Below are 72,089 nucleotides of genomic sequence, written 5' to 3' on the forward strand. Positions count from 1 at the left end.
TTAAAGAATTTTCTGCAACAACCATCAAGTTTTTTTTTTGCGTTTTTTCAACGATTTTTTCCAAGGACATCGAAGGCTATAATTTGGGCTTTTTAAAAAAGAATGATATTATCTTGTTATTTTAAGGATCTTTTGATATTTCATAATCCAACCTATAATCCTTAATTTAAAAAAAATCATGAACGACCTTATCCGCATATATCACTTTTTCCAGGACAACAAAGGTTGTAATTCTATATTTTTCAAGAATTTTATTTTTAAAGCACATCCAAAGCCATTTAACAAAAATTTGTTTGAAGGGCATTCAAGACAAAATTCACGATTTTAGAAAAGTATTATTCTAAAGACCTTTAAGGATTTTGGAAAAATTTATTTATTAATTATTAATGTGTTATAACCCACAACCATAATTCTGAATTTTTTAGATATTGATTTCAAGGGTCTTTCAAGGTCAAAATATGGAATTTTTGGGGAATACAAACGTCGATTTGTGGATTTGAAGGAAGCATTTTTTCAACAACGTCCGATGCTACAAACATGGATTTATAAAGTGAAACGTTGTTCAAGGTCCTTCGAGGCTACACGTGGTGATTTTCTGAGATCTCTTTAGAAGGGTACATTCGAAGATTTTAAAATACATATTTTTAAAGGATAAAAAATGCTTTTTCGATGACCTCAAGCTTGAATTTTTATTTAAAAAAAAATTTTAAAGGTTCTTCAATTTATTTGACATTTTTTCAAAGATCTTCAGGCATAGACTTTTAAAATATCTTCAAGGTCCTTCAAGCGTGAATATTTAAATAAAAACATTTTCAAAGAACCTTCAAGCGCGGATTTTAAAAAAAAACAATGTTTTAAAGGACCTTCAAGCGTGGGTTCCTATATACATTTTTTTCAAAGGACCGTCAAGCATGGATTTAAAAAATAAAAAAAAAAATAATTAAAAAATGTCAAGGTCTTCATGAATGGCTTTAAAAAATAAAAAAAAAATATTTAAAAAAAGGTCAAGGTCTTTCAGAATGGATTAAAAAAAAGGACCTCAAAGAGTGGATTTAAAAAAAAAAAACAATAAAAAAATTGATTAGAAAAATTAAAAATATTTTTCAAAGGACTTTAATCGTGGATTTAAAAAAAATATTCTAAAAAAAAATAATTCAAAAAAAAATCTCAAGGGCTTTAAGCGTGGATTTAAAAAAAAAATAAATCAAAAAATGTCAAGGGCTTTAAGCGTGGATTAAAAAAATAACTAAAAAAAAAAATTTTTAAATGTCAAGGGCTTTAGGCGTGGATTAAAAAAAAATAAATCAAAAAATGTCAAGAGCTTTAAACATGGATATAAAAAAATAATTTTAAAAAATTAAAAAAAAATAATTTAAAAAAATGTCAAGGGCTTTAAAAAAAATAAAAAAAAATAATTAAAAAAAAATTAAAAAATGTCAAGGGCTCTGAGCGTGGATTTAAAAAAAAAACATAATAAAAAAATTATTAAAAAAAAAATAATTCAAAAAAAAATAAAAGAATGTCAAGGGCTTTGAGCGTGGATTTAAAAAAAAATAATTTAAAAAAATAATGGACTTAATCGTGGATTTAAAAAAATGCAAGGGAGTTTTGAGCATTGATTTAAAAAATGAATTAAAAAATAAAAAATTCAAGGACATGAAGCGTGTATTTCAAAAAAAAAATAAATAAATAAATAAAAAAATATGTCAAGCACCTTCAATGAATTTAAAAAATAAGGATCTACCTACCCCAGTGAATCCAGAAGATCCTTAGTTACAGCGTGCGAGGGAACCCAAATTGTTAAACCAAAAATTAGAACCGACTTAGCTGAATTCAAACAAAATATGCGTATCTTTTACAACAGCAACAACAAAAAATTGACTTTTAAAGCATTTCTATCTGTGACCTTCAATGATATGATTTTTAAAGAATATATTTGAAGACTTTTTGAGGCTAAAAACTACTTTTCGAGAACATTCAGGGTAGCAATAGCGGATTTTTAAAGAAAAATATTCCATGTGGCTTCATATCTACAATTTTAAAAGCAAATGCGTTCAGGACCTTCGTGGCTACAAGGGTTTGTTCCAGGACTTTCCTGTCTACAAAGTTACATATTTAGAAATATTTCCTTTTAGTTCGACTTTATTGGGTTAGGTTCTGTTCCAACTCGACCTCATAGGGATAGACTCTCCTTCATTTCCCCTTCATTTGGATAGACTTCTTTTAAGCTAGCCTGTAGAATCTTTGATCCTTTTTTCATTAATTTTCACAGAAATGTTTGCTGGGTTATTGCATATTTACCCTGCCTCTTGTTGATTTAGTGCAGTTAGCATTTAATTTAAAATATTTTTTTTATTCTTTTGCAAGATTCGTAGTATTGTTATTCTATTTTTTGCTTTGACTTTGCCTTAGCTATTTGCTTGAGTTCTTAAAATTTTAAAAAAAGATAAATGCTTCTATTAAAAAAATTTCGATTCTAACCTCAAAAATGTTAAGGAATGTTTATTTTAAATGGAAAAAGCGTTTTAAATTGAGAAATTTCAAATGGAATTGGCTTGAATTGTGAGAAGTCAGAAATACATTCTTTTATAAATTTCGATACTAACCCCAAATATGTTGGAAAAAAATATTTTTTTTTATATTTAAAAGCATTTTTAAGTAAATAATTTCCACAAGAGTAAGGGAGGGATAACAACTGTGGTTGTGCGTGGTCAGTAATGGTATAGAGTTCAAATGTTTCCGAATCACAAATATTGATGTGAACGTTTTGAGAACAAATATAAATTGTGTTTTTGAATAAGAAAAGTATATTATTTGAAATCTGAGATCCTAACCTCAAAAATTTTGAAGATCTGATTTAAAAATGATTTTAAATTCAGAAATTTTAAATAAAAATTGAGAAAAAATTAAATTTTAAAAAGCTATTTTCAGTTAGGACATCAAATTCATATGTTCCAGAATCAAAGAAATTGAAATGAAATTATTTTGGAAAATATTGAATTATGTTTTTGTTTGAAATTTGATTTTGTGGTTAACTTCGTGGTTTTTTCTTCCATTTTTTTCTCAATGTCAAAGTCCACCCTTAGCAATTCCCTAATCAGACCATTTATGCCTTGCCATAGAAACATTTTTTTTTAATTCAATTTTCAATTATTTGTTACTCCATTATCCCTCTACCATCTGTCCCAGTTGAGTCAAACCATGGCAACATCTTGAATGAAAACATCTTTTCTTTTTCCTCAAAAAAAATCCATTTTTTTCCATTCATTGTCTTTGGAACATATTTAACTTTTTACCATTACAGCTAATCTTTTGTTTTCGGGGCGTTACATTTTTTGCCAACAAAAAAATTAAAAATCCCGAAATCCAAAACCTCTTTGAAGTAATGAGCCCGGGAACACATGCCAACGGCAACACCTTGGTGAGGATAATGAAGAATGCAGCATACAAACACACAACAACAAATAGCTGGTGACATGAAATCAATGCAACAATGAAATGGCAAATTATTCCGGTTGTGCACAGGCAGGGCAGAAGCAGCGGCAGTCATGTAACCATATTCTTGAAGTAACTACCTGCCCTTAACAAAAAAATCTCTCAAATCCTTAACTTATAAGAATGAAAATAGCAACAAAATTAAAACAACGGTAAATGTTGTCTTATTCCCACACAAAAAAAAAAACTACAAAGAAATAAGAAAATTATTTTTCCCGCTCAATTTTCATAAAACATAACCTCACTTCATTGCAGCTATCCCTTCAACACACAATGGTCACACATAAACACGCACACACACACACACTCAACTCGTGTAAATTTGATGAGTATTTGCTTGCTAATGACAGCTCACATCTGTGTGACATTCATGTAATAACAATAACAACAACAAGGAAGACAACACAATGCCAAGAGCAAGAAATGCACAAACACACACACATACACCCCGGACACTGATACCATCCAGATAGTTAGATATATGTCCTTGTAGTATGCAACAGTTGTAGCATGACAACAGCGCCATCAACGCCACCAACACCACCACCACTACTACCACTCAAAATTGACTAACTCTTGCATTGTGTAAGATTATTATAACCATATCCTAGTAGCCAGGTCTTAGATGACATACCATTACGATATTCTTTGTTTGTGTTGTTGATGGTTTCTTCCGTTGGAATTGTTGGCGGTTATGTGGCATACGGTAATTTAGGAATCTAAACCATTGGAAAGGTTTATAAAAATATAAATTAAAATAACAGAGCTCGTCCTTCAACTCATATACTCACCAGCTGAAATCGTTAAGGATGCCCTCCCTCCTTCTCTCAATTGATCTATAGCAATTGCATAATCTTTTTCAGTTCGTCTATGAATAGCACCTCTCGTTAATGAAAAGACTCCTCTCCGGATCGTCTATAGTTAAACTACCATTTTGCCACTATGGACATAATATCATTCAGCATGTCTACAGAAAGACACTCATTAAGCTCGCCTAAGGATAACTCATTTTGACCGATTATATAACTCATTCAGGTCGAGTAGAAAAAAGTGATCATTTAGCCCAACCATTGGTATAACATCCTCTATCAAACCTTTCTTCAAATCGTTTAAAAATACCGCATTATAGCTCGTACGAAAAAACTCCTCAGTCCATCTACGTTGATTTTTAACCAGCGTGTTTACAAAAATCTTTTGGTTGCAAATGTGGATTTTTAAGAATTTTTCAAGGTCTTCAAGGCTACAATCGTTTTCCGAAAAATTTCTTAGTTTCTTCCAGACCCATCCCATATAGAGATGGACTGTGGAATAGATATTCTTTTCAGAAACCCATTAGAAAGACTTCTACATGTTGAATACAGCGAAAATGGTTTCCATTTTTCAATGGTCCCAGATAAAAAGTTTTTTGTGCTTAACTTGTGCGATGGATGCAGATCAAACATATAATCTAAGGTTCTAATACCTCCCTACATAACCCAGTAAGGTTGTGTCTACTCATATCAACATTGGATAAGGTAGTTTTGGAAGTTACATTCACGGTTCTACCACAAAAGTATCCCGTCACCAGACGTTCGAGGGATAGAAAAAACCTGAGAACGACGAGGATCTATGTTATAAAGTGACCTTTCTACCTCTCTGATCGTGCAGTTTCTTTCTGATACATATGGGTGGGAGAGATTTTTTTAAACATGTGATGATACAGGTTCTGCAACGAAATCATGTGTTTATGCTGACGTATAGGAATGGAGTTTATCACGTTATAAGAGGTCAACAAGGTCTCCTTGTTCACGTGCCACTATTCGATTTATCGCAGACAGCTGTGGCTTGCACGGATGACTTGAACATACTCTCGTATGTGACCCCTGCGATCTTGGGTAACTTTGTTGTTGGAAATGAATGTCCCCGGCACGCACATTCTACTGTGTTCTCATCTTTGTAGACCAAGAGTTGAAGTATGACACAGTAGCATTGGGGAAAGGTGGATTTGTAGGCGTTTGTAGTTTACACCCCGATAGCCATAAATAATTTCCTTCGATCGGAATGTTTTTTGAACAGAATTGAAGATATTTTCATTTAACTTTCTTTCAAAGATCCATCTCAATGATCGTCGAGGACTCCACATCATCGAATCATTTTATGAAAGTAATACCATCAATTAAAATTTTTTGGTCATTACTTCCTTGGTTTTCAAATTTGGAGGGTTTGAAGTATCTGAAAAGTTATTACAAGGTTAATATTGCAAATTCCATTAATAAATGACCTAGTTCAGGGACGTACGCAAGAGGTAGGAGGTCACTGGGACTCGGACAGCCATCGAAATGGTTTCTATTTTGACAATTTGGGAAAATTTAGTTGTTCACCACTTTCTGCGTACGTCCCTGATCTAGTCCATCACAATAGAATCTTTTTTGCGGTTTACACTACTTAAAAGACGTACGCCCGTTTACATTTTTCGATGCATGCTCAATAGAAGCAACATACCACTACCCACTGGATGGTTGCCCCAGATGGCTGTAGGCCCATCAATCATCGTTGTAGATTTCTTATTATCGATTTCTATTTAGTAGGAGATATATGCTATTACTTCTCATTTATGACCTCTTCTTCAAAGCTCCTTCCCGCTTTTTATTCTCTTTCTCTTTCCAGATCCACAATTAAGCCAACGTATCTTCAGGAGTTTCTAAAATATAAAAGTAGCTTTAAACCGCTAATAATTTTGAAAACATTTACTTATTTGCGACCACATCATTCCAAGCACCAAAGACTATGACAGTAGACTTTATATCAATATAATTTTTGCACCCTTCCATTAACTCCTGAGTAGTTCAAAGCTGATTTGTTGTTCTATGGGGTTTTAGTTTCCTTGATTTACTAAAAAATACAAAATCTCATTAATTTTTGAAACATTTTTTTAAACCTCGCATGAAATTGGTTATTTTTTACTTATTTTGTTTTAAATATTTTTCTGGTTTTATTTTCTTTTAATATTTCTGTTACAAAGCCTCCATTTGCCATACGTCACTCACGTCATCAAATAACTACTCACACACTTATGTAGTGCTTAGTGAACACAGCTACTCTTGTCATTGAATATCAGCAAACATTATTCTCATTTAAATTAAAAAGAAAACATAAAAACAAAACTCATTTACTCTTAAAAATATCAGCAAAATGATCTTACAAATTCTGGTAATTGCCATGGCTGTCATATTTCTTCATTCCTTTTGTATTGTTTGTCGAAAATATCCAATGTATTGACAAAAACAAACTACCAGCAATCAACACAAAATGCAACCCTGTAAGTTCTTTGCTCGCTCTCTCTCACTCCCTCTTTGACGGAAGTGCCCATATGATATTTTTTTTCTCTCTCTTAACCCTCATTCTTTGTTTTTCTCCCCTTCTTTCATAGCGCCATCTCTTTCCAACCTCTATTCCATCTGATTTCTCTTTCATCGTATCCCTTTGGTCGGCGCACAAATTCAAAAATACAAGCACTGATCACAGATCCCAAACTCAATTCTCAATACAATTCATGACGGCAACGAGAGAACAACACATCCCAGTGTGAGAGTTACCGAGCTAAGGCCTAAGCAAAGTAATCCAAACCAAAAGAAAAAGAATAAAAATGTTGCAATTTGTTTAAAGAAAAAGTTTGATATTAACACAAAGAAAATAATAAACGTCGATTTGTTTAGGCTTTAAACGCGCTAAGCTAATCAAGTTCGTGTGAAATTTGTTAAGTGTTGTTTTAAATGTTTTCTTGTTGAAACGAAGTAAAACAGAGCCTAGGCGTAGTGGTGTGTGTGTGCAGTGTACAACGACGACTTGGCTTAGTGTGAGAAGTAAGCATAACGAGGATAAAGCATAAGACACGATTTTTTTTGGAAAAAGAAGTAAACCATTTTATAAAATGCAAAATTCACACATGTGAATTGTTTGTGTAAAAAATAAACGGGAATTTTGGAAAATTTAAATAGAGTGAAAAGGAAATTTTAAAAAGCAAAGCACTGAAAAATATAGAGTAACAACTACCTTTTCCTTCAATTACCCCAAAAAAAGAGCAAAAAATTAATTTTTATTGCAATTTGTTTAATTTTTGTAGCAAAAGAAACCAAACCTCTACACATAAAATTCCATTGTCACCCTGTATTCCGTGTGATTTGTGTGTCAATCGTTTTGTTGTGCTGTTGTTTTGTGCATAATTTTCTGCTCTTGTCATTGTGTGCGTGAGAGAGAATTTCAAAAAGAAAAAAAAAACGAATTCACAAAACCTTTTTTGACAAAACAACCAACGAACCATGGCCGCTACACAAACCACAGCTGGTTTCCAAATCATGCAGGATGCTGGAAAGGAGAATCCTCGCAACATGATCAAAGAGAAGACCATGATGGCTGGCAAGTCGGCATCCAATATCTTGCAGCCTTTGGGTGCCAGCTCTCTGGGTGTTGGTGGCGTCTCTATGAAACAAGGACGCGCCAATTTTGCCGTGCTCAATTCAAATGCCAACGTACGTACGGCGGCGGCAGCCGTTCACAACAATAATAACAACAACATACATGGTGTACATACAGGAGTAGCCGGCTCTAAAGTGGTAAGTTTTAGCAAACTGCGCAGTGGCAGCCACGGCGAAGTCATCACAAAAAATATACCCCCTCCATAGATCAGATCATGAAACGTATATTTTGTTGGTGTTATTTTGTTTTTCTTTTTTTCTGAAAGGGACCATATAAACAATTTTAATGCATATGGGAATACACATTTATGTCAGTGTGTGTGTGTTAATGTCACTGGCTCATTGCTGGTGGTGGTTTTGGATTTTTTTGCAGTATGGAGAAATTTCATGGTTTGTTGTTGTTTACTTCTTATTTTTTAATTTCGGCAACTGACGTCATTTTTTGTCATCCTCGTTTTGGGCCACTGTCACTTTGCTATTGTTTTTGTTATTTTGGGGTATCTACTTTGTTGCTGGAATTTGGGGAACAATGCAAAAGGAAACATACATCAAATAAATTTTATATTTTCTATCAATGTCGTCCTCATGATTTTGTATCAATTTCTTCCACATGCCTTTGTATTGCAAAAGGAAATATCAAGTGTTTCTCTCTTGCTCTCTTTTTCAAAAGAAACACGGATGTCTTAATTGTTTAATTTATTAAAGAATTTTTCAGTGAAAATGTTTAAAAGACATGCCCTATTTCTTCAAAATATGCTAATTTGTATAAAATGTAGATCATTTTCACAAAAATACTCATATTTTTTATATTAAAAATCATGTATAAATGTCCATATGATTTTGTAGTATTCTCTCTCCAACAGGGAGAGAGAGAGAGGCAGCCACAACGAAGAAAATGATGAGTAATTCAGCAAAAACATTTCTTCTAAGCTCAATTTGAGAAATTTTGTTAATTATATTATTTTTTTGTCCCCTTCTTCCTTTGCTTTTTCGTTGTCATCTGTTTTCCACCCGTCTTTAACATTTTAATGCGTGTCATTGCCAGAGCGCCAATTTAAAAGTGTCATATTTTGAGTCTCCTTTTTGACATCTTCCTTGTGTGAAAAAGGGTTGCCAAGTGGATTTTTTATGCGACTAAGCTAAGATTTGCTATTTATTTAATTTTTAAAGGCAATGTAATGAAACAAAAACATCAAAATTGTTGTTAAGGAAAAGTTAAAAACTGGCTTGGGGAAGTTATCTTTGTTGTTGTTCCGAACAGAGGTAATAAAAGTAGATGAATTGTGGAAGTATTTTTTGATATAATTGATGATTTATTTTAAATGTTTATATTAATTTTGACAGTTACACATCCTCATAAAATAGCTTGAGGGTGTTGATCGCAAACTGTGCATCATATAAATTAGGAATAATAACTAGAATTCCCCATTCAATCAGCTCCATTAATCTTAGGCTCCACGGAAGCCACATTTTACAAAGAGATGTACCCAATTTACTCAGTTTTATTAATTTTTGTTCATTTTTTATTCTAAAACGAAATTATCCCAATTTTACTTTTTCATTATTCCACTTTGACTCGCATCTTTAAACTGTGGTTGTGCTTTTTGTTTGTGTCCACAACAACACCACATATGGAAATTCTTCCTAATCAAATTTAGAATGTGTGTTTCTCTTTGAGTTATCGAGCTCACTCGCTCGCCCTCTGCTTCCTATCTCCTATTCCCCCAGATAACTAAAAGCTCGACCCCTTGGGTAATTGTTTATTATAATATTCTTTTCATATTTTGTTGTTATTTCTTGGCTACAATTGGTGGCAATTTTCCCTTCTTCCTCGCATCGCTTCACCACTTAATTTTTGTGTGTGGAGGAAGCACGCGACTTTTCTTGTTGTTTGTGTTTTTAAAAGTCTATCATACAACCACTGACCGACCCGCATGTGGTGTTGGTTGCCCGCTCGATCATTATTTGGTTATGGTTTTTATGACAAAATATTGAAGGCAATTCTGTGACTGGGAAATGTGTAATTTCTTATCAGAAGCCGCAACCAAATAGGCGACCTTTTTTTTCTTACATTCACAGCACAATATCTTTGCCAGGAATAGTGCTGGCGGGGGGAGGAGAGGCAGGAGCTGAATCGTGGTTGCCTTCTAGGTAACAATCAATTGAATGGTTTTTTAAATATTCCATGATTTGTTTATATTTATTGTGACATCATGTGCGCCTTTGAATGATCATTTAATCAACTTAAATATTTGCCATAACGTCTAAATTAAGTTTGGACATTTTTATGACAGCATAATTTCTGAATAGGAAATGAAAATGTAAGTGTGTTTTCTCTTAGGAAGTCAATCAAGTGTAGGCCTATGTGAACAAAGTTATTATGCAAATTCTGGTTGGAAGAAAGCAAAAGCCATAAATTAGAAATTCAATTTAAGATATTTATTTTTTGACTTACCAATAAGTCTTTGCATTTTATCCCTATGAGTGTTTCTTGTAAAAATCCAGACAATCCAGAATGACCAAGTTTTACTCTGCTTAGCGCTGCCAATTCGCCCAGATCTTTAAAAGCAATAGTGTTGCTATAACAACAAGAATTCCGTTCATTCCCTACTTGCGTAAATTCCATCGTATTTGAGACTTCTCCAATGCATTTTCCCTTATCTTCCCTAAAAAAAATGCTGATTAGTAAGACTGACATAAAAGTAGTAGTCCACTTCAATACTCACCCCTAAATGATTGTGAGGTATACCTACTATTATTGATGGCTACCTTCTGGTAAACATGGGTCGTTCAACTCTCCATATTCCATTCACTTGGTATTTTTAAACGCCACAAGGGAAGCAATCTTGGGGTCTGAATTGGATGTAATCACTATTGGGTTTAGTCTCTGAATTTAGAACTATTGCCAAAGACATTGCTTATTCTGATACAATGAACCTATGTTACCTTTAATATAGTCCATTATTTCAGAGTATATGATTTCTGCATTGCCTTTTCTGTTATCCAAAAGATATCTTCCACAACTCCATAAAAAGTCTACAATTTATGTAGTACATGAGCAGAAATTCATATTTCTTTCATTTTTATTATAGACTGATCGATTTTCTTACATTTTTTCCTGCTTTTCCCTTTATCAAATATCAATTTTCTTCGATGTGTTACTTCTCACTCTTGATTGTTGCTTACATTCCATAGCATTTTCCCGCCAGTTTTCCGTTACAATTCAAAACAAAGCAATGTCAGCTTCTCTCTGTAGAGAATAGACCAACACATAGACAAAGCAAAAGCAATCATAGCAATTTCCTTCTTGTTTTCCTATTGCACTAATGGCAACAACAACAAAACAAAAATAATCCATACAACTACAATGTAATTTAGCAGCTGCAATAACAACACACCACAGTTTACATTTACAATGGAGAAGTAAACAACTTGCACTGGGTACTCTCACTCGCTCTCCCTTTTTGTAGTCTCATTACATTTCAATAGAAAAACAGCAAAAATAACAAAAAACACACAGAGGGTCATTTTGATGGGAATATCAATTCTCTCTCTCTCTCTCTCTCTGTCTCTCCTCATCAAGAGTAATTGAGCTGTAACAGGATTTTTCCCATCAAAATACACAAAGTTGAAGAGAGCAAGACCCAACGAAGATAAAATACACAATTTGAAGGTAGTCTTGGCGCAAAATTTGGCTTTTTATATAAAAAAATTTATAATTTTTGTAAATTCCCACCCTTGGATCATTTTACTTAATTGTAATAGTAGACCGAATGAAACACAAGTACCAGAAGGCCATAAAAATCAAGCTAATATTACCAACTGCATTTTACATTGCCTTAGGCCATGGAAATAGCTTAACATTGAGTAGTATTGCGGTTTCAGAACCAAGATTCAAGGAATATATTTCTGAATAGGACGAGAAGTAAAAATTATGCATATTTAATTTTTTAATTTTAAGTTTTAAATGTTCTACTTTTCATAATTAAGGGAGGGGGTCACTTATGCGAATCAGCCATCTTTTTTGTAAAATAAATGGAAATCCCCTTATAATGGACCCTTAAATCAGCTTTCCATAACAGTATTATTTCAAGTACTTTAAAGGAAACATCATTATGCGCTGTGGATATCCTCCGGAAAGTCTTTTTCTTGCTCTTGGGTGACAGAAATTCAAGCACCCATTTAGGGATCTGATCTATGTCTTTTTCTCCTTTATTATTTGACATTAATTGTTCTTATTTTCTTTTCCTTTCCCAACAGGCCTTCCGTGATGTTGGCAATGTTAAAAATAGCACAAAGGACGACCAAACATTGGGTGGTAAAAAATCAACAGTGGTGCCGGTGGAACAATTTAAAACCTTTTCCGTTTATGAGGATCACAATGAAAACGTCGAACAACAGCAATTGGTGGCCGCTATAAATAAACAAAATGATGCAGTAACTAGTCAGGATGTTGTTGACAAAGAAAATGTGTTTCATGAAAAACAACAACGTTTACAGCAACAGCAGCAACAACAACATCATAATATTTTAAGTGAAAGAAGGTAGGTTACAAGAACACATTTTTAATTTTTTTTATTAATTTTCTCTTTTCTCCCTGCTCCCCCTCAGTGACCTTCATCACAAATTCGATGACAATCATGATGAATATATTTTGGATACAACCCCAATGTCCGTATCGGATGTTCTATCGCCCATGTCTGTGGATCGTAGTGCATCGGCTGCGAAATTTTTCGACAATAGCAATGTCAAAAGTGTTGCTAAAACTAGCGAAGACCTAGAGGATGATAAGTCAGCAGTGCCACGCAACGATCGCCAGCGTTTCTTTGAAGTTGTGGAATATCAGCGCAATATTTTGGAGTACTTCCGTGAAAGTGAGGTAGGTGTTCAAAAAAGTAGAAAAGAAAAAAGAAAACAAGAAAAAGAAAGAGGAATTGTTGTAGTTGTGTTTTATTTATTATTATTTTTATTTGAGATATGTATAAAAGGTTTTCTAAAGACTGATAATGCTTGGGAGACCAACATGAAGTATTCTGCAGATATAAGACCTTCCAAAGGCCTCTTTTTGACTTTCTTTAAAGGTCTCTAAAATATAATTTAATGAGGGTCTCTTTAAAACATTTTAAAAGTCTCTAAACCAAATTCTAAAGATTTATAGACGACCTCTCAGAAGGCTTCCAAAGGGTTATATGTAAAACACCGACCTTGCAAACATAAAAACCGCTTCTACAGGAACGTCTTTGTATTTGCTATGCATAAACGACCTTTCAAGAGTTTTTCCCATTAATGGAAACCACCCCCAGCAGGTCTCATAACACTTTCACAAATTCAAATTGAAATTTTTAGAAGACCTCCAAAGGTGTAATTTATATGGAACGTCTTTGTTTCTGCTATATATAAACGACTTTTCAAGCGTTTACCCATTGATGCAGACCACTCCCAACAGTTCCCATACGACTTCCACAAATTCAAAAACTCAATTTTAAAATTTTATTTTTCGCCATTTACATTTCAAAAAAATACGAATGCAGATTATTAATATTTAATAACCATTGTCTGTTACAATGCTCTCCAGACCATAAAATGATGCTGATGCTCTTCTTAAGCTTAAGGATAATCAAGGTTTGTTTTTGATTATTTTAATGGTTTGCCTTGAATTTTTCCCACTGCCAACACCATGTGATGATGATGTAGAGCCGTCTGTTGTTAATATTTTGGGATTTTGTGTTTATCTGTTTTAAGGTTTTTTCTTTCTTTCTTAACTCCTGGGGGGTGAATACAATTTAGGAAATTGTTGTCTTTGCTGTTGTGTTTAGGTCGGTAGGTATTTGTTTATCCCACACAACCTTATCATAACAACAGTTCTATGAATAAATGAAAATAACAACAACAGCAACAGAAGATTAGACATCATCTACCCCTCAGCATTACTTGAAAGAAAGAAAAACAAAAACAAAAATAAAAAGAGAAGACTTGTAGTAGATATCTACTAAATAAATATAAATAAAAACCTCCAGCGCAACAGTAATAAAATAACCGAAAGGGTTTGGAAATCTAATGCCGAGTACAAGTACAGGGTGAGATATAAAAAAACTACAGCAAAGCCAAACGCCATAAATTTACATTTTTTAAATTTTCTTGAATGAAAGCAAAAAATGTCGGAAATAGCATTAAATTTTAAAATAAGTTTAGAATTGTTCGAATTTGGTCATCTTTGGCACGAATTATGTCCTTCAAACGGCCAATGAAACCGCCACATGCTGCCCGAATGTTGCTCTGCGGTATTTTAGCCCATTCCCGGTGAAGCGCTTGCTTGAGATGGTGATCGACAATTTGGTATTTTTTAGTGACAACCTTGCTTTCGAAAATACTCCAGACACAATAGTCCAACGGATTGGTATCCGGAGATGTTGGTAGCCATTGTGCGCTGGAAATAAAGCGAGGAACATTTTGTAACCATTCTTGGGTTCTGGCGCGTGCTGAGTGCGATGGTTCTGAGTCTTGTTGGATTGTCCAAGGTCTGCGGCCAAAATGTTTGCTTGCTCAAAGCTTTAATTACAGCCTCCAGAATATTTTCGCCATAATATTCGGCATTTATTCTGATTGATGCCACGGTCGATTAATACGAGCAGAGAGCGAATATCGGCTGTTATGGCGACCTACACCATCACCATGGCCGGCGCAAAAGTTCTGGGGGCCAACCGAAGGTGAACATTTTCAGCTGACCTCTTTGGCAAGTAAACACGATCGTTTTGTTTGTTTACAAACTGCTGGCCTACGAATGTTTTCTCATCGGAGAAAACCCAATTCGGCAGTTCACCATTTTCGGCCAAGCTAAGCAACACTTTAGCTCTTTTGAGTCTATTTTCTTTCTGTTGCGGTGAAGTTCCTGCACTTTTTGGAATTTCAATGGCTTTGCCCCGAGCTCATTTGTCAATATTTGCCGAATGGAATATTGCGATATGTTCAGCTTACGAGCCACGAGCGACGCGGGTCTCGATCAAGTCGCTTCTTCACCTTACGAACCATTTCTGCTGATGTTGCTGTTTTCTTCCGTCCACTTCCTTGACGTCGGGCTACGCTACCAGTATCAGGGTAACGGGCAATGGTATGAGACACAAACGATTTTTTCACATTTAAATGCTGGAGTGCCACTTCTGGTGGTTTTCCAGCCAAATATAAAGAAATCACACTATCACACTTGAATTCCATCACGAATATCTTTTTTTCTGGAAAATTCTCACCAAAATGCTTTTGTACGATTGTAAACAATATAATGAGCTGTCACTGGAATAATTTTAACAGCTGTCGGCCGAGTGGCTTAGAAATGATAGCAATTTTTAGTTAATTGCAGATTTTTCATCTCACCCTGTATTAGCTTTGAAAAGATTTGGAAAAGGAGATTTTTTCTTTTTGTTTACTTTCCTCTACAAGGAGAGTAGGCAAACAAGGGGTTGATAGAATCCCCCCAAGATTAAGATATTTTAAGATAAATCAAGGTCAAAATGGAAGGATTCATTGGCCGTAAGAGATCCTTAAGACAATTTTTTGCTTGGAGAGATCCTTAAGACAATTTTTTGTTTAGAGGTGGTAAGGGAGTTTACCTCTAAAATATGAAATATAATAAAGATTGGAAATCCATGGCATGCAATTTATAGCTCTCTCTCCCTAATTATAAATTTCCTTAATTTTTATAAAAACTTATGACGGCATTAAGTCATTGACCCATATCATAATACCATTTGGTGGGGTACAGTCAGAATCTCCCAACACCTGACGCTGCTTACTTAGAGGTAAATTATTTATATATTTTCAACTCAAAACAAAGAAAAACCGGAAAACATTTCCAAATGACAGTTTTATAAACATCCTCAATAGCCCAAAATTAAGAAGAAAAAATTTTTCAAAGCAATGGCGCCCAATATGTACATTCTACCTTCAGTTAAGGTAAGGAAGGTTCCACCTTCTTTTCCTTCTTATTTTTCTTTGGCTCCAGGTGTTGTTGCTGTTGTTGTTTTCGTACTGTTATGCTTCCTATTATTGTTGTAACAAATTCTTAGGTTTTCTTTTTTCATTAATACAATTACTTAAGAAGTTGTTTGTCTTTTTTGTTCTCTCTCCAGACAGCCATGGTAGGAAAATATACCTAAGTATGTGTGTGTGTGTGTGTGTGCGAGCCAAGCTAAATTGTTTTGTAACAAAACTGTGTTATTTATTAAAGGAAGTGTGCGACATACGCAATAATGTATTATTTTGTTAATGAATTATTTGCGCCCAGGTTAATTGAAGGAAGGCCATTTCTCTTAAGTGCTGTCTCTTTGTCTTTTGTACCTCAAGTTCGTTGAAATAACAAATGGAATTGGAGGAGGGGGCGTGTGGCAGGATCATCATTACCACCACCATCAGCTGCCTTTTGTTATAAGGTGTTTGTTAATTTGCCATAACTTCCGGCAAAAGATGTTTTTCTTGTCTCTTCTAATGGACCTTGAACAAATGGGCTAAGATATGGGATGTGGAAGAAAAGGAAGTTAGTAGGTGATAATATTTGTTTTGCACAAAGTAACTTAATTGATTTTTTGGGGGAGACACAATTACCTCTTATTAGGTCTTTATTAATTTTTGGGATTCACTCACACACACACACAAACAGAAAAGTTCATGGAAGAAAAAATATCATTTTTGGGGAAAAGATACCATTTTCTGTCTCCCAAATAGTTAAAATGGATTAAATTTAATAAAATTTGAGGAAATAACAGGTGAGGTTAGGTGTGGAAATTAAGAAAAACACATTTTGGTCGCTTGATGTCATCAAGCCATGTGTGATTCAAATTTCTATCTTTTAAACTAACAAAAACCTCTGTCGAATCACATAAAAATTGAGAACTCAAAAAGTGAGGTTGTGATTGAATAATTTGAAAACATTCGTATTTAGTCCATATTTTGTCACAGAACCACGATTTATAAGAAATCAGTTTTTGAAATTAATAAAAATGTTTAGATTAAATAAAAATTGAAAAAATATAAAGTGAGGTTATGTGTGGAAAATTTCTAATTTAGCTCACTTTTTTAATAAATAGAATTTAATGGAATATCTCATCTCCAAAATTAATAATACAAGATTAAAATAAATAAACATTAAAAAAATAAAAAATGAAGTTATGTTTGAAAAAATTGGAATTTTTCAAATTTGACTTACTTTTTGCGACTTAATCTGGTAAAATATAATTTTCGGTATGCCAAAGTAAAGAAAATATTTAAATTTAATAAAAATTAAAAAAATAAAAAGTGAGGTTAGGTGTGAAAAAGTCAGGTTATGTGTGAAAAAGTGAGGTTATGTGTGGAAATTTTCTAATTTAGCTCACTTTTTGGACTAAATAGAATTTAATAAAATTTATCATCTTCAAAATTAATAAAGCAAGATAAAAATAAATAAAACTTAAAAAAATAAAAAGTGAGGTTATGTTTGAAAAAATTGGAATTTTTCAAAATTGGCTTGCTTTTAGGGACTTAATCTAGTAAAATAGAATTTTCGGTACGCCAAAGTAATAAAAATATTCAAATTTAATAAAAATTAAAAAAAGTGAGGTTAGGCGTGAAAAAGTGAGGTTATGTGTGGAAAATTTCTAATTCAGCTCACTTTTTTTGATTAATTAGACTTTAATGAAATTTCTTATTTTCAAAATTAATAAAACAAGATTAAAATAAATAAAAATTAAAAAATAAAAAGTGAGGTTATGTTTGAAAAAAATTAGAATTTTTCAAATTTCACTCATGTTTTGCGACATATGCCAAAGTAATAAAAATATTTAAATTTAATAAAAATGAAATCAACATAAAAAGTGAGGCTATGTGTGGACTTTTTTTTTTGGATTAAATAGAATTTAAAAAAATTGTCATCTTCAAAATTAATAAAACAAGATTAAAATAAATAAAAAATTAGGTTATTTTTGAAAAAAATTGGAATTTTTCAAATTTCACTCACGTTTTGCGACATAATCTAGATTAATAGAATTTTCGGTATGCCAAAGTAATAAAAATATTTAAATTAAATAAAAATTAAAAAAATAAAAAGTGAGGATAGGTGTGAAAAAGTGAGGTTATGTGTGGAAAATTTTGTAATTTAGCTCACTTTTTGGACTAAATAGAATTTAATAAAATTTATCATCTTCAAAATTAATAAAGCAAGATAAAAATAAATAAAACTTAAAAAAATAAAAAGTGAGGTTATGTTTGAAAAAATTGGAATTTTTCAAAATTGGCTTGCTTTTAGGGACTTAATCTAGTAAAATAGAATTTTCGGTACGCCAAAGTAATAAAAATATTCAAATTTAATAAAAATTAAAAAAATGAGGTTAGGCGTGAAAAAGTGAGGTTATGTGTGGAAAATTTCTAATTCAGCTCACTTTTTTTGATTAATTAGACTTTAATGAAATTTCTTATTTTCAAAATTAATAAAACAAGATTAAAATAAATAAAAATTAAAAAATAAAAAGTGAGGTTATGTTTGAAAAAAATTAGAATTTTTCAAATTTCACTCATGTTTTGCGACATATGCCAAAGTAATAAAAATATTTAAATTTAATAAAAATGAAATCAAAATAAAAAGTGAGGCTATGTGTGGATTTTTTTTTTTTTTTTTGGGTTAAATAGAATTTAAAAAAATTGTCATCTTCAAAATTAATAAAACAAGATTAAAATAAATAAAAACTGAGGTTATTATTGAAAAAATTGGAATTTTTCAAATTTCACTCACGTTTTGCGACATAATCTAGATTAATAGAATTTTCGGTATGCCAAAGTAATAAAAATATTTAAATTAAATAAAAATTAAAAAAATAAAAAGTGAGGATAGGTGTGAAAAAGTGAGGTTATGTGTGGAAAATTTTGTAATTTAGCTCAATTTTTGGATTAAATAGAATTTAATAACACTTCTCATCTTCAAAATTAACAAAACTAGTTTAAAATAAATAAAAATTAAAAAAATAAAATAAAAAGTGAGGTTATGTTTGAAAAAATTGGAATTTTTCAAGTTTGACATACTTTTTGCGACTTAATCTAGTAAAATATAATTTTCGGTATGCCAAAGTAATAAAAATATTTAAATTAAAAAAAAAAATGAAAAGTGAGGTTATATGTGGAAAATTCCTAATTTAGTTCACTTTTTGGATTAAATCGAAAATGTTTAAATTTCATAAAAATTAAAGAAATAAAAAATGAGGTTAGGCGTTGAAAATTTTAAAAATGTCTAATTTAGCTCAGTTTTTGGAACTCAAACAAATTTAATTAAAATTCCTCTCTTCAAAACGAATAAAATAATTGAAATAAAAAAAAATTGAGAAAATAAAAAGTAAGGTTATGGGTGCAAAATTTGAAAATATTCCAGTTTAACTCATTTTTTTTTGGAATTCAAGTAAATTTAATAAGATTTTGGGAAAATAAAAGAGGGGTTATGTGTGGAAAAATTGTGATTTCCCAATTGAGTGAATTTTTTTCTGTTTTTCGAATTAAAAAAAATCTTGAAATAATAATAAAAAAATAAGGAATTGGTTAAGTTTTTATAAATATGGAAAATAAACAAAATGAATTATTTCTCATGGGAACTTCAATGGAATCGGATGTGGTCTCCGAATTCAACCTCCTAATAATTTGTTTACAGATTGAAAAAAACGGTTATGTAGTCTTGAAATCCGTGGCGTGAACAATAATTTTTCCTAAAAATAATGTCATTGTTTTTCATAATATCCTGATGTCAATAAGATATTTACATTAATATTTTAATTTTCCCAAAGCAAATGTTAGTTTATATATTCCAAAACATGAATTTCATCATCTTCCTTCATTTACATTTTCTTTTTATAAAATTTCCAACAATCTAACGACAAAATCAAGCATGTCCTGCAATCATCCGAGACCCAACTGTATTTAAATTAAACACCTTATTGTTATCCTCTGCCATGGCACTTTACAACCACTGCAGCTGACGTGAAAAATTTAATTGTTTGTATGTGTATATGGACGGACGGACGACGGATGGCTGCGATCGTGACACATGACCTATCCTGAACATGTACAACACATTACATTGAGAAAAAAACAACCCCTAAAACAAGAGTGGTGGGGACTGTACATAAAATTTTTCAAAATTAGACATCAAAGGAAACTCTTCTGGGATGGCATGGTTAGTCATCGAGACACACCTTTGTGTTACTTGAAAAATGAATGGTTAAATTTTAATGGATAGAGAAATGGACCTCCATATTTTCAAATGTCTTATCTTTTTCCCTGTTTACAGGACACACATATTTAAAAATGAAAGAAAACTCTCTTGAAAACTCCTGCTGTGTCGCCACAACTGACCCTTGCACAATTCTCTATAATTTATGTTTCGTGAACCTTTAACTCCCAGCCATTTTCTTTATATTTATTTACTTGTTATGTATAATGAAACAGGCAGGATCATAATAAAAAAAACCAAACCCAAACGATCCTTATCTCTGCCTCTCTTGCCCATCACACAAATTATACAACAAACACAGAAGATTACAAAACTTCTATACCTCCGCTCGTGTATGTGTATGTATGTCTTTTGGCTTGAAAGGTGTTTGAGTCCATTTCCATTTCTTTTATCTTTATTCTTTAATGTAAATAAACAAAGAAAAACTACACATACACACAATCACATGCTGCCGCTGCTGCAATGCCGTTGATTGCATGTCACATTAAAGCAACAAAGAAAGAAAGGACCTTTTTCTTCTTCGTCGTCGTCTCACTGTATCCCATTTAGTATTTCTTTCTTTTTTTTTTGTATTTTCTGTTTTCCTTCTATTATTTATTTTTACGCTTGTGGAAAACATCTGCCTGTAAGAAGATGAAAATTCTTTGCTCAGTGTTCCTTTTTTCCAATATAAACAACAACAAATATGTTGAAAAAAACAAAGCCATATGTTGTGCATCCTGATGAGCCTGTTTCTTTTTTTCAGAAATACATTTAAATTAAGAAATGTCAGGGAAACGTTTTTCATGTAAGGGGGAATTATTTTCTGAAGGTATATGAAAAAAAAAAGAAAAATACATTAGAAAACTTTAAGATAATCAAATAGATTCAAAGGAAAAGTATTAAAAATGGTTTTAGTTTTCTTCGATACTACCGTTTCTGCTCCTCTTCTCTAAACTTAAATTATTGGCACAAAATTTAGCAACATAACCTCAAATTTCTGTAACAAAAGTAAAGAATAGATTGGTCATTATTTGTCAGTATTATATTTCTCACCACCATTAGATGCTTCTTTATCACCACGGCCACCAGAGGTAGATATCAGTATAATTCTTCAATATTTTGTTTTATACTTAGTCATAACATTTACATGCTCAGCATTTCACACTGAAAGTATCGACACACCCGCTGACTCCATCATTTTGTAATTATTTTCACAATCCCTTTTATATTCCCTTTAAAGCGGCACTTTCTTTCATAATTTTCTTATTAATTTAATTATTTCCCTTTAAAAATGCCAAATTCTTTAATTCCGTCACATTTTGCGCGCCAAAATGCACAACGCAACCTTAAATGCCTGGCCTCAAAGGCTTTAACAAAAGAAGAAAGTCAAATTAATGGTGTCTCTGTCATTTATGATGGGAGAATACAAAAAAAGGAGGTTATAAAAAGTACTTTGATACTTTCTCATTCTCAGCCGGCAGGCGGCGGCTGCTCTCTCACATATGTGGGGGGCTGTGGTGTGTTGGCATGTTCAACAAGACAAAAGATGTGTTATTATGTCTGTCAAACAGCATGCCAACCGTTTTGTGGTAAAAAAAAAAGAGCACAAGGAACCTATAATAACCCATATTGTATAAAACTTTACCACACACAACAACACATGTCGTATTGTGTGCATGAATATCACAATCAACAAACACATCCTTAAGCAATTAAAAAGGCTTAAAAAGGAAAACAACACAACAGCAGTGGCAGCATCACCACCCACGAAATATAAACACCAAGTCTCATGGCACAGACAAAATGAAAGCAAAAGTAAAAAAATTCTCTCTCTCACCCACACTACTCTCACATAAACAAGAGGCGTTATGAGCATAATCATAACATGCTAAATGATAAAATTGCATTATGACAACGGAGAGAGCGAGAGTGAGAATGAAGGAGGCAAACTGTGTTAAATAGAGTGGGGTGGCCATCATCTGCGTTGTGTGGTGTAGTAGTAGGTCGCCGTCGTCATCATCATCTTTGCTTTTTTTCAAACAAAGGAAAACAAACCAGAAAATAACACGCATCCTTGCAGAATCAGAAAAAGGACAATATTCTGTTGTTGTTGTTACGTGTGTAACGAAGTGCAAAAAAAAGCACAACACAAAATAATTAAAAAAGTAACCCACTTGAATGACGGGGACGACTACAACCACCCACCCACCTAACAATGAAAAAGCAGCCAACAAACAAAATGTTAAAGTTGAAAATAATTATAAAACAAAGTAAAATTTCAAGGATCAAATGTGAAAAAAAAACATGAGAGGAGAAGAAGACATCCGCCGCATTATTACAACAAAGAGGACTAGAGGTTGTTTTTTAGTCAAGCAGAAAATTGTTGCGCTTTAAAATGTCACCTCGAAAACAATGAGAAACGACGATGATGATGATCACGACGTACACAGTAGTTTTTTCTTCCTTATTTAAAAGCGTGTAATTAAATGTGAAAAGGTTAGAGATTTTCCGTGACAGGCAGGGGGGAGAGATATTATATTATTTTAATTAAATTTAAAAAAAGGAAAATTAAATGTCCTTGAAAGCAGTTGTTTGCCAAATGGAAAATTTTGTTTTGAAGAGAGGTCAAATTAAGTAGCATATTCTTTTGTAATTCAATATTGTCATATAATTTTTTTATTTTTGAAATTATTTCCAACATCTCAGATCAGATGATGGCCACCCCACTCTATTTAACTTGTGATTTCTCTTTTAACCCATGAACATGGAATTTATTTCTTAAAAATGTATGACACCTAATGAAATATAATATTTTGACGAAAATTTCCCCTCTTTCCCAAAAAAAAAAATTCTTTCATTCAAAGAATACCCTTTCGTTCATGAGTCCTCAAGAGTTGTTCAATAACTTGGCTTAAAAATTAACTCGATTCATCCATTCATTGTTTATCCTTTAGACCTTAAGTACCTTAGCCACAATTCTAAAAAAACGTCTCCATTCATTTTCTCTCTCTCTCTTTTTTACCATTGTTCTGATAATTGATGAGTTGGTTCCGAAGTCATTCTTTGTTTCAAATTCAAGGAAAATTTTCAATTGCATATCATTGTAGGATACTATTTTTTATCCTTTTCTATTTCTTCTTTATTTCCTTTAGCCCATTTTTATTTCAATTTTTCTAATTATACTTGGAATATTTAAAGAAAATGAGCTGAAAAGGAAAGGCAACACTTGAGAAATTCCTCAGAAATGGCTTTCTTGTGTGTCCGAGTAGCAGATGGGGGTTTTCTTTTTCATGTTTGTTTTGTATGTTGATGTCCTGTTGCATCTTTATTTTGTATGTATGTGTGTGTTTGGAAAATTGTCGTGTCTACCGGCTACTATATCTTGATATGTAGTTATAGACATCCAAATGACAAATTTTGTATTAATTTTGAAGAACTAATTGGTCTATATTTTGCCAATGTATTACTTGATTGGAAGCACCTAAAAGTATGCTGTAAATTTCTGAAGATAAAAATTTTTATTATCCTGTAAATTTTTTTCTTGAATAATAGTCTAAACATTTGTTATTTCAAAATCGAGTTTTATTTCAAATTGTAATCTAAATCCATTATTTTTCCCATTTTTTTTTAATTTGTTTCATATTTTGTAAAAATTTTCTGTAACCTGTTATTCTATTAAAATCATTAATGGTATTTTTTATTGTTTCAAATTTTTATTTTTTATTCCAAATTTTCTTAATTTTTATAATTATTTTAAATAATTTCAATTCATTATTTTTTCACAATTTTTTTTTTTGTATTTTTTTTTATATTTTGTAATAATCTTTCCTAACCTGTTGTTCCATTAAAATTATAATTAATTGCAATTTCTTTTAATTATTTAAAATTTTTATTTTTTGTTCCAAATTTTTGTAAGTTTCCTCCCCTCAATTTCTCAATTTCTTCCCTAACGCGTTGTTGTATTAAACTTGTCATAGAATTCCTGTGTCACACGATTACTTAGCATTATCTGATCATTCAAGTCCTTCTGCAACTTTTGTTCCCTTGCCAGGCGATCATTCTCTTCCAAAACCTTGGCATATTCCTTTTGCCTTCGTCGCTCCATTTCTTTATCCTTTAGCTGTAGCTCTCGATCCATATTCAAGGCATATTGTTCCCATTGTTTGTCCATCAGTTGCTGTTCCGTTTCGTGTTTTTTACGTTCCACCATTTGCTGCTGTTGATCACGGCGAAAATCTTTCAATTCCTCTGGGGTCATGCCACGATACATAAAGGCAATCTTTTTGTTGGGATGTGTACGTGACTGGGCCACATTGGGATTTTCGGTTAGCATATCACTGGACAGCATATTGTAGATTTCGGCTAAATCATCTTCGGCCTTTTGCTTTTGTTGGCGCAAACGTTCGTCACGCTTACGCCGGGCCAACTCGTTGTTATACTGCTGTATGGAATCCAAGATTTGATTACGTGTCTTCCTTTCAGATTTGGCCATTTCTTCGAGACGTTGATCCCGTGATTGTATGGATTCTTGTAGCACGCGATCAGACTGCAATCGGGCATTTTCGGCCTGTTTACGTTCCGCAATTTGTTGATCCAACCAGGCTCGTTGTTGATCCCTCTGGCGTCGCTGCCTTTCACGATGTCCCAAATCTTCACCCAAAAATATTTGAGCACTTGAAATACCCAAGGTGATATCATCATCGGCATTACGTGCTGGCTTGGATTTTTTCATACCCTCCGGATCGTTGAGATCGAATTCCCGCCTTTGTTCTTTATTTTGAAAGCGGCAACGATAAAAATTCAAATCACTTTCAGCCAAACGTTTACGTTTCTCCATCTCCAATTCCTTGGCATGGATGATTTTTTGCATCATTTCCGTTTGTTCTTCATGACGGCGTTCCCGTTCCTGCTCCAATTGACGGGTTTTGTTTTTCTCGGCAATTTGCCGCTCTATTGTGGGAATGTCGAGCTATACCCAGAGAGAGAGAGAGAGAGAGAGAGAGGGAGTGAGTGATTTAATTGTAAATGTTGTTCTTCAAAGAAATCAAAGAAACTAGAGTTCTGAGGATGAGAATACATCCCTTTGTCATCCTCAGAACTCTAGTTCCTGAAGATGAAGATTTTCACTTTTTCCGGCCAACATTTCTGGTTTCTAGGCACCTAGGCGATCAGTTACTGAAATATTACAAGGACACTTCGCGAATTTTTGTTTAAAAAAAAGAAAGAAAACAAAAATGGAGAATTCGAAATCGTTTCCAGTCACTTTTGAGGTCTTGATAAAGAGCAGAAAGGATGGCACCCATTCCTTCCTTCCTTTAAAGCATTTCTTTGAAATATCCTTAAGGATTCATTCCTTAAGGATAACTTGAAACTTTGACAGGAAAAGGTAAGATTTTCCGCTCTTCTCATCCCCTCAAAATTCTCTTTTTTGTTTCATGAAATGTTTCGAGAAAACTTCCTCTGCTTCCTTCTTACCCCATACAAACGTTGCTTGGCATTGAAAATGCGTTTCTTGCGCTCCTCCTCAAACTGTTGGCGTTTTTGTAATTTAGTGGCCTCATTGAGATCGGCTTGGGTCATAAAACTTTGGGCCATAATGGTCAGCTTCAAAGGAACACTTTTTCTAAAACAACACCAAAAAATACAAAATTGAAATAAAAACAAAAACACAAAATGACAACTATATTTATTTTCAAAAATTCAATTTTTTTGTTGTCTTTCATTCACTCAAACAAAATGGACACATATCTCCACCTCCCACCCCTGTCTCTGCAGATTAGATTAGAGAGATGAAGTGCCTTCTTTTTTGTAACTCTTTGATTTCATTCATCCATCCAACTCTCTTCGTCATTGTTTAAGCCATGTTATCCATTTTTAAGTACCTGGGAGTAGTTTCGGTTACGTTTGTTTGCCTGTTGACAGGTCAATAAGTTTATTTTCTAATTATTTGATTTTTTCGAAACACTTTTTTAAGATTTTTCCTCCTCCATCTCCTCCTCAATGGGATTTAAAATGGTCTAGTGGTCTTTGTTGTGTTTAGGGCTTAGCCATCCAGCCACATCCAGCCGTTGGCCGCCTGATTGCCATGTTAACTTACCATAACAACATGTTGTTTGTGGCTATTATTGTTTGTTTGTTGATTGGTTGTTAACCATTTTTGGGAACCCCCTTCACCTCACCTCACCCCCATCAAACAGACAAAATTGTAGGTAATTTTTGAATTCACAAGAAACCACAAATCAAACATTTATCATCACTTGTGGTGGTGGGTTGAGATGGGATGATGAGTTTAAGATTTGGAGATTTTTTTCTGGGGAGAAGATTAAAAATACATTGAAATTTTGAAATAATTTTCTTTTGTGAGAAAATTTTAGGAAAATTGAAGAAAATACAAGAATTTTAAATTTCATGGATGTGTTCTCCGAAGGAAGTGTTGATTTCATGTCACAACAGCTAAGCATGAGGCACTGTAAGGCTTCGTCTCCTCAGGAACTTAAGGAATCATGTTTACCCACAGCTCCTTAACAGTGTGGGTAGATTTCTTGAGATGGGAATACATAAAAATTTTTGAACTGGCTTCTTCAGAAAAGAACAAAGAAGCGTAGGGCCAAAAAAGAACTAAGTCAACCTAAAACTCATTTACGAAGAGGCCAGGTGATGACTTAAGCCAGTCGAAAAGGCCCTTTATGTGCTCTCACCTTAAAAACGTCGAAATCAAGTTATGAAAAATATAAGTATTGGAAATTGTGACCCTATGTGGGTGTAGTACCAGAAGTGATTGGCAGATACATACCATCTTCATAACAGATCTTGCGTAAGCAAAAAAATATTTGAATGTGTAACATTTGAAGAGAGGAGTTTGATACTTATTTCGCTTTTTTTTCAGCGTTTTGTTATTCAAAAAAATCTGGGGAGGTGCCAGAAGGAATATTTCGATCTCTACCATTTTTATAACAGATCGTGTGTTGATGGAAATATTGAGATGTACAAAGTTTGAATGGAATCGGATGTTAATTTTGCGTTTTATGGGCTTCATGGATATTCAAAATTTTTACCCTTTGTGGGGGAGGTACCAGAAGGAGTGGGCCGATGTATTCCATCTCCACACCAGATCTTGTGTTAGTAGAAATAATGGGATGTGTGAAATATGAAGAGAACCGGATGCTTATTTTGGATTTTATGATCGTTTTGGTTATTCAAAACTTTGACCCTTTATGGGGGAGGTACCAGAAGAAATGGTCCGATCTCTACCATCTTTATAACAGATCTTGTGTTGTTGGAAATATTGAGATGTGCCAAGTCTGAATGGAATCGGATGTTAATTTCGCGTTTTACGAGCTTCATGGATATTCAAAATTTTGACTCTTTGTGGGGCAGGTACCAGAAGGAGTGGACCGATATATTCCATTTTCACACAAGACCTTGGGTTAATAAAAATATCATGATGTGTATAATTTGAAGACAATCGGACACATTTTATGTGAATTATAATTATTCAAAATTTTGACCCTTTGTAGGAGAAGTACTTGATGGAGTTTAGCTATATTGTCCATTTTCGCATCTGACCTAGCACTGATGCAAATATTAGGATTCGCAAAGTTGCAGCAAAATCGGATTATCATTTCTCTTTCTGTGCAGTAAATTATTTTCTTTCAAAATCTTGTCATTTTATGTGGGAGGTACCAGAAGGAGTCGACCAATATTGTCCATCTCGGAGATAAATATAAATTTGACAATAATATTACGATGTACCAAGTTTGGTTTAAATCGGATATTCCCTTCGAGAGTTATCGTGGGCTATCGGACGGGCGGACATCGCTGATGTACACCAAATGTTCTGAAACGGATTTGATCCAAAGAGACCTAGGATCTAAAACCGTTATTTTGATGAGGCTCATGTTTTGGCCGTATCAAATGAATATATACCCCCTCCAGCCATATGGCTGAGGGTATAAAAACGCTCTTTACTGGCAATCATCAATTTTTGTGGATTTTGTTTTTTTTTTAGTTCTCCCAAAGAATCATTTGATCATTTTTCTGAGCAACTACTACTTTGTTTTTAAAAGCCCAAAATATCAATTCATATTTAGTATTCAACACCTAACACTACACACACCATATGCTAGCTGCATTCTTTCAGCCAACTCATCCACATCCATCAAATAACTCCATACCCAATCACTTTTTGTTCTCGTGAAGAAGAAAAAAACATGGGAACTAAAAATTCAACATATTTCAGAAAAAAAGAAACAGAGAAAGAAAAAAAAAACATTCAAACACATATCCTGTTGACTCTAGCTTTTGTCGGTACTACTGCTGCTTGCTCTTCCCTCGGTCGGTCGGTATCAAAACAACATTCCACTGTATTTATCCATCACTTTGTTCACAAAAATACATTTCAGATCTATCAACACACACTTCAGCACAAATTGTATTCAATTTATTTGAACACAAACACAACAACAACGCAGCACTCAAACAACCTGCATTTATTTTTTCAAAGGGATATGTTGTGTGCATCAACTCCCCCTAACATTATAGCCTGGAGTTTGCAAAAAAAAAAACCAAAACTCACAAAAAATTGCTGCAACATAAACACCATAGTATGGGGGATTTTGAAATATGTAGCATGTCGTCATCATGGGTCTCTGTTTTGAAGCTTGTCTATCATAGTTTAAGGATAAAAATGTTTAAAAGTAAAGAATGTAGGAATGAATGAATTTCTTGGTATGGTTACATTGCAAAGATTTACATGTTGTGAATTCTCTTGGGGATTTTACCGACAGACAGACAGACAGACATACCTATCGACATTCATATATCATCATTTCAAATGGATGTGAATCGTTTTCCTTTCTATGAGCAAATAAATATTGCCATCAAATTCAAATCGAAATTTGTTGATATTGACATATGGAAATCTTGGGAAAATGAATTAGAATTGGCTTTTCAGTTGTTGTTGTCTTGCTTTGTGTAGCTTGGGAAATGAATTGTAACATTTAAAAGAAATATATCGTTTAAGGATTTGTTGGGAACGCCTAAAAGTATGCTATAAAAATGCTAGATTACTATTGTAAAAGAGACAAGTTAAACAGTATCAGTCCTTTCTGCCGACAGTTGTATATCCCCTTATCCAATAGTCGATTATTTAAATATACTTTGACCCTTCTTATAATTATTCAAACTGTTGTTCAATTCCATATTCATCCCAGGTTCTGGATTGAGAGAAATATTTAGATATAGCAATTTGTAAAGAATCGCTGACTTGTTACGCAAGTTATGACAGACAAAAGTATGGAAAATTGTGAACCTCTGTGGATGAGGTACCAGAAGGGGTTCGCCAGATATATATAACCTTCACAACAGATCGTGTGTTAGCAAAAATGTTTGTATGTGCGTGTGAAATTTGAAGAGATTTGGATGCTTATTTCGTTTTCTTTGAACGTTTTGTTTTTCAAAATCTTGAACCCTATGTGGGCAAGGTACCAGAAGAAATGTTCGAATCTCCCTCCACAATCTTTATAACAGATCTTGTGTTGATGGGTATATTGAGATGTACAAAGTTTGGATGGAATCGGATGTTATTTTCGCGTTATATGAGCTTCATGGATATTGAAAATGTACACCCTTTGTGGGGAAGCTACCAGAGGTAGTGGATCGATGTATCCAATCTTCACAGCAGATCTTTCGTTAGTAGAAATATTTAGATTTGTGAAATTTGAAGAAAATCAGATGAGTATTTCTCGTTTTACGAGCTTCATGGCTATTCTAAATTCTGATCCTTTGGTGGGGGAGGTACCAAAAGGAGTGAACCGATGCATCCCATCTTCACACCAGACCTTGGGCTAATAAAAATATTGTGATGTGTGTAATTTAAAGAAAACCGGATGCTTATTTCGGATTTTATGATTGTTTGGGTTATACAAAACATTGACCCTTTGTGGGGGAGGTATCAGAAGGAATGGCCCGAACTCTACCATCTTTATAACAGATCTTGTGTTGATAAAATCGCATGTTAATTTCGCGTTTTTTGAGCTTCATGGATATTCAAAATTTTGATCCCTTGTGGAGGATGTACCTAAAGGAGTGAACCGATATATTCCATCTTCACACCAGACCTTGGGCTAATGAAAATACTGTGAGTGTATTTTGAAGACAATCGGACTCTTGCATTATGTTCTGAAACGGATTTTGTCCAAAGAGACCTAGAGTCTAAAATCGTTATTTCGATGAGGCACGTTTTGGCCGTATCAAATGATATATAACCTCTCTAGCCATATGGCTTAGTTTATAATAAAAATTATTTAAGAAATGTTTTTAAAATTCACTTTTATTTGCACTCAAAGCCTATACGGGGTCGATTAATGAATGTACTTTTGACAATGAAATTGTCCAGCAACTTCTTTCTCAGAGAGAGTAATGTATTTGTATTCTCTTTTGCAAGGCAACTGTGAAAAGTAAACAAATGGAATCTTTGCATAAACTTGCAAAAGCAATCAAATTATTTAAGAAATGTTTTTAAAATTCACTTTTATTTGCGCTCAAGGCCTATACGGGGTCGATTAATGAATGTACTTTTGACAATGAAATTGTCCAGCAACTTCTTTCTCAGAGAGAGTAATGTAGTTGTAGTCTCTTTTGTAAGGCAACTGTGAAAAGTAAACAAATGGAATCTCTGCATAAACTTGCAAAAGCAATCCGATAATTTGACAAAACGAAACAATGATGAAAAGAAATAAAGAACTCAAATATTGAAAATAAGCCGCAAAACAAAAAAAAAAAAATTAGGCACAGGAAGGAGATGAAGAAAAGGAATTGCAAAAAGAAATTTACCCAGCAATAATAATTTTCCAACTCTCACTAAAAGAGCTATTAAAATTTCTCTCTCTCTCCCGAATCGATTCTCTTTTGAAAATTTCAAGTCACAATTATGACTTTTGAAAGTAAACTTGGTTGTCAGATAGGCTTAATGGCAGAGATGGGCAAAATAATTAAAGAGAAATGTTTTAAAGTACTTTAAAATAAAATACTTTTAAAACAAAAATATAATTAAAAAAAATTAACTCAAAAACATTTTTTTTTTTGATAAAAAATGTTTGGCAAATATTCTTATATGTGTGTTTATTAATGTTTCAAATCATGACAGAGAATAAGAGACACAAACGCTAGCGGCGTGCATACTTGTCCATCTATGCTTATTGCCGGCCTTATATAGGCCATGGAGCGGACTTTAAATATACCATGATTGCGCTATTAGAAAATAGTTGACTTTTAATTTATTTCCCTTCAAATTTCCCTTCAATGTTAATTTTATTTTTTTTTTTTTAAATAATATTCCAGAGAATTTAGCAAATTCCCATGAAATATGATAATTATCACCAAAAAATATAACTCATACTTTTTATAGTTAAAGCAAAATATGAAACAAAATAAAGGTTTGGCCAATCGAAAAAAATCACCCACCATCGTTGTAAGCTTAGGCCTTTTGGTTTGATTTGTACTTTTTCGGCAAGATTTTTGAAGTTCTTGTTTTTTTTTTGTCTCTCCCTCCCCCCACTCAACAATTACAGGCTATGCATTTTAAATATTCCAGCGCCTATTTAACAGCTCCATTTTTGTTTTTTTTTTGTTTCAAGAGCCAGGGAATTGGCTAATAGGCACGTTCAATAATCAGCTCATGTTTAATATGTGTTATGAATTTCTATTAAGCCATAAACACTTTTTTTCGGGAGCCCTGTTTTTTTTTGGTCGTCTTTTTTGTTGTTTACATTTTGCCATGGAGTTTGTTGGACATTAGTAGTACTTGATGTTGATGTTGGTTGGTATGGATAGTTGTGGCCATTACTTTGGCGGTGGAGGCGCAATGATGAAGGCAGTAGTAATGTTCGTGGTGGTATAATTTCACAAAGACCGCCCATTGATTTTTTTGGAATTGCTGTTGTTGTCCCTTTGAGAGATTTTGGAAGGGGGGTGATAAGCCAAAGTTTTTATTTCTCTATTTCAAACACGGCCCAAATAATAATATTTTAAGTGGCCATTTAAAGGTATTGATGGCGATATGTAAACATGCTATTAAATAGCCATTTAATTTTATTGAATGCCTGTGACCGAGGGTAATTGTATAGATATGGGAGGGGGTAATGATGAAAAGTAACTAATGCTTACAAAAGAAACTTGAAATAAATCCAGTGGCATGTAATGGGAAAATTTAGTAGATTTAGAGCAGGAATTTTAAAATAGTTCACAATTTATTGCCTTGGTATTATAAACAGAATCGATAAGATATGGGTGGGAACTAATTTTTGTAATGAATAGGGCCCACCCATCCAGTTGCACAATTTAAACGTTTATTATAGAAATAAACAATTAAAAAAATTATAAATAAATAATAAAAAATAAGTAAAAAATTAACAATAAGAAAAATAATAAAAAAAAAATCGAATAACCACCAAATTAAATATAAGACAAAAGAAATGAAAATTAAAATAAATTAATTAAAAATCAATTAATTAAAAATAAAGATAGATAATAAATAAATGTTAAATTTAATAAAAATTGTAAACTTAAAACATAAATATGAAACTAAAACTCAAATAAAAAATCAATTTAAAAATAAAAAAAAATAAACAAAACATGAAGAATTAAAAAAAAAAATAATAAAAAAGTCCTACTAATTAAAAAAAATAACCAAAATAACAAAAAAATAGAACAAATAAATTTAAAAAAAAAAAATAAAAAAACAAATAAGTAAGAAATAAGTGAATTTAACAGAAGTAAAGAGTCAATAAAAATTTGAGTTTATTTTTTTTATATTTTTAATTTTTTAAACTAAAACACAAACTAAACTTATTAAGTTTTTTTTTAAATATATATCATTTTTTACTTTTTTTTAAATAAAAATAAATCATTAAAAAAATTTTAAAAATAAATAAAACTAATAAAAATTAAAAATTGAAACGTTAAATATAAAAAAATTAAAATATAATAATAAAATAAAAGATATATAAAGTATTGGAGAAATAAAAAATAAACTTAAGTAAAAATAAAATCACAAATAAAAAAAAAACAAAAAAATAAAATAAAAATAAAACAAAAATAAAAAAAAATAAAAAAAGATGTTATGGAAATAAATAAAGAAAATAAGAAATAATATATAAAAAATATAAAATTTTAAAAAACCAAAAAAAAAACTAAATATTATAAACTAAAAAAATATAAATGAAATATTTAAATATGAGAAGAAGGAATTCTTTAGCAAAATATCTGCTGATAAAGGATTCTGTGTTATGAGATTCTCAAATGAGTATCGATCAAAAATTCAGAACGACCTCAGCTTTAAACCTGGCAAAATCAGAGATACGGCTACTGATCGATGGTAGGGCTTGAGTTCTGATATTTTAAAGTTGCAGAATTTCTTCCTTTATGTTTCAGGGCTTAGGTTTTAATTTTCCTTAAAATTGTCTTATTCAAATGACACAAATTATTCGACACCTCTTTTCTGTCTTTTTTAAGCATAAAATTCCAATAATTTTTTTCAATTGTCGTGGAATAATGAAGTAATTTCACATCATTGATTTTAGGCAATCTAAACACGATTTTCAATTGAAAAAAAGTGTTAAAATAGTTTTAGACATGCTTCCAACTAAGAATGGCGGTGGTAGGTGGTATGTGTGGCTCATCCCCCCACCCTGCTTTTGGCTTACAAATTAACATAAAATAGGAAAGTAGAAACAAAAAAGATTAAACACACACTTCAAACGTTATCTGCTGGCCAATCAAAAAGCGAACCATCAGGCGCTTTAAACCCCTTCCCCATTTCCCTCTTAAGGCTACTCTTTTTTATTTATTTTTTTTTTTTTTTTTTTTTTTTTGTTTCCAATGAAAGACTTTTTTTGCCTTGAAATCGATAGCGCTTACCCATCCCCCCTTCCTTTACCTCTACTCAAACGTTCCGGCTTAGCATTTAAATGATATGTTTGAAATGTTTATTAACAATAACACCACCCTCTAATAATATGTATATTTATTTATCCAGTGTGTGATGACTGCTTGAGTGACTGACTATGTCTGACCATTACCCCGTATCCATCTGCTGCAGCCTTCGTCGTCTCTCAACCAAGCATTCATATTTATTTTTTTTTTTTTTTCATTCCTTTCATATGAAATATGGGCGCTTTAATTTAAATCTATTCTCATTAAAACTGAAACCCGTTTCTCTTTGCTTCTCTCTTCTCCAAACTTAAGTCTGACTGACGTTATGTTATTTTTTTTTTCTTCTTTCATGTATTTCATTGTTTTGTTGTGGCCATTTACGAAAAAGAAACCCCCCAAAAAATATATAGCATCTTATCCATGACTGAATCTCATCTCTCACATCATTTGCAGTTTGCTTAGCTATTGTTGTTGTAGTTTCCGTCGGGTACTTTATAAACATATCACCCTTTCCAGCGAGCGTCATAGTCAGTCGTCATTCACTCCTTCACTGGTTGTATGTAAACAAAATAGCTTGTCCATATCCAAAACGAAACAAAAAAAAATTGTTTGATTTGAGATTTGTCTGGCTAAACAAATAGAAGTTGTCTTGTCTCTTTGTCCCCCTAGATTTTTTTCCCTGCCACATATCGGTAACACTCATTTGATGTTTTTTTTTTTTTTGGGGGGAAAAGGGGTCTTGTCTTGAAACACACACACGGACATTGAGCCAACATTTCATATTGTCTTTGTATTCATATTTCTCAGCCAAAACCCTAATTGTCTCATTCCAAGCTCATTTAAAAATCGTTTACTTTTTATAATAACGCTTCACAATGATGCTGCTGCCGACTACCTAACGGCATACATATGTACCTCATACTTATTTATGCATATCTGTGTTATTTCCAAAATTTTATTACCTTTTAATGTCTTGTCGGATGATTATCTCTTTGTTGCCTGTTTTTTTTAAATCAATCTGATCTGATTTTTTCAATGACTCGACAGCCAGCTGTTTGTTATACTGATGACGGGGGTTGGAGGTTATCGTTTTGATTTTAACATCAAAACTCGGCATAATTTGATCATAAATGTCTAATTTTGGGTCATATTTTGATGGGAATTTTGGAAAGTTTTTCTAATTGGAAGTGATTATAAATTTATTTTTTTTTTAATTTTTAGGAGCTATTCTGCAGGCCTCATATATATTGAGAACTTTTAATGGGGGTTCTAGGGGTATAAGTCGTTTTTTATAAATCCTTTAAACGGTAGACTTTTTCATCTTCTAAAGATAAAAGGCATTCGAGCGGGCTTTTACACCTAGGAAATCTTCCTCAGGTATTCTACATACACAAGAACCTTGAGAGTTATTCTATTCATTTAAATTCATCACTTTTTTAAAGGAAGATTTACTCTGGAGGTAATTTTATATAAATTCACCAGACAGTCTATAGATCTTCTTAAGATAAAATATACCTGTTGACTTTTACTGGCATTCAACACATAGAGAATGTTAAGTCGTCAGTAGATTAAAGTCATTCTAACTCTCGATATATTTGTATTTTATTAATACCGCCTAAAATATGCTACACATTTAGTCTCCTTTACATTTTCTCAATAAATAGAAGACAGTCCACAGAGGCCTTTTTAGGAAAGAAAGGTTTTTTGACCCCTTCCATTAATCTGGTATATTCAGGCCCTTTACACAAAGAAGACTTCTTATACACTTAGAAGTCATTTAGAGGTCCAAGAAAGCAGCCTATAGTTGTTCTTCCTTAATATCATATTAATAGATCCTCTATATGTAGAGGTTTATTAATAAGTCTTCCGAAAAAAATCCCAATTTATACTTTTTCTTTGTTTAATTCCGCCTAAAGTTATGCTACATATTTATTATCTTTTTTGTGATCGCCATAAATAAAAGACTTTCCAGCTGCATTTTTCATTCGATAGACTTTCTAAGCGTCTGCCATGCATAGATTATTTGTAGACCTTCTAATGATGAAAAACAGCTAAGAAGTGGTTTAGGGGTCTAGAGAAGTCTACAGTTCTTCTTCACATAGCAGACATAATTAATTCCTTCCAAATATAAAACAGCTATCAATATATTTTATGCCGCCTAAAAGTATGCTATACATTTGTTATAATTGAAATACAAATACAAGATGGTTCAGATGTCTATCACACATGAAAAGCTGCTTCCAGGCATAGAGTAGTTGTGTCTTCAAAATCTGGGACGTGGCTTAGATAGGGTCTTCTAGGGGTCTATGAAAGTCTACAGTTATTCTTCACACAGAATATCACCTTAATGTAGAAAAGGGATGCAGCATCTCCAAAATAATCTGGCCCATACTCTCGGAGAAGAGAACAAAGTCGCCACAGTCCTTGTCGAAACCTGATTTAAGACTTTTGGTGGGTATCATCACGGGTCACTGCAAGATAAGGGCAATGGCAGATAGAATACCCTCTGGAAGCCGTTAGGAAGAAATCTTCTAAGAATCGATTTCATTCTTGAGGTCTTATAGGGTTATTATTACCTCTTATAAATAAATAAAAAATATAAATAAATACCTTCAGGAAATAGGAAGAAAACCATCTGCCATTCTCATAGAAACAAAGTCTATACTATAGACACACAGAAGACAATCGATTCCTAGAAAACTACCAGAAGGTAATCTATGCTTAGAAGACATCTACAAGGTGTTTTGCTTGATAAAGACCCCTGTCAAGTAGAACACCTTGTAGATGTCTTCCAAGGGTGGATTACCTTTTTGATTTTTTTAGAAATCTTCTGGAAATAAAATACCTAGATTTCTTCTTGATAGAGAACTAACTGCAAGGCTCCTTGGGATAAAATATCTGCTGGAAGTCTTCTGAAAATAAAATGTCTTTTGAAGAACATTTGTGAGCAGAATGTCTTTCATAGATAATTATCTTCTATATGACTATACATGCTTGATAAAAGGTCTTCCAAAGGCCCTTAAAAAATATACAATCTTCTCGAAGCCTCAAAAGATATTCACCTTCATTCAGAAGATGTAATCCCTCTTAAGTCTCCCCTATGCAAAAAAAGCACAACTGACACACGATGTTTTACCTCCCGTGCAAAATTCCCAACTTTCCGTTCTAGCCTGGAACTTCTAGGTTAAAAGCAGATAAATCTGATGCTGCTCGACTCCTGTTTTATGTGCAAAGCTGGAAATTCAGACATTGAATTTTTATATCAAAATGATCTTATTCCTTTTTTTTTATTTTTATGAAGTAGTACTTTTTTATTTCATTATTTTTAACATTTCCTTCTTTCTCCTCTTTTTTCTTTACAGAAAAAACACCGCCCCAAGCCACACTATATGCGCCGGCAAACGGACATCAACTATTCGATGCGTACCATTTTGGTTGATTGGCTGGTTGAGGTGTCTGAGGAATATAATTTGGATACAGAAACTCTGTACCTGTCTGTATCCTATATTGATCGATTCCTGAGTCACATGTCGGTGGTGCGCAACAAATTGCAGTTGGTGGGAACGGCAGCTATGTACATTGCCTCGTAAGTATACGGAGTTTTTTTTTTTTTTTTTGAAAGTGTCCTTTAAAATTTATCACATTCCCTTTAGACCATTGATAAATGGTGGTTATTTAACGCCATCTCCCCCTTTTTTAAACTAATTTTTCCCATTGTATTTTTTATTTCTCCTTCCTCCAACAATTTGTCATTATTTATCATTGCAAGTAATTTATTTTTGGTATCATCGTCGTCATTGTCTTTTGAAAAACGATGTTATCCTATGCGTTTTTTGTTCTCATTTTCTTTAAGGATATATTCCCCTCATTTTTAAATATAATAAATGTTTTGCTTTTATTCTTGTTCAAAATATATCAGAGAAAAGAAATTCTGCAGTTTCTGCAACTTCTTACAAGAAAGTCATTTCTTCTCTAGTTTTTGCATTTCCCTTCTGGCCTGCCTGCCTGTTGCTTTATTTTATTTTCTTTACTTCGATTTCTTTCATTTTTCCCCTTGTTTCATTGGTGATAATATTACTTGCTTGTCATGCTTGTAGTTTATGGCCATGATTGCAATAAGAAGCTTTTACACTTTGTCCAACTACTTGCAAAAGAAGAGGGTTCGCTTTTTCCCCCTCCCTTCATCAGCATCATCATCATCAAGGATACAAGACTTGTCCAGGAGCATTGTTATATTCTTCACTACCAATTTGAAATTCTTCTTTTTTTATTGTCATCATTTTTATTCTGTTGGCTGTAATGGCAACATTGTTGTAAATTCTTTACAGCACAGCTACCACCCACCAGTCATTTTTCATGACCACTACAGACAGAGGAGTTTATTAAGTTGGATTTTTTTTAACTTTTTTTTCCAAACAAAAAAAAAAAAAATAATCAAGTTCTATTCCTTTTTGTTAGAATGGCTTGCAAAGAGGTTTTTTTTAATTTATAGTATTAAAATAAATTTTAAACAAGGATAAATGTATTGTTCGGGTTTGCCGATAGATGTATACCCCCAGCCTTGAATTATGATTATTCAAGCTGTTTACCCTTTATGGGGGAGTTTCCGAAGCAGTTGGTCAATATTGATCAATTCGTATCTGAACTAAGACTGATATAAATATTACAACCTGCCAGATTTGGACTATTTCGACTATTTCCTATACTTTATATGAGATATGTGCAAATTTTTGAGGTACCAGGTGAGGGTTGGCAGATATATATCATCTTCACAACAGATCTTGTGTTAACAAAAATATTTGGATGTGTGAAATTTGATGCTTTGGATGCGTTTATTATTCAAAAATCTTGATCCCTCTGTGGGGAAGCTACAAGAAGAAATGGTCCGATCTCTACCATCTTTATAACAGATCTTGCGTTGATGGAAATATTGAGATATGCCAAATCTGAATGAAATCGGATGTTAATTTCGCGTTTTATGATCTTCATAGATTCTCAAAATTTTGACTATTTGTGGGGGAGCTACTAGAAGGAGTTAAGCGATATGGCCCACACCAGACCTTGAGTTAATAAAAATATTGAGATATGTAAAATTTGAGAAGAACCAGATGCTTATTTCGGATTTTATTAACGTTTTAGTTATTCAAAACTTTCACCCTTTGTGGGGCAGGTACCAGAAGGAACGGTCCGATCTCTTTCAACTTTAAATCAAATCTAGTGCTGATGGAAATATTGAGATGTACGAAGTCTGAATGAAATCGGATATTAATTTCGTGTTTTATGAGCTTCATGAATATTCAAAATGTTGACCCTTTGTGTGGGAGGTACCTGAAGGAGTTGACCGATATATCCCATTTTCACACCAGACTTTGGATTAATTAAACTATTATGATGTGTGCAATTTGAAGAGAACCGGTTGCTTGTTTCGGATTTTATGATAGTTTTGGTTATTCAAAACTTTGACCGTTTGTGGGGGAGGTACCAGAAGGAGTGGACCAATATATTTCATCTTCTCATCAGACATTGGATTAATAAAGATATTGTGGTGTGTGTAATTTGAAGATGACCGGTTGCTTTTTTCGGATTTTATGAACGTTTTAGCTATTCAAAACTTTCACCCTTTGTGGGTGAGGTACCAGAATGAACGGTCCGATCTCTATCAACTTTAAATCAAATCTAGTGCTAATCGAAATATTAAGATGTACGAAGTTTGAATGAAATCGGATATTAATTTCGTGTTTTATGAGCTTCATGAATATTTAAAATTTTGACCCTTTGTGGGGGAGGTACCAGAAAGAGTAGACCGATATATCCCATTTTCACTCCAGAACTTGGGTTAATAAAAAAATTGTGATGTGTGCAATTTGAAGACAATCGGACACTTACATCAAATTTTATAAGAGTTATAAGTATTCAAAATTTTGACTCTTTGTGGGGGGAGGTACTTGATGGAGTGGACCGATATTGTCCATTTTCGCACCTGACCTAACACTGTTGCAAATATTAACATTCGCAAAGTTGCAGCAAAATCGGATTATCCTTTCTCTTTCTGTGCAGTAAATTATTTTCTTTGAAAATGTTGACAATTTGTGGGGCAGGTACCAGAAAGAGTGGACCCATACTGCCCATCTCCAAACTCGATCTAAGTTTGACAATGATATTACGATGTACCAAGTTTGGATCCAATCGGATGATCCCTTCGAGAGTTATCGTGCGCCCCAGCCAGCCAGAAAGACAGAGGGGCGGACGTATATCGCTAGATCGACTCCAAATGTCCTGAAACGGTATTGTTCCTAAGAGACCTAGGGTCTAAAACCATTATTTCTATGAGGCACGTATCTAGCCATATGGCTGATGGTCTAATTAAGAAATTTGAATATTTTGTAGAAGCTCAGGGTCCAGTTAAGAAAACTAATTTAAAAGAGGATAACGAATTAGACAATTTTCAAAAAATGCAAAAGCTTGGATAAAGTATTCCTGTTTAAAAAAAAAAATAGTTCCGCTTCTAAGAGATCTAAAAATAGAAAGTCTTCTGAGGTCTTTTATGCATAGCTGGCCTTTTGAAGAACTATTGCAAAATTTTTTGAAAATCTTCCCTTTTTAATAAATCTCCGAAGATTCCTCTCTAACCAAAGCAACTTTTTCTTGTTTCACATTGCCCTCAAATCTCCTATTTTGTTACAAGCCACATCAAATCGCATCTATCTTCTTTTTCATGGCTGTCTGTGTAACACAATCATTTCAATTTCAAGTTGATTTCACTTTAAATAAAACACGAAAATGATTTTCAATCCAATTTAATCCTTATTAAAGAGTGGAAAGCGCGTTTCGATTTTTTTACGAGCAATACGGTTCGGTCGTCTACTTTGCTTGACTGACTGGCAACAAAAAATAGAACAAAAAAAAACAACAACAACAATACTCCACTAAGAAGATTCCTAGTTTGATTTTACAACAGATTCCATGCTATTGATACTTGGTGGTGTGCATCACTGATTTGCTTTTTGTTTGCAACAATGGATGGCTGGGTGGATAAGTGGGGAAGCGGGATTGCAATGATGTTGATGATGATGCGATTCTGCTGATAGTTTGGTAGCTGGCAATGATGCGTTTCTGGTTACTTGATGTAACATGGAGTGTGTGTGTGTGGGTTCTTCCTCGAATAGTGATAACATTCTTTCCCTTTAAACTTCCCTTTTCAACAACAATGAACAACGAACGACTACACAGCAATTTGTTAAAAGTTTCTTTCCAAATTTTTTCACAAGTCAGGGGAATTTGTAAGGCATTGTTATTTTGTAAATTTTTGATAAATCCACTATGATCTCTTGTATTTAAAATTTAAATTGCTTATTTTCAATTCTTTCAGGAAATATGAAGAAATCTATCCCCCAGATGTCTCGGAATTTGTTTTCATCACTGATGACACCTATAGCAAGGCCCAGGTTTTGCGCATGGAACAAATCATTTTGAAAATTTTAGCCTTTGATTTGTGCACACCAACGGCCTATGTGTTCATTAATACCTATGCTGTGCTCACCGATATACCGGACAAAGTGAAATTCCTTACTTTGGTAAGTGTGCTTGAAATATACTCGCATTTAAATTTTAATTGGAATTTTCTTCCATTTGTTTTCTAGTACATTGCGGAATTGTCTTTGCTGGAAGCTGATCCCTACCTGCGTTTCCATCCCTCATTGATATCAGCTGCTGCTTTGGCCTTGGCCCGTTATCTCTGTAAGTTGCCAATATGGTCAGCTGAATTGGAGGAAATCACCACATATCGTCTGGAGGATTTGAGGGAAGTTTTCCTGTGTCTATGCAAAACACATGTTGCTGCTGCTGCATTGCCCCAACAAGCCATACAGGAGAAATACAAGGCAGAGAAGTAAGTGAATTGGGAAGAAGTTCATGTTGTATTCCAAAAATTGAGGTTTAGTTTGTAACTACAGGACTTCGTAGCATAAAAGACCTTTTGAAAATCTACGATATATTGAAGATCTTTAACAGGTTTTATATACATAAATGACCTTCAGAGGGTGTCTTTAAAAAATAGAATATTTGAACAGAAGACCTTATAAAAATAGCAAGTAAAAAAAACTGTAAGTTTGGCCGGGCAGAACTTTGAATACCCTCTACCATTTGGAACGAATTTGACTATTTTCCAAAAAAACAAGTTAAAAAGTATCAGTCGGTATTGCCGCCAGATATATACCCTCAGCCTATGTTCGATTATCTAAGTATATTTTGACTAGTGTTAAGATTATTCAAACGTTTGACCCTCTATGGAGCAGATCCCGAAGGAATGGGCCAATATCGCCCATTTCCTATCGGACCCAAAAATATGATATAAATATTTCGACAGATGTGCCAAGTCTAAATGGAATCGGATGTTAATTTGGCGTTGTATGAGCTTCATGGATACTCAAAACTGCAGTATTTTGTGGGGGAGCTACCAGAAGGAGTGGATCGATGTATTCCCCCTTCACACCAGACCATGGGTTAATACAAATATTAGGATGTGTGAAATTTGAAGACAATCGGACTTTTACATCACATTTAATGAGATTGTAATTATTCAAAATTTTGACCATTTGTGGAGGAGGTACTTGATGGAGTGGACCGATATTGTCCATTTTCACACCTGACCTAGCACTGACGCAAATATAAGGATTTGCAAAGTTGGAGCAGAATCGGATTATCCTTTATCTTTCTGTGCAAAAAATATTTTTTTTTTTTTGAAAATTTCCTTTTGTGGGGGAGGTACCAGAAGGAGTGGACCGGTATTGTTCATCTCAACACCAGACCTTGGGTTAATATAAATATTGGGATGTGTGAAATTTGAAGACAATCGGACTCTTACATCACATTTTATAAGAGTTGTAATTATTCAAAAATTTGACCATTTGTGGGGGAGGTACTTGATGGAGTGGACCGATATTGTCTATTTTCACACCTGCCCTAGCACTGACGCAAATATTAGGATTTGCAAAGTTGGAGCAGAATCGGATTATCCTTTCTCTTTCTGTGCAAAAATTAAATTTTTTGAAAATTTCGAACTTTTGTGGGGGAGGTACCAGAAGGAGTGGGCCGATATTGCCCATCTCCGAACTCGATCTAAGTTTGACAAAAATATTACGATGTACCAAGTTTGGACCAAATTGGATACTCCCTTCGAGAGTTATCGTGCGCACCAGCCAGCCAGCCAGACAGACAGACAGACGGACGGACGGACGGACGGACGGACGGACATCGCTAGATCGACTCGAAATGTTCTGAAACGGATTTGGTCCAAAGAGACCTAGGGTCTAAAACCGTTATTTCGACTAGGCACGTTTTGGCCGTATCAAATGATATATACCCTCTGTAGCCATATGGCTGAGGGTATAAAAATCCATTGAAAAATCTGTTAAAATCTTAAAAATACCGAATGTAGCCGTTATTACACCGATATGAGGGCTATACAAAGACGTGGAACTGCACAGACAATTTTCTGTCACAGGCTTTAGCATCCATTACGAACTTCAAATACCAAATTTGAAACATTTCCGGTGAATATTGTCGCTAAAATCATTAAAATACCGAAAACAGCGAGGTACCATTATGTGAGGGCCATACGAAGACCTGGACCTGCATAGACAATTTTCTGTCACAGGCTGTAGCATCCATTACGAACTTCAAATACCAAATTTGAAACAATTCCGGTGAATAGTGTCACTAAAATCATCAAAGTACCAAATATCTGGCGGTACCGTTATATGAGGGCTATACGAAGACGTGGACCTGAACAGACAATTTTCTGTCAGAGGCTGTAGTATTCATTACGAACTTTAAATACCAAATTTGAAACAATTCCGGTGAATAATGTCGCTAAAATCATCAAAATACTGAATATCGGGAGGTACCATTAAATGGGGGCTATACCAAAACGTGGACCTACATGGCGTATTTTCAATACAGAAAGTCCTGCAGACATAATATACATTTGAGTAAATTTTTATCAACCTACTTCATTGCGTTCAGAAGCTAGAGTGATTTCCACAGACGGGCGGATATCGCAAAATCGACATAACATTTTATGCTGGGGTCTAAAATGTATATTTCGAGGTATTTCAAAAGGAATGACAAACTTAATATACCCCCGTCCATACTATGGTGGAGGGTATATAAAACATATCAGGGTTCTTTTTAGAGTAGAATTGCTTCTAGAGCCCACTAGGAATATCAGTAATATTCAATATGACTTGGTATAAATTTCCTAATATAACTGCCAAATTCCCTTAAATTTCCTTCAGATTTAAAAATGTAATTCCCATATATATGTTTGTTCCTTTCCAATTTAAAATACTATTAAAATCCGGCATTCAACTCCTAAATATGAAAAAAAAAATGTTGTGTTTAATACAGAGGCATTGCCATTCATTAACACTTTGCCCACTACATTTCATTTGGCAATCCTTTTATGATTTGTGATAAATTACAAAAATCAAAGTCTACTTTTAGGCTAACATTTTATCTAATCAACTAATTTTAAAAATTACATTTTCTTTCCTTTTTTGTAGATTCCGTTCCGTCTCCACAATAGAAGCCGCCAACATTGATGACGAACAATTTGTCGAAATTGTTAACAATTACAATGAAAAACAAAAACAGGAACAACAAACAGCAGCAGCAGCAAATGGCGGTGCCACAGCGTCAACGCCAGCTTCTTCATCAAAAGTGAATTTGTTTTTTAAGTTTTGATTAAATTGAAAAAAAAAATGTAAATTTAAGATTTTTTTGTTTGTTTTATGTATTTTTTCGTTTTTTATTATAAGAATTTTTTTTAAAAACAAAACCCCCCCTGAAAAGAAAAAACATAAAAAGAACAAGATTATTAAGTATAGATATGTTTTTAAGAGAATATGTAATTATAGCAAAAAGAAGGGACACACACATGCACATGCACAACAAACAAACCAACCAATTAATATGAAACACTCCCCCCCTATTCCCTTAATTTAGACTCAAAATTTTAACCACCATCCACACCAGATATATAAATGACTGTCTTTTAAATGTAATTTAAAGAATATTTATTAATATCAAACAACAACAATTTTTTTAGAACAAAAAATACATAAAAAGAAAAAATCTAAACAAACAAATGGCAAATAAAACCACATGCCTCTTAAATGCTAAAGTAGTATCATCTCAAAAACAAAACAAATTCATAAATTTTCTAAAAGAACATTTATTTTTCATTTTTCCCTATCTATATTTTTTTACTTTATATTCTTTTTTCTAGACAAAATTCAAAAGAATGATTTTCTTAAACTTGCATTAGAAAAGTCTACAAGAAAACAAACAAAAAACCAAAACATTTTCACACTTCACACCTTTTACACATTAGCCCAGGGGCTGTATTTATTTGCCATAATTTTCCAAAAAAAAAAAAATTTCTTTTATTTTTTAAATAACAACAACAAAAAATAATTAATATATTTTGTTAAGCTAAGAAGACATGCAAAACTAAAAAAGACATCCCACTCTTATTCATCATTTAACCATTAAGTATTTTAAAACAAAGCCATATTAAATCACACAACGATTATATATTTTAATCATAATTATTATATAATAACAAACAAACACACACACTGATGAACCCACAAATTTATAAATATATATTTTTTGATTTTTATGTAAGAGAACATTTACTGAATGTCATGGCTTTCAAAATATGAAAAGAAGTGTAGCAAAGACAAAACGGATTTACAATTATTTATATTATTTTTTATACTGTCTTTATATTCTATATATACTTTTTTGTTTCTCCCCCCAACAACAAAAACAACTCTCTTCTTTTTCTCTATATTTCCCTCCAAAAAAAATATATAAGTTCTGTGAACACAATTTTTTTAAGAAAACAAAAATATAAAAGATCAAAAAAAAACCACAAAAACCAAATTTAAAGCAATTTATATTTTTTTATAGAAAAAAATCATTTTGGAATGTTTTATGAAAGAAAATTGGGTTTTTGGAAATTGATTGAGGAAGAAAATTTATTTTTCCCCCTTTTCTACTCTCTCAATAGAATCATTGGTCATGGGGTATAGGATCTTTTGGGGTCAGGCCTTCAATACAAAAAATGTCTTCTGGAAATCTTCTATTAATAGACTTTCTGCTGGTAGGACAACAAACTAGACATTTCGAAAAATAAATTGAACAAAACTCTTCTTCTTTTGCTCTCTATTTCCCTCAAACAAAATAAAAGTTTTGGGAAGACAATTTTTTCAGGAAAAAAAAAATCAAAGAACAAAAGTCAAATAAGTTTTTTATAAAAGAATAATTTGGATGCCGTTTTTATATTCATAATCCGCATAAAATTCTAAGTCGATTTAATGATGTCTGTCCGTCTGTCTGTTGAAATCACGATACAGCCCACATTATTTGACGTAGACCTTCAAAATTTGGCAGAACAATTTGTATTGTGTTTAGGATGGTTGGTATTGAAAATGAGATATATCGGTCCACGTTTTGATATAGCCGCCATATAACGGAACCTCCCAATATTCGGTATTTTGATGATTTTAGCCACATTTTTCCACGGAAAATTGATATTTGTAGGCCATAATGGGTTCTAGCTCCGGTGGCGAAACATTGTATATAAAGGTCCACGATTTTGTATAGCCCCCATATAACGATACCTCCCAACATTCGGTATTTTGATGATTTTTGCCGCATTTTTCACGGATTTGTCTAAAATTGATATTTGTAGTTCATAATGGGTTCTAGCTCCGGTGGCAGAACATAGTATATATGGGTTCACGTTTTGGTATAGCCCCCATATATCGGTACCTCCCAATATTCGGTGTTTGATGATTTTTGCCACATTTTTCCAAGGATTTGTCTAAAAATTGATATTTGTAGGTTATAATGGGTTTTAGCTCTGGTGACGAAACATTGTATGTATAGGTCCACAATTTTGTATAGCCTCCATATAACTGTACCTCCCGACATTCGGTATGTTTGATGATTTTTGCCACATTTTTCCACGGATTTGTCTAAAAATTGGTATTTGTAGGTCATAATGGGTTCTTGCTCCGGTGGCGAAAAAATGTATGTATAGGACTGCGTTTTGGTATAGACCCCATATAAGGTACCTCCCAATATTCGGTGTTTTGATAATTTTTGTCACATTTTTCCACGGATTTGGCTAAAAATTGGTATTTGTAATGGGTTCTAGATCCGGTGGCCGACGTTTCCTATATATATTATAGTGGAACACGTTTGAATCCAGATACTTTTATATAAAATTGTTTTCTTTATCCAATGGGAGAGGGTATTAAAAGTTCGGCTTCTTATTATTAAGAGAAAGATATTGAAAATGAATTATATCCACAAGGTGAACATTTAGAGCTCAAAACAAAAATTGGGGGATTATTTTTTTTTTGTTTGTTAATTTTTCAATTTATTTTCAAGATTATCATGAAAAAAAAATTTGCAGGGACTGAAAACATAGACTAATGAATATGTAGACGATTGATGGAATTGTTTATTTCCATGTGGCATAGTCAAATACCTATTGAGTCGGTCGAAGAATTGCACTTTTCGGTATTATGCACCTTCATTGGATAATTAAACAGTTTTCAACATAAAATATTCTAAAATATTTGATATTTTCAAAATTTTAGACTTTTAGAAACACACCCCAGAAAAGACATAGCATCTGGCATCTGTTGATGCGATTTTGTCGAAAATAAATTATGACTGTATTCCGTTGGCTATATATTCATTAGCTTATGATAAAAGGTTTTATTCCCTTAAAAAATGCGCAGCGCAAAAATTCCTGTGAGAATATTCGGGAATGTCCAATTGATTTTTTCTTCTTTTTTTTGTTAATGGGCACCACTAGCCCACAAGTTTTAATTTACACATATATTTTTATTTTTTATTCCAATGAAAGTTTAATAAAATTGAGCTCGAGGTCTTTTTTGTTTTTTTATATTATTTTTTTCGATATTTCGTCCTCCGACGGAAGACATCATCAGGAACAATATTTAACATATAACAAAAATTTTCAACATTTCGCCAAGTACCGACGTCGACCTTGTGTTGCTGTCATCTGTTTTGTCACTCACCTTGACAGAAACACAAGGTCGACGTGTCGGTACTTTGCGAAATGTTGACAATTTTTGTTATATGTTCCATATTGTTCCTGATTATGTCTTCCGTCGGAGGACAAAATATCGAAAATAATAAATAAATATTATAAAAAAGCAACAAAGACTCCGAGCTCAATTTTATAAACTGACGTTGGAATAATTTAAAATAAAGGTCGAATAAAATATCTAAAAATCAGAAAATTTTTATTTTTATTTTTATTTTTTAAATATGAAAGGTATTCCCTTTATTTTATTCATCCAACAAACATGACGCTTATTATTTTATATACTTTTTCTTTAAACAAGTGACACGAAAACACACACACGCTACGTCGGTTTTTTAAATATAATTTCTTTTAATTATTTAAATTAAATATAATGCCATAATAATTATTTATTAAAAAAAAAACACAAAATGACATAAAAGACATTTTAAACTAACCCCAACTAATGTAAGTAAAATAATAAAAAAATAATATATTAATCTCCAACATATTACATTTGAGGTTAGGTCGTTCTCATCATCATAACTTTGATGATGGCAAATTCCATAAAATATTTGTTAAAAGATATATAAGTTTCCTTTTTTTAGAATTTTTAGTAAATTTTGTATACCACAAAACAGAGAGCGAACAAAAACAAGAACAAATAGTTATGTAATATATATAGTATAATAACACATATATACAATAAAATATAATATATATACATAAACCTATAACCAATAAAGAAACATTGAATGCACTTTGAAGAGAATTTTTTGCCGGATTATTATTTTATTCTTTATTCATTAAATTGAGGGGCCAATAATAAAAAGATTTACAATTCAGAAACAGAAATGACTTCGATTTGATAAAGAAATTCTCATTATTGTAGGATATCCCATTCGGGTTCGAGGGAGTTATTTTATCGATAAATTGAAAACAAATAATAATTGATATCCCCCTACATCTCAGAATTTTAATAGATACCCCTATAAACCAAACAGTAAAAAAACATTAACTTCGGCCGGGCCGAATTTCCAATACCCTCTACCCTTGGGAAAACATTTTTATATAAAAATGTCTGAATTCAAACGTTTTCCACTTTAAATAAAAAATACCAGTAAGATCATTTGGATAATGCTGCTAAACTTTTCAAAAAAAAACATAAAGTAGGTGAGTCCGTTATATGGGGGCCATACGAAAACGGGAACCTCGAGATAAAAAAAAAAACTGCGCAACAAAGTCAAACGGCAAATTTTTACTTAAAAAAAAAAAAATATTGAATGAAAGCGAAAAATTTCGGCAATAGCATCAAATTTGAGAATAAGTTTAGATTTGTTCGAATTGGTCACCTTTGGCACGAATTATGGCCTTCAAACGGCCAATGTCACACGCTGCCCAAATATTGCTCTGCGGTTTTTTGGCTCATTCCCGGCGCTTGCTTGAGGTGATCAACATTTTGGTATTTTTTAGTGCCAACCTTGCTTTCCAAAATACTCCAGACACATTAGTCCAACGGATTGGTATCCGGAGATTTTGGTGGCATTGTGCGCTGGAAATGAAGCGAGGAACCTCATTTTGTACCCATTCTTGGGTAGCGCGTGCTGAGTCCTGAGCCCTGTTTGAATGTCCAAGGTCTGCGGCCAAAATGTTTGAGTGCCCAAGGCTCTAATACACCCTCCAGAATATTTTCGCAATAATATTCTACATTTATTCTGATGTCACGGGCGATTAATAGCGAGCGGAGAGCAACCATTGGCTGTTATGGCGGCCCACACCATCACACAATGGCCGGCGCTTGAGTTCTGGTGGCCAACCGAAGGTGGACATTTTCAGCTGACCTCTTTGGCAAGTAAACACGATCATTTTGTTTGTTTACAAACTGCTGGACAACGAATGTTTTCTCATCGGAGAAAACCAAATTCGGAAGTTCACCACTTTCGCCCAGGCGAAGCAACTCTTTAGCTCCTTTTGAGTCTATTTTCTATCTGTTGCGGTTCTTGCACTTTTTGGAATTTCAATGGCTTTACCACCCCGAGCTGATTTTTCCTTTGCTCATTTGACGAATGGAATTTTGCAATATGTTCAGCTCAAGAGCCATTTTTCGGCCATTGCGACGCGGGTTTCGATCAAGTTGCTTCTTTACTTTTCGGATCATTTCTGCTGATGTTGCTGTTTTCTTTCGTCCACTTTCTTGACTTCGGGCTATTCTACCAGTATCACGGTAAGGAGCGATGGTACGAGACACAAAAGATTTATTCACATTTAAATGCTGGAGCGCTCTAACGATAGCCACTTGTGGTTTTCCAGCCAAATATAAAGAAATCACACTATCACGCTTGAATTCCATCACGAATAACTTTTTTTCTGGAAAATTCTCACCAAAATCCTTTTGTACGCTTGTAAGCAATATAATGAGCTGTCACTGGAATAACAGCTGTCGGATGAGTGGCTTAGAAATGACAGCAGTCTGAAATTGGTTGCAGTTTTTTATCTCAACCTGTTTTTTTATAACTCCCTAAAGCACTTGTTCAAAATTCCCTTCCAATATTTTTTTACCTATTTGCTTTGACATTGAATGGCAATATTTTTATCACAAAGTACATATTTTCAAAATCGACAAGGAATTGATTTTGGTTTATGTAAAGCATTTCCATGCCATCAAAACCTATACACCACTGTTGTCATTGTTCTGTCAAATTGTTCCCAAAACAATTTGTGAATTTGTTTAACCTGTAATTTGTATTCGTGTGCCACTAATTCAAAATTCATTTTATTCCGGTAGACCTGCAGGCGGCTTTACTACGAATTTCATTGATTGTGGTTTTAAAAAAATCGAAAATAAATTGAAAGTTTTTTTTTGTCAATATGGGAATACATTAAAAAAAGAATTATTAAATTGTTTTTTTTTTTTTTTTTTTTTTTTTTTTGTACAGGGGTTGCTATTCAGGGGATAGCTCGGATTAGAATATTAAAAAGTTTCAGTTACACTGGATGTATTCAAAGTATTGTCGTTAAGTTCTAACAAGTAAAAAAGCTGTAAGTTCGGCCGCAAATTTGAATATCCTCCACCATTTGGAATGAATTTTATTTTTTATCTCCTTACTTCTCAATTTGTTTATCTCTCCTAAACCCCATTATAAAACACAATACTTTGTTTATTTTTCTCACATTTTAATTTGTTTCTCATGTTTATTGTTTGTTCTCAAAACAAACATATGACAGCTAATAATCAAATGTTTTTTTTTATAATTTGGCTTCTTAGAAGAAAATTAAATGTTCAAATTCAAATTTTTTACAACAATTGATGAGTGACTACTTAACAAAATGCAATTCATTTTAACTAAATTTTAAATTAAAAAAAACCTTGCTTGTTACTTCCAAAAATATATATGCCTGAGTAGTGCTAAAGCATAACAGTGACCACCGGCCCAGCATAAATATGGAGTGGTGTGCTTAACCAAAAATTTGGCGGCGACTGACATTTGTATAAGAAAAACACACTCAGACTGACTGGTGGCCACAGTTTAATAAGCAAAACGAGTATCGGGGTGATAGCCCAGAGCATCAAGGGCGGGATTACAGGCGAAATTGATCATTGGTGGTGGGCCACACATCAGGGTAATGGTTGAATCGTCGGCAGGGAATAGATGAACCTTAACCATGTTTTCGTTGACAAAACCCACGCCATAGGGCCAGCCTGAAAAAGAAAGAGTCATAGAGAATTGTATGAATGTTTTTAATCTTAAAAAAGTTATAATTTTGAATAAATAAAAAAATACAAATATTTTGTTGTTCGTGAGCAATTCTAGGTTTCTTTTCTGTAAGTTAAAAATTGTAATGAGATCGCAAAGGAAAAAATACAGGGTGAGATGAAAAAACTGCAAGTGGCTACCAAAAAACCAAATTCGGCAGTTCAACACTTTCGGCCAAGCGAAGCAACTCTTTAGCTCTTTTGAGTGTATTTTCTTTCTGTGGCGGTGTAAGTTCTTGCACTTTTTCGTTTCAATTTCAATGGCTTTTCCCCGAGCTCATTATTAAATATTTGCCGAATGGAATATTGCGATATGTTCAGCTCACGAGCCACTTTTCGGCCACGCAGGTTTCGATCAAGTCGCTTCTTTACTTTTCGAACCATTTTCTGCTGATGTTGCTGTTTTCTGTCCAGCTGTCACTGGAATAATTTTAACAGCTGTCGGACGAGTGGCTTAGAAATGACAGCAGTCTGAAGTTGGTTGCAGTTTTTTTATCTCACCCTGTATATCATCCACGAACAAAAATATAATCCAAATCATTTTTATTTTTGCAGCTCATCTTATACTTGCAACAATACCTTTTTCAAAATCCCCATTTATGTACACATATGCAGCTTGTTTCAAATAAACAGAAAACTCAACAAAAAAAAGACATTTGAAAAAAGGAATTCACAAAATTATTTGCTACACATTTTCTAAACATTTGCATTAATTAGTTAGTTTCTGCTTTTTTTCCATAGACATTCTATTATCCTATAGTTCTTGCTTTTGCAACACGCTTCCGCTGCATCTATTTTGTATACTAGACTAGTTGGAATTGCCATATATTCGCCGCGGAAGTTTAGTAACTAAAACGATTATCACTGTGATGACCCAGCCGCTCCAGTCCCGGTATACATGTATAATTAACCATAGGCGGTGGTCCACACAATAAACACAAGGTATCGGGGCTAGGTGGGAATAGATGCTCTTTCATCATGTCATCGTTGACATAGCCAATGTTATAGGACCAGCCTATACGTTTACGTCGTGGCGTCCGCATTAGTTGGGCAGCATTTTCAAAAGTTTGGTGGGGTGGTTAAAAAGAATCACAAGAAAATTTGAAGGATATTTTTTATTGTCTCTTTAGGTGGAAGGAGGAGGAGATTCATGTTTTTTTTTTTTTTATGGAGGAAAATTTTAATTTAAAAGTAAAAATAAGAAATCGAGATAAAAACTACAAAGGGGAAAAAATAAAATTAAAAAATCCTGAAGATTTATAAGAACAAACTGGGAGTGCATCAAAACCCTCTATTGTCCATTTGTACGACCGTTGGTTTAGATTTTTATTGTCTCTTTTGGGTGGAATAAGGAGGAATTTCATATTTTTTTATAAAAAAAAAATGAAGTTTTAATTTAAAATTAAAAATAAGAAATTCAAAAAAAAAACTTCGAGAGAAAAAAATGAAATGAAAAATCCTGTGAAGAATTATGAGAACATTCTTCGAGTGCTCTACTGACCTTTTGTACGATCGTTGGTTCAAATTATTTTTTTGAAAGAACAAATCTTTACTTTCACAGCAGATGGCTTTGGGACACCTGTAAGACCTGACCTTAAGAACTTTATGTTAGTTGGATCTCTTTTCCCTGAGAAGACCCTCCCTTACATTATTTATATAGTGACCACATTTAAATCAAATCTCTTAAATTTAAAATAAAATATTCCATATAGCATCTTCACAACAGATCTTGTAGCAAAAATATTTGGATGTGTGAAATTTGAAGAGATTTGGATGTTTACTTCGCTTTCTTTGAGCGTTTTGTTTTTTGCAGAACCTGGAACCCTATGTGGTTGAGGTACCAGAAGATATGGTCTGATCTCTAGCATCTTTATAACAGATCTTGGGTTGATGGAAATATTGAGATGTGTCAAGTCAGAATGGAATCGGATATTAATTTCGTGTTTTATGAGCTGCATTGAAATTCAAAATTTTGACCCTCTGTGTGGGAGATACCAGAAAGAGTGGATCGACATATTTCATTTTCACACCAGATCTTGGGTTAATAAAAATATTGAGTTATGTGTAACTTGAAGAGAACCGGATGCTTATTTTAGATTTTATGATCGTTTTGATTGTTCAAAACTTTCACCCTTTGAGGGGGAGGTGCCGGACGGAATGGTCCGATCTCTATCATTTTTATAACAAATCTTATGTTGATGGAAATATTGAGATGTGTCAAGTCTGAATGGAATCAAATGTTAATCTCTGATTTTTGAGCTTCATGGATACTCAAAATGTTGACCCCTTTGTGGGGGTGGACCGATATATTCCATCTTAACACCAGACCTTGGGTTAATAAAAATATTGAGATGTGTGTACTTTGAAGACAATCGGACATTTACATAACATTTTATAAGAGTTATAATTATTCAAAATGCTGACTCTTTGTGGGGGAGGTACTTGATGGAGCGGACCGATTTTGTCCATTTTCGCACCTGATATATAACTAATGCAAATACTAGGATTTGCAAAGTTGCAACAAAATCGGATTATCCTTTCTCTTTCCGTGCAGTAAATTATTTTCTTTGAAAATGTTGACATTTTGTGGGGGAGGTACCAGAAGGAGTGAACCGATATTGCCTATCTCAGAACCCGATCTAAATTTGACAATAATATTACTATTTACCAAGTTTGGACCAAATCGGTTCACTCCTTCGAGAGTTACCGTGCTCACCAGCCAGACAAATGAAGGGACGGACATCGTTCGACTCCAAATGTCCTGAAACGGTCGTTATTTCGATGAGGCACTTTTGGCCGTATTTACTTATATATACCCTCTCTAGCATATGGCTGAGGGTATATAAAAAGAAATAATTTTGACAAGAATGTTTGGGAACTTTTTAACAATTAATCTTCGACTTAGGATTCTCGACTTTCACTGATTGGTGTTCAGGTTAAGAATAAATTTCTGAAGTTACTAAAAGTAGCTCCCAATTTAAAATAGGCTATAGTCGCCAAAGACGATTTTCGGATAGTTACCACTGACTTTCACTGACTGGATGTTAGTTTTAAAGCAAAATTTTTGTATCCGAATTAGGGAAAGGAATTTGAACTGAGTCAGAAATGAATTTCTCAACTATAAGGGTATTTCGCGGAGGATCATTCCTGTTGAATAGTTTCTTCGATTGGTAAAGTTTTTGCTGAGTTGACGATCCCGATATCGGATCTTTCTGAGGCGTATATCCTATTGTCGTGGGTCAAACTTATAGAAAGGAAAGATACTGACATTTCATAGTTCAAATTCTCTACACAGAGTCTACTCTAGAGGCAATTTCTGAGGAATATCTAAAGAACTAAAAACAGGGATTTGAAAGGATAAAAATATAGATAACTTAAAAAGTCAAGAGGTTTCACCAAACTTTTATAAAACTTACCTTCAGTGGCCTTGTCAACGGTATACCATACTTTGAACTGTTCAGGATGTTTCTTGGCCAATTCATCCAATTCATTGCGCAACAAAATATCTTTTTCGCTCTAAAAGAAAATAAATGATCGTTTTATAATTGGAATTAGAAAATGATACTACGTCTTTACCTGATTGGCAAACAACAAAGCCAATTCGGTCTTATCCTTCTCGTTGTGTTTCAAAACATCACGGATCAATTGCAACATGGGTGTAATACCAGTACCGCCGGCAATCATGTTGACACGTTTGGCTGTCACAGTCTTGGGAGGATCTTTGCGCAATTTCTTAATGGAGAAGTTGCCATTGCCCAAATATTGCAAACGACCCGATGGACCACGGAAGGCAATTTTATCGCCAATTTTCATTTGATTCAAATACTGGGACATTTTACCACCAGCCGGGAATTTGGGGTGGACATCTTTAAAGTAAACCTTAACAACTAAATCCACATAGCCAACATCATCATCCGACGAGATGGGGGTGTAGGGACGTATCACCAATTCACTGTCAATGGTGGCAATCAAATGAATATGCTGGCCAACGGGCAGACCCAAAATATGCTGATGTGAGGGTAAACCAAAACGGAAACGCCGGGTATCATGACTCAGCTCTTCTCTTTCGATCAAGGGCAGCTGATATTTGTCATTGGCATCGATCAGGGTGCGTAGGCGTGCCGTTCTATTTGGTTCTGGGCGGGATTTCTTTGTGGATTTCTTATTAATTAGATAATGGACGATGACAGCACCGGCTACCACAGCAACAATGCCCACGGCAATGGGGATTATCTGGAAATTAAAGGAAAATGTGGCGATACATATTTTAATAATCAGTTAATAATAAAGGGAGATAAGGAAAACTGAAATAATGAAGAAAAAAGGTAACTAAAAGAAAAGTATAATTTGGAAGAGAATCAAGAGCCTCATCGAATTATCATTTGAATAGCTGTAAAGGATGATTTCTTATCTTCCATAGCTCAAAAATGATAGTATTCCCCATAAATTTATAAATGATGCGTAAAAAATGCAATACCTTGGACAGACACCCAATATAACAATCAAAATTAAAAATCTTCTGTACCCTCACACTGATATGAACGTTTCTATAACCCAAAGCAAACAGCAACAAAAAATCGTACCCCAACTGTTTACTTAATAAGCAAAAAAAAAACGAACGATCATCATATAGAAAATTAAACAATAACAAAACAACTTCTATAGGATGTTGCTTTCATCACCCTAAGTCAATTTTTTATTTGCTTTCGCATTTTTTCTTCGATGACTGAAAATAAAAATTGTTAAACTAACAATTTGAAAGAGCTTAGCGTAGTCGGGAGATATTTAACAGCCGCAAAAAAAAGGTGTTACAGATTAGCCGTAGATCAAAGTTCAAAAATGTTTGTGCATGCGATTTAGTCTGGGGGCAATTTGAGCACACAAGCAGCAGTGCCATTAATAGTTATCGTCATAGAGGTATTTTTTGCTTTTATAATAATGAAAAGAGGTTGGAATCAAATAGTTATTATTTATTAATTATATTACGTTCTATTTTAAGTTGCAGATAATAGGTTGTCTTTGAATGTCAAGAAATGTTAAACGTGAAGCTAATTACATTGGCAGCTACGTCATTCAATTGTTACAACTTTGGTTTGGAAAGTGGAATCAGTTGAATATGGGATTTCCATTGATTTCTGGTGAGAGTAGAAACGACCCTTTGTGAGGGAGGTACCAGGAGGAGTGGACCGATATATTCCATGTTCACATCAGATCTTGGGTTAATAAAAATATTTTGGATTTTATGATCGTTTTGGTCATTCAAAACTTCGACCCTTTGTGGGGGAGGTACCAGAAGGAATGTTCCGATCTCTAGCATCTTTATAACTGATCTTGTGTAGATGGAAATATTGAGATGTGCCAGGTCAGAATGAAATCGGATGTTAATTTCGTGTTTTATGAGTTTAATGAATATTCAAATTTTTGAACCTTTGTGGGTGAGGTGCCAGAAAGAGAAGGAAGATATATCCCAGTTTCACACCAGACTTTGGATTACTAAAAATATTGTGAAGTATGTAATTTGAAGAGAGCCGGATGCTTATTTCGGATTTTATGATCGTTTTGGTAATTCAAAACTTCGACCCTTTGTGGGGAAGGTACCAGAAGGAATGGTCCGATCTCTGGCATCTTTATAACAGATCTTGTGTAGATGGAAATATTGAGATGTGCCAGGTCTGAATGGAATCGCATATTAATTTCGAGTTTTATGAGCTTCATGAATATTTAAAACTTTGACCCCTTTGTGGGGCAGGTAACAGAAGGAGTGGGCCGATATACTCCATCTTCACATCAGACCTTGGGTTAATGAAAATATTGTGATGTGTGTAATTTGAAGAGAACCGGATTCTTATTTCGGATTATATGATCGTTTTGGTTATTCAAAACTTTCACCCTTTGTGGGGAAGGTACCAGAAGGAATGGTCCGATCACTAGCATCTTTATTACAGATCTTGTGTAGATGGAAATATTGAGATGTGCCAGGTCTGAATGAAATCGGATGATAATTTAATGTTTTATAAATTTTATAAATATTCAAATTATTGACCCTTTGTGGGGGAGGTACCAGAAGGGGTGGGCCGATATATTCCATCTTCACACTAGACATTGGGTTAATAAAAAAAATTGTGATGTGTGTAATTTAAAAACAATGGGACACTTACATCACACTTTATAAGAGTTATAATTATTCAAAATTTGACCCTTTGTGTGGGAGGTACTTGATGGAGTGGACCGATACTGTCCATTTTCCCACCTGACTTAGAACTGATGGAAATATTAGGTTTCGCAAAGTTGGAGCAAAATTGGATTATCCTTTCTCTTTGTATGCAGTAAATTATTTCCTTTGAAAATGTTGACATTTTGTGTGAGAGGTACCAAAAGGAGTGGACCGATATTTTCAATCTGTCTGAACTCGATCTAAATTTAGCAAAAATATTACGATGTACCAAGTTTGGATCAAATGGGATATTCCCTTCGAGAATTATCGTGCTCACCAGCCAGCCAGACAGACGGATGGATGTCCTGAAACGGATTTGGTCCAAAGAGACCTAAGATCGAAAACCGTTATTTCTTTGAGGCACGTTTTGGCCGTATCAAATGACATATATCCTCTCTAGCCATATGACTGAGGGTATAATAAATAGTGGTTCCTCACAAAAATTCAGCTTTCAACTACAAATGTTGGTTAGGAATTTCTCAAGCTATGATACTCCTAGAAAATTATAGGATATTCATCGATGATATCTAAACGTCATATGACTGAGGGTATAAAATGTTAAAATTGTCTGTTGCTCAGAAGATTTTCGAGTAACAGCCATTAATCTTTCTATACTGTATGATAAGGCCCAAAACTCGAAAAACATTGATGGGCATGAAGTCAAATAAACCGATTAATTCAGGAGCCCAGCAAACCAGGGACACCAATTATTAGCCTCGATAATCCAGAGATAATTGACAGTCAACCATTTCCTTCATGTATTGGATTTTATCACAGTGATTGACAGTTTTTGTGACAGTTGAGTGGGAATTGAAGGATATTTCCTGCGAAAAAACGGTTGTAATATTACTTTCTGTCAGTATTTCAAATAAATTGTCGTTATATGTAGATGTCATTGTGCCAATCATTCTCCAGACCGCCTTTGCTAAAATAAACAAAATAATCTCCAGTAATGATTTAATTTGTTTCACATAAAAGTGGAAGAATTACCTTTATTGCGTTTTGAAATTTCGCTGTGCGGAGTAGAGGCAATAACTCAAATGGAATACAAATATGGGACCAACATTCAAACTTTAACAACGCCTACGTGACACAGCAAAGCTAAATTTGAAACCAAAAATTATCAAACACAAGACCCTGACCTCTAAGCTTGCATCTCGAAAGATTGAAAAGACAACGAAAAAACAAATGAAATGAAAGTTAATAAAACGTTGATGGCAAACGAAAATGAAAAGATAATTTTGGCATATTAAGGGTCTGCTTTTGTATGACGAATGCGAAAGGAAAACACTATTCCAAAAAGGGTTTTGTAATTTCAAAAAAATCAAAAATATGAAAAACTGATTCTTTCTCATTCACATTGAGGCCCTAAATTTAGGAAGCACTAGGGAACAAGTTTTCGCATAACATCAGCATGTAAATAATATTACAAACAAAATATCACATTTCTATTAAAACATCTTCTTCTCCCATTGGCGAAAGGGTGTCGCCAGCCACATGAATTATGTAAAAAAACCAACTTGAAACAACTTAGAACGAACACTTGTCGAACAAAACTTACATCGATTTCATCAACTTTGGGTGCCATGTTTCTTTTCTTTTATTTATCTTACACACTTAACTAACTACCCGTATTGTTTTTTATTAAACGATCTACTACCTACTACTCTGGTAGTAGTAATATTTCTTTTTAAATAAATTAAATTTTTATATCAGTTTCCCTCGTCTGACAACCAAATACTGAACATTCGTGCTCGGTTTTCTACCGCCCGTTGCTGACATTGCGGCTTTTTCCCTCGATGTTTTTTGAGAGTTCGCATTTTTTATTGTTGTTGCCGTCTGTTATTTAGTTAGAGATTGTTAGAGCACCACACCGGCCTCATATTCCATTGGCAAACAGTCACAACAACAACGAACGAACCCCATTCCCATTGTAATCAGACCCATGAGATTATGTGCCATTATAAAAAAAAACAACAACAACGAAATACAAAACAGCAAAAAGCCCGCGCAATATGATGATGGTGATAAGAGTTGCTGGCCTCTCTTAAATGAAATGGTAATGAGCGAGAGAGAGGGCATCTTATTTTATGTGGTTGATTAAGAGACATAACAGGTCTGGATGTTTACAATTTAACTAATCAACCGGCATTTCATTATGCAAACGAATAAGTAAATGGAATAAATTGATTAACAAAATTTATTGAAATAAATAATAATAATAATTGATATTAACAATAAATGTAATTTTTTTAAAAATGGATATGGAAAACTGCTTTTAATTATGAAATAAATGACCAAACATTGCTGCAAGTGTTTAAGATTGACATATAGAGGGTGAAATGAAAAAACTGCAACCAACTTCATACTGATGTCATTTCTAAGCCTCTCGTCCGACAGCTTTAAAAATTATTCCAGTGATAGCTCATTATATTGTTTACAAGCGTACAAAAGCATTTTGGTGAGAATTTTCCAGAGAAAATAGTTAATCTTGATGGAATTCAAGCGCGATAATGTGATTTCTTTATATTTGGCTGAAAAACGACAAGTGGCTATTGTTAGAGCACTCCAGAATTTAAATGTGAATAAATCTTTCTCGTACCGTCGCTCGTTACCGTGACACTGGTAGAGTAGCCCGACGTCAAGGAAGTGGACGGAAAAAAACAGCAACATTAGCAGAAATGATTCGAAAAGTAAAGAAGCGACTTGATCGAAACCCGAAGTTTGATGCTATTTCCGACAATTTTGCTTTCATTCAATAAAATTTAAAAAAAAATGAAAAAATTATGTCGTTTGACTTTGTTGAATTTTTTTATCTCACCCCGTACAACATCCGATTTATGTCGACATGACATATCAATGTTCCCAATCGTTGATGCATCTACCAATATTCTTCTACCATGATTGTACCTATCCTTTGGCATGAAATGCTTGTGCTTAATTGCGTTCGGATAGAAATCTTTTATAATATCGTAGCAAGTAAGAAAACTTCACCAAAAATCCTTACCCAAATCTTTCGGGGTCCTTAAAATTATACATGACTTCGAAAATATTTGTTTTTTCCTTTTTTTAGCTTAGTATTGTAATATGTCCATGACTTAACAAATTACATACTGTTAAATGAAAACTCCCAACTCTGTACAAGAGTGAGTGGCAAACGTAGGTTATCAACAAATTAGTTAATACTACTATTGAATTTGAGAAGCACAATTATTTGCTGATATGAATTAGAGACGAAAAAAACTCTCTCAATTATTTTGCACACAAAAAAAGTCACGCCATCAGAGATAACATCTATCTCTTTGACTCTTGTAAGAGATTTTGTTAAAAAATTTCTCTTTTATGAATAAAACTGGAAGAGAAACAGAGAAGTCTGCCCAACACAGAGAGTGTGCAATAATTTCAAGGTTATCAAAAGTGTGCACTCGTCATCGTCACTGGCACATTCAATTTAAAAAAAAAACTAATTTTGCCACCCTCATCGGATGCAATACAGCTGGGGCTGTTGGGTATTACGTAGTTACAATAATATATATAAACAGCTGTTTGGCTATTATGGGCGGTATGAGTCAACTTCGGTGGATGCACTACATTGTGGATGAATGAGTTAAGTACGGCAACAGATATGTGAAAAAGATAGACTAAAAATATATGGGGTCCAAATTACAAAATGGGATGATAATAAAATGATCTTTCTGCCACGTTTTAGTAATCGCTACCTTCAAGAAAAAAAGTATTTTCCTTTTGATGTAAATGGATAATGAATGAAATAATTTGCTTTCACTGCATCTTTCGATTGGTGGCTGTTTTGCCACTAATGACAAAAAATGACGTTATATTGCTTTAGTTTCATATCAACCTAACCTCAAATTATTAAAGTAGGTCATGGCTTTTATTTACTTCCAACTTTAAGAAAAATTTCTATTGTTCTCTATTTACCTTTTAATGTAATTATATTTACATTAACTATACGTAAAAAATAATGATCTAATAACCCAATACATACATAGCACACCACCCACGACCGTACCACCTCTTCTATTCCATTCGTTACAAAATTCTATTAACAGACTATAATAATGCAATTATTAATAAAATGCCACTTGCATGAAGTCATTTCTTTCCATAACCTCACCGCCAGCTTCACACCCTCAATTGGCATCTCATTTACAATCGCAATTAAATTTTTCTTCTACAATGTGAAATGTCATCAATCATAGGAACGAGAATCGCCGGCGGCCACTTAGAATTCCTAAAGAGTTTGTGTCACCAACCGACGACGACGACTCATGACATAAAATCACGGCAGACTTGAGATTTTTTCGCCTGAAAATAAATGCAAATAACACCTGTCGGTCGGTGGTAGAACAGAAAGAAATAAATGCGTCGGTCTGCGGTGTTTGGCACAAGTCATCACAATGCAAAACAATACGACGACAACAACAGTGGTGTATCAACAATGTCTGTTATGAACGAATACCATATGTGTGCATGATGTGGTCTAATGTCGGAAAATTATATTCATGATTACCCATCTATATGTGGAATCATAAAGGCAAATGACTTAGACGTCGCAGTTATTTTAGAATAATGCGGTGGCTGACAATAAAAAAGTGTGAAATTATTGAAATTGAGGTGACACAGGGTGGGTGAAAGGGGTGAAATAATTAAAATTGTTCAAATATACGTTGTACCTTAAAATGGGTTGGTTGTATGAAAAGGGTTTTTCCAATAAATAATTCAAATGGTTTTTGGATTTTTATGCCATATGGCTAGAGAGGGTATGTATCATTTGATATGGCCAAAACGTGCCTCATTGAAATAACGGTTTTAGACTCTAGGTCTCTTTGGACCAAATCCGTTTCAGTACATTTGGAGTCAATCTAGCGATGTCCGTCCGCCGGTCTGTCTGGTTGGCTTGTGCGCACCACAATTTTCGAAGGGAGTATCCAAACTTACATCGTAGTATTATTGTCAAATTTAGATCGATTTCGGATAAGGGATAAGGATATAGGTCCACTCCTTCTGGTACCTCCGCCACAAAATGTCCATATGTTGAAAAAAAAATAATTTACTGCACAGAAACAGAAAGGATAATTCGATTTTTCTCCAACTTTTCAAATCCTAATATTTGCATCAGTGCTAGGTCAGGTGCGAAAATGGACTATATCGGTCCACAATATCACAACAATACCATCAACACAAGATCTGTTATAAAGATAATAGAGATGGGACCATTCCTTCTGGTACCTCCCCCACAAAGGGTTAAATTTTTGAATAACCAAAACGATTATAAAATCCGAAATAAGCATCAAGTTCTCTTTATATTTCACACATCCATTCAGGTACCTCTCCCACAAATTTTGAATATCCATGAAGCTCATATAAAGCGAAGTTAACATTCGATTCTACTCAGATGGTACATCCCAAAATTTTATCAACACAAGAGCTGTTATAAAGATAATAGAGATCGGAAATTTTTTCTGGTACCTTCCCCACAAAGGGTTTAAAATTTTGAAAAACAAAACGCACAAAGAAAGCGAAATGAGCATCTAACTCTCTTCAAATTTCACACATTGAAAATTTTTTGCTAAGGTAAGATCTGTTGTAAAGATGATAGATATCTGGCACCACCTCTTGGTATCTCACCCACAAAAGGGTCACAATTTCCAATACCTATATATGTTACCTCACGCATATTTCCACATACGAATTGGTCAATATTGTCCAACTGCTTCTTAACCTCCTCCCTAAAAGGTCAACAATTTGAATAATCATAACTCAATGCAGATGTATATCCCCATCTGTCGGCAAAACCGACTGATACTATTTTACTTGTTCCAATTTTTTTAAATTTATGGGTCTTCAGTTCCGGAAGATAGGAAAATTTCACACGTCTTCTAAGGATAGAAGACCTATTCAAAATAAAATAATTTCTTCCGTATATCATCTGTAAATAAATCAAATAAATCTTCTATTGTTTGAAGAGGTTTCTATTGAACCCTTTAAACACTAATTACACTATTCAAATATCTTCCGTATGTCCTCAATAAATAGTAGACCTCTTAAGCCTTCTCCATAAAAAATGTTTCAATTGACCTTTTTTAAAAAGAAGACGTTTTATACCTTCGTAGCTTTCTATTCAAGTCCTTCTAAAAACATTAGATAACTGTTTAAAATATTCTTCAACAGAAACATGTGTTGGTACCCATATTGTGACCACATGATAAGCTATATTCTTAAGAATTATAAATTTGCTTTCCAAAATGTTAAAATGTTATCCAATACAGATTATCATTCATGTATCTGCCACTAATAATGACATAACATTGGCCATATCCCTGCTAATGTTCATATTTTCCATAACCCTTACACTGAACTTGAACTTGTATCTGACCAGTACGAAAAAAATTAAAACAAAATGAATTTCACAATATTTAAATTTAGACAAAAAACGTTCATACTTATTTACTTACATTATCATTAATTGGACGAGCCATTGGGTAAGGTTATGGTCAAGCTCTTTCACAGCAACACAAGCCTCTATGGTTTGATGGCAACGTTTGGGGGTAAAAATGTTGAATAAAATGCCAAAATAATTAAAAAATATTATTATGCAATGTTCCCACAATAAAGGCAGACAGCCAGGCAGATGGATGTATGTCAGCAGTACTATTCCTCCCTTATGTTGTTCGTGTGTGTCAGTTTTCCATTTGAATTCCACGAGTATCTATACAAAAGTTCTAGTATTCTTCTTTTTTATTGTTGTTGTTTTTAGTTTTCTTTTCAAGGCACTTGGAAATGTGAATGGTAATTTCTTGTCTTCTTGTTGGGTTCAATGTTCTTCTGTTGGACAATTTGAAATTTCACTTATATTTGTGTTATGCAGCCAGAAGAATTCCAATTTGCTATTTTCGGTTTTCACTTGACACCACAACAACCAACTGGCCAATATTAAATGGATGTTTTTCTTTGCCAATTTTCACTTTTTCTTTGGAGTAAAGGAATTGTATCTGTTAGGTCTTTTCCACACTCTGTACCCGTTGTGACTGACCGATGATGATGCACTTAGTTTTCTGCGTTGTGTTGGCCAAATGTCGGAATGCTTTCAGTTTTTTTTTGTTCTCCGCTCTTTTGTTTAGCTCTCAAACAACCACTGACGACAGGCAGTCAGGCAGATGTGGAAATGCTTTTGCAAAGAATACACTACTGACGTCTTTTGTACACACTCAATGCCCGGTAGCTGAAAATAGGGGAAAATGGGAAATGTATTTTTTTTTTTCTTTTAAAAAATGGGGTCTATATGAGGTAAAATATATGAGCTCTTGTTATGAAATATTCGTTTTATGATTATCATGTTTCAAAATTTATTTTTTTACTTTAAATGTGGAGCCTACTAGGATCTATACTCCCAACTTAAGATTTTTTTCTAGGTCCAGGCTTTGTACCTCACCAAGAGTATAAAAAGTCAAATCCATCTAAATATTTTCAAAAAATAAATTTTTGTTTTTAGAATATATATACAGGACTTTCAGGCGTTTTTATTGTCTTTTATTTTGAAATGGTCCGCCAGTACCATTACCACTCACATTACCCTATGAGGTGATTTGAAACATGATTCGTTTTTATGAATATAGCATGGAATATAGGATTTCAAAAAATATTTTTTTCTGTACATTCATATTTGAATCAAACATTCCCATCTCTGGCTAACTAAATTCAAAAATATTTCGGGTATTTTTAGACATTTCGCATAGTATAAGAAATTTTTAAAGTATTTTCATAATACACATAAATTCGCACATAAAATTAAATTCTCGAAATATTTTAAAATATTGCATGATTTATTAACAGATTTTTTCTTGAAAAAAAATTAAATAGTTATGGGATTCGAATCAATTTTCCTGTTCCAGAACTACAAGAATGTAAATGTTTTGACTACAGTAACCGATTTTCCCTTCATGTTATCGGAGTAAATTGCAAAACTAGTAGATATAGAAAAGAAAAAAAATTTAATTTATGTCATTAATGAAAATTTAATTTAGAAAATTTAATATAGAAAATTTAATTTATGTCATTAATGCAGTAAATTAACGATGAACATATGCCTATGATCTATTAGAGATTCTCTAATTTTTACATAAAATAAATGGAAGAATTATCATAAATGCCGGAAATGTACAACAAAATTTCCATAAAATTGCAGAATTACACACTGAAGTACTAATTTCCTACGCCACTGTTTCAAGAATAACAAAATTTTCTCTATCTCTCACTTCCCACTTTCTCCTCTGCAAATAGTTGGGCCCTAGCTGTCATCTCTCTCACTAAACTATTTGCTAGAAATCTTATTAGATAATAAATTATATACTATAGACTTTTTTTGTTTTTGCAAAGAAAATAACATAATTTTACGTCAGAATTTATAAATAAATTAGATCAATGGATGACAAAACAATGTTTTTTATCAACTTTTCTTTTAGAAAAAACACCCACACAACTGCAAACGTAAACAAAACCGGCTTTAACACTGCAAATTAGACAATAAAGTGGAACGATTTTCTCGGAGCGGCGCACTTTCTATTTTGTCGGCGGTGAAGAAAGATAAAGATAACTAAATACATATTAAAATATATATACATATATAGAGCCATTTTTTTAATTTTTATAAAAATTTGTTGAAAAGCATGCTATTTGCCTGTTATTTTTCTTGTTAATTGGCAACGATTTTTAGCCGATTTTAGGAGACATATTCGTAGGCGGCTTACATCTGAAAAAAAAAAACAATAGGTTGCGGTGTTTTAAGGAATTGTCCTACGGATTGGGTTTTACCAACTGAATTACGAATTACAAAAAGTGGCATTTACTCATGGCTCATAATTTTTACTAATGCTTTTTATATGTTTTGATTTAGCTGCTATCAGACGACAAGGATTTCAAGGGCTAAGTACATAAGAAGCTTGAAGTCATGGCTTGGCATATTAATGTCAAATTATAATGGAAAACGACGGCTGGATTTTAGTGCGGCTCTGTAATCCCTTTGTGAAATGTCACAAAATATGCCCTTTACATTTGTAGTGTCAAATTTACAATATTTAGAAGTTATCATTTAATGTTAAAATATATAAAATTAAAATTGCGCTACCAAGTCATCCATAAAGTATTATATTTTTTCAGAAAATACAATATAATCTCAATGTAGCTGAAGGAAATTAAAAAAACATATTCAATTGAGTCATATGTAAAGTGGCAATACAATAAGTAACAGCACGTAAAAAACCCTTATAAATATATAATAACAAATAATTTATCAAAATAAAGCGTTAAATTTAAAATATTATTCCCTTTGGCTTCTTCTCTAATCAGAAAAGAACTTTAAAAATGTAAACGCAATTTGTTTCCATTTAAGTTACATACGTCAGACGCTATACGCCGCCGCTTTAATTATGACATAAATTCATTCAACGTCGTTCGTGAAACAAATGACACAGGCAACCGTCAATGACTTATGACGCCGTACAACGAATGCGATGAGCTGACAACGTGAGCTAACCCATTTCTTTCTCAAAAAACTTTTGACCTAACCAGTCATGGCGTAAGTGAATTTTATTTTAATAAAATAAATTTTAAAATATTTAAAACATCTTAAGTGATAAATTGAAATTTAATGTACAGAAATGTAGATAATAATAGCATCTTTGCGATTTTTGAAATATTTTGAAGAAAAGGCAATTGCAAACCAGCTTTATGGAATTTTCAATATTCATTTAAGTTTGGAAGCAATTGCCAGATGAAATATATAAAATTTTACCCAGATTATTGACTGCAATTTAATATAGGTTAATAATCTTTAACAAAATAGAATTTTACATTGTATTCTATACAAATTGTTAATATTTTAATGATTTTTTCCAAACCAACTAACCACGTGTCTTTTCTTTTTATTTCTTTTACAGTTCAAAGGTTTCCCGTGATACGCTTTACGAAAGCGTCAATGCTATCTTGGACTTCTCCAAGACCAAGAAACGCCGTTTCTTGGAAACCGTTGAATTACAAATCGGTTTGAAGAACTACGATCCCCAAAAGGACAAGCGTTTCTCCGGCACCGTCAAGTATGTTGAAGATGAGTTAATACCTGCATGATTTGAACTCCAGTTAGACAATTTGGATTTGATTACCTTATTTTTGGGAGAAGAGTTGTCTTTCTGGGGACCTCAGATCTGCAGGAAGTCAAGTGGGGTTGTACGTCGCCCCATTTGGCGGACCTGTACTCAGGGTCTTTAAATCAAACTGAGTAGGTTTGATTGATTGTTAGAAATCAATCATCCGCCCCATATTTTATAAATTTGAAATTTGTTCATTTTCCCAAACTACGCTACCTTCTATTTCAAGCATGATGGAGGGGTTAAGTGTAAGTTGTAATTAAATTGATAGCTAAAGAGTTCGTGGACTCTTGCACATAAAGTTTTGTGAAAGAAAAGTTTTATGGGGATAAACAATACCCCAAAAACACCATATTTCTTTCATGAAACTTTCTGTGTGGGAATCCAACTTTTGTAAAATGATGTTATACAAATATGCATGTATTACCTGAAAACCTCAGAGCCTTTGGTTTTCATGTGGAGTATAATTCACTGATTACATTAAAAATTGTTCAATGAAATTGTTAGCTTTGATACCTGGATTTACTAATGAGTTTTCATATTTTTTTTTCTCTTACAGATTGAAGCACATCCCCCGCCCAAAAATGAAGGTCTGCATCTTGGGTGATCAGCAACATTGTGATGAAGCCAAGGCTAACGGTGTTGAATGCATGGATGCTGAAGCTTTGAAGAAATTGAACAAGAACAAGAAGTTGGTCAAGAAATTGGCCAAATCTTATGATGCCTTCTTGGCTTCGGAATCTTTGATCAAACAAATTCCCCGTCTCTTGGGTCCCGGTTTGAACAAGGCTGGCAAGTTCCCTGGTCTTTTGTCTCACCAAGAATCCATGATGGCCAAGATTGAAGAAGTCAAATCTACCATCAAGTTCCAAATGAAGAAAGTCTTGTGCTTGTCTGTTGCCGTTGGCCATGTCAACATGGAACCCGATGAGTTGGTGCAGAACATCCATTTGTCCATCAATTTCTTGGTTTCTTTGTTGAAGAAGAACTGGCAAAACGTTCGTTCTTTGCACATCAAGTCATCCATGGGCCCACCACAACGTTTGTACTAATTTCGTTTTAGAATTTTTATAAAATTGTGTGTTTGTGTATTTGTTTACACAAAAAGACAAGTCAACAGATGTTTGTAAAATAAAGACTAAGGAAAACAGAATTTTGAATTGGTTTTTTTTTATTTAAATGCAGGGGTAAAATATGGAGATGATGATTTTGACTTAAGGAGAAGGGAATGATATTGAAGATAGAGGGAGGTGATAGAACGAAATGATTTATTTTCAATTCAATGTACAGTAACCTAGCCTATAGGGTGATGGACGGTTCCAGAAACTTCTATACGTGACTACTCTAAGGCTCTGATCTGCCGAGAATGCAAATCGTTATCCGAGAAAGCAACAAACCCAAAGGAATCATATACAACATATTCAGGTTTCCGTATCGCTTTTATTCAAATTCGAATTATCTGTGTGGACAATCTGGGCAATGCGATTTCGGTTTTCTTCAGCCGCCTGCGCATCATCCTGCTCCACACTTTGGCAGCTATCCAATTTAAATTCATATTTATTCAGATCACAACTTTCACTCCACTCTTCGGAATAGATTTCGCCCAATTGTTCTAAAATATTGTGTAAAATGCAACATGCCCTGGCAATGAGACCCTTGGATTGGGGTTCTATAAATTCCGTTGATGACAAAATTTGCCAACGACCAAATAAACGTTTCAAAGCTAATTCCCTGAATATATTCAAATAGCTTAGGGCTGAATTGAAATCACGTTCATATGATTGCCGGGGTTGGTCGTATTTTTGCATTAGCCAACTACGTAGGGGATAATTGTCTGGGGCCACCACAAAGTAGGGTAACTGGTCATTTCGGACAGGTATAGTTTCCAATTCATTAGTTTTTCGTAGGAACATCAAAGGTTCCCGTTGAGCCACTTCTACTTTGCGAAACTGCAGCCGATTATCAATTAAAGTCTGTACAATAACACGTTCCACGTCATTGGACCGACAGCCAGCTTCCGAATATGCAAATGTTGGCAATTCAAAAACACACAAAACCCCCAGGCAGCAAGGAGGCATATGGGAAGCTTTTGAGAATCCTTTGCATATTCTCATGATTTCATCTTGGTCCCGGGGCATGCTGACATAGTGCTGCTCAAAGTTATCTATCAAGGCATTAACGAATTCACACAAAGCTGACCTCACATAGGCCGCAGGCTTATTGTAAAGCAAACCTACTGCACGAAACGTTTTCCCCGATGCCAAGGTATAAATGCACATGGCCACAAATGCTTCCATAGTTTGCATTTTCTCATGCTGGTCAATTTCGATTTTTGTTTTCAGACGTGAACAAATCGAATTGAAATTCTCCTTTGTCATGTGAAAGGCATTGATCCATTGTTCTTCGGTGAAACGACTTAGGATATCCTTGAAGAAATCAAATTTGTTCTTTGCCAGCGATGATGATTCCACCAGGCCTTCTCGGCATGTTGTTTGCTTTTGGGACTCATCGAGCAGTTTCATAAAAACTTTGGGTTCAATACAAAGTGGGAAATTCTCCAGGAACTGGGTTTGTATTTCAGCCATCATTTGCATGAAAAGATTTCTCATTTGTTGATGTCTTCTGCGGCGTCTTTGTATGGATCTTCTTCTGTGTGTGGCAATGAAATTCTGATAATTGTTAAGGTGAAGTCTCAGTAATGCCAGGGAACTGTGCAGCTTGGCCTTGTGCTCGCCTTCGTATCCCATTGCAATTTCTTCCCATGTTTGTACTTGTCTTTCGATTTGCTGGAAATGTACGGAAATTCCGTTGGCGTGGCACGAGATTTCTGAAACAAAATTAAGAGAAGTATGCCTTGAAACTGTGCATGGAATTGTACAGGAAGTTCATGGACACTGTTTAGGGACTTACCTTCGTGCTCCATTGCTTTTGTATATCGACAACAACAAAGCCGGGTTATTTATTCAACGGCAGAAATAACCGAAATCTGGTTACAAAGCTTTTATTGGGAAAGCAACGTCGTAGGAGTTAAAAGCAAAGTGTGAATAAATGATAAAGATCAAAATGAAAACAAAAGCATCGAAAAACAATAGGGTTCTAAAGGTCGAGAATGAACTAAGAGTAATCAATTGAAGTATTCACTGTGGAGAGCAACACAACTAGTTCAATAAAATTAGCATATTTTCTTCATTTACCCAGTGTTAACACAATCCAACTGGGATTTATCAAATTTGTTAAAATGTTAAATAATGAAAACAAAAGAACAAAACAAATTTTATAAAAAAGGAATACAAAAATTACTAATTTAAAGAAAATATAAATATAAGCGTCGTTTTAGAACCAACCATTTTTATAATTTTCATAAATTTTCTCAAAATGTAGTGAAATTTGTAGCCGAATTCAAATGCAAACGATCCTCAAGATTTTCTGCTTAGAAAAATATATTTAATAATAGCAATAATATGGTTTGTTTCAGATCGGAAAGAATGTAAAAGTTTTCTCTACGGAAACCGATTTCCCCTTTATGATATCGAAGAAAATTGCATAACTAGGAGATTCTAGGACATCCACCAAATTTTTTGAAATTATTCCCAAAAATCGCAGAATTTTTTTTGTTTTTTTTTTTTCAACCTAATGAAAAATCACGATTTAGTGAAAATTTTGTGCAAAAATGATTTTCTAAGCACTTTCTGGCAAACATCGTATAATTCGTGGGTTTTTAATAATATT

At 33.6% G+C, this 72,089-nt stretch overlaps 5 protein-coding genes across 7 annotated transcripts; 2 read left to right on the top strand and 3 right to left on the bottom strand.

Moving 5' to 3' along the window:
- Positions 1-7,597: 7,597 nt before the first annotated feature.
- LOC131803148 (G2/mitotic-specific cyclin-A-like) lies at positions 7,598-46,047 on the top strand. The gene is made up of 7 exons (XM_059124223.1): positions 7,598-8,087; positions 12,210-12,493; positions 12,561-12,828; positions 37,461-37,684; positions 41,468-41,672; positions 41,739-41,986; positions 44,661-46,047. The coding sequence occupies exons 1-7, from the start codon at positions 7,794-7,796 to the stop codon at positions 44,839-44,841; spliced, it is 1,704 nt and encodes a 567-aa protein (XP_058980206.1). The 5' UTR covers positions 7,598-7,793; the 3' UTR covers positions 44,842-46,047.
- LOC101898129 (RIB43A-like with coiled-coils protein 2) lies at positions 23,961-25,802 on the bottom strand. The gene is made up of 2 exons (XM_005179791.3): positions 25,642-25,802; positions 23,961-25,135 (listed from the first exon to the last, which is right to left on the bottom strand). Exons 1-2 carry the CDS (start codon positions 25,759-25,761, stop codon positions 24,113-24,115), a joined length of 1,143 nt encoding a protein of 380 aa, XP_005179848.1. The 5' UTR covers positions 25,762-25,802; the 3' UTR covers positions 23,961-24,112.
- A 5,335-nt stretch (positions 46,048-51,382) lies between the features above and the next one.
- On the bottom strand, positions 51,383-65,447 carry LOC101897795 (NADH-cytochrome b5 reductase 3). 3 transcript variants are annotated; one of them, XM_020035470.2, is made up of 4 exons: positions 64,674-65,447; positions 55,560-56,216; positions 55,400-55,499; positions 51,383-51,929 (listed from the first exon to the last, which is right to left on the bottom strand). In XM_020035470.2, exons 1-4 carry the CDS (start codon positions 64,695-64,697, stop codon positions 51,757-51,759), a joined length of 954 nt encoding a protein of 317 aa, XP_019891029.1. In that variant the 5' UTR covers positions 64,698-65,447; the 3' UTR covers positions 51,383-51,756. The 3 variants fall into 3 exon arrangements, with proteins under 3 accessions (XP_019891029.1, XP_005179846.1, XP_019891028.1); XM_005179789.4 differs by lacking the exon at positions 64,674-65,447 and adding an exon at positions 59,759-59,946; XM_020035469.2 differs by lacking the exons at positions 51,383-51,929; positions 64,674-65,447 and adding exons at positions 52,817-52,998; positions 59,759-60,121.
- Positions 65,448-67,639: 2,192 nt separating this feature from the next.
- Positions 67,640-69,513, top strand: LOC101897619 (large ribosomal subunit protein uL1). Its single transcript, XM_005179788.4, has 3 exons — positions 67,640-67,792; positions 68,154-68,309; positions 68,920-69,513. Exons 1-3 carry the CDS (start codon positions 67,788-67,790, stop codon positions 69,410-69,412), a joined length of 654 nt encoding a protein of 217 aa, XP_005179845.1. The 5' UTR covers positions 67,640-67,787; the 3' UTR covers positions 69,413-69,513.
- A 267-nt stretch (positions 69,514-69,780) lies between these two features.
- Positions 69,781-71,424, bottom strand: LOC101898993 (uncharacterized). The gene is made up of 2 exons (XM_005179796.4): positions 71,271-71,424; positions 69,781-71,187 (listed from the first exon to the last, which is right to left on the bottom strand). The coding sequence occupies exons 1-2, from the start codon at positions 71,281-71,283 to the stop codon at positions 69,782-69,784; spliced, it is 1,419 nt and encodes a 472-aa protein (XP_005179853.1). The 5' UTR covers positions 71,284-71,424; the 3' UTR covers position 69,781.
- Between the last annotated feature and the right edge of the window lie 665 nt (positions 71,425-72,089).

This window comes from Musca domestica, unplaced genomic scaffold, assembly GCF_030504385.1.
Source record: "Musca domestica strain aabys unplaced genomic scaffold, Musca_domestica.polishedcontigs.V.1.1 27, whole genome shotgun sequence".
NCBI lineage: Eukaryota > Metazoa > Arthropoda > Insecta > Diptera > Muscidae > Musca > Musca domestica.

Coding starts and splice junctions, on each gene's coding strand:
- LOC101898129 (XM_005179791.3), bottom strand. CDS start 25,761: ATGGCCCAAAGTTTTATGACCCAAGCCGATCTCAATGAGGCCACTAAA. Junction 25,136..25,641: donor CCAAGCAACGTTTGTATGGG/GTAAGAAGGAAG, acceptor CTCTGGGTATAG/CTCGACATTCCCACAATAGA.
- LOC101897619 (XM_005179788.4), top strand. Junction 68,310..68,919: donor CGTTTCTCCGGCACCGTCAA/GTATGTTGAAGA, acceptor TTTCTCTTACAG/ATTGAAGCACATCCCCCGCC.
- LOC131803148 (XM_059124223.1), top strand. CDS start 7,794: ATGGCCGCTACACAAACCACAGCTGGTTTCCAAATCATGCAGGATGCT. Junction 12,494..12,560: donor AATATTTTAAGTGAAAGAAG/GTAGGTTACAAG, acceptor GCTCCCCCTCAG/TGACCTTCATCACAAATTCG. Junction 12,829..37,460: donor AGTACTTCCGTGAAAGTGAG/GTAGGTGTTCAA, acceptor TTTTCTTTACAG/AAAAAACACCGCCCCAAGCC.
- LOC101897795 (XM_005179789.4), bottom strand. CDS start 59,785: ATGGCACCCAAAGTTGATGAAATCGAT. Junction 56,217..59,758: donor CCAAAGTTGATGAAATCGAT/GTAAGTTTTGTT, acceptor TTTAATTTCCAG/ATAATCCCCATTGCCGTGGG. Junction 55,500..55,559: donor CTTTGTTGTTTGCCAATCAG/GTAAAGACGTAG, acceptor ATTTTCTTTTAG/AGCGAAAAAGATATTTTGTT.